The following is a 72,089-nucleotide window of genomic DNA, read 5'->3' as shown; positions in this document are numbered from 1 at the left end:
AGATCTTTGGTTTTGGCCATTCACATATCAAGAATGGAAAAGGACTAGACGAAGGTTTCCCAACCTCAGCGTTCTTGACCTTTGGGACCAGATCGTTCTGTGTGGTGAGGCCATCCTGTGCATGTTAGGATGGTCAGCAGCATCCCTGGCCTCTCTCAGCAGATGCCAGGAGCACCCCCCCACCAACCAAGTCCTGACCACCAACCATGTCTCCAGACACTGCCACATGCCCCCCAGGGGACCATCCCTGGTAGGATGAGCAACATCCAACTCTGAGTTTCCAGCATTTTATGAAAGCATCGTGCATGACTCCAACACAGTCTTCCTCCAAAAAGAGTTGCCCACGTGAAGTCTGGACTTACAGCTGCTTTGGAATCCCAGACCTGATTTCTGGATCATGACAGCTCTATCAGTGACTAGCCTGATGACCTCTTTTGAGTCCTCCCTTCCTCATCATTCAATCAGGAATAAATAACATCACCTCTGGGACTTCCTATGGAGAAGGTGGTGAGATCATTTATGCAAAGCCTATAGCCCAGCAGCTCAGCCAGCACCAAAGGCACTGAATCCACACCAACCCTTCCCTGGCGAATCAGGTGAAAAGGCAGCCAGGCCAGGGTCTGTCGTCAGAAACATGTGGGATCCAAAGTCAGAAGCCCCGGCCCCGAGTTCTGCCCCGAGAACCAAGCCAGGTGCTTTGGGACATCACTTGGGAAGCAAACCCACTAGATAAGTATTGATGAGTTTGACTATCAGATCTTTTGAAAGCTTTTAGAAAAGGAAAAAATCCAGGAACTTACAGTGCAGTCATGTCAGGGTAAGGTACAGGAGAGAAAAGGAAAATTGGAACAGGAATCATTAACCTCCTGATCCTTTTACACATGCCATTGCCAACTAGTGACCCACACCCAGACCAAGTCTGACCAGGGACAGATTCTGTTGAGCCCCACATCGTGTCAAGGTGGTGGTTTAATTTGCATTCAGTACCACCTGATTTTCATGAAAATCCAGATTTCAATCCTTTCTCAAAAACTCCAAAGGTTGGGCCACACTGGGCCCATGTTCCCACATGCCCCTCTGGTGAGACAAACATCGGTGAGGTCCCCCACAGCTCTCACCTATTCTAAGTCACTCTGCCACAGCCTGGAGTCTGTACCCTTGACTGCTCTAAAGGCTACTATCTAGGAAAGCATTCAGACCTGCAGGGAGTACTTCAGCCTTGGCGCAAACCAACCCCAAAGAGACACTCCCTTCCAGGGCCTCTGCTAGGTCATCAACTCTCCTAGGTCAGACTCAAAAGAGTTCAGACTCTTTTGCTCCTTGACACTTCTACCTCATAACTCAGTGTTCCTTGAGTTCCTCACACTGGTGTATGCCTTCCTCCACTCAGGCTCTCACCTGCCAAAAAGTACCACCTGCATCTGATGGATTATCTCTCCACCCTGGAGATTGTCAAAATACATTTTTCTTTTTAGAGCAGGACTACACACAAAGACACAATGTGATACTTACTGTATCCTGACCAGCACTCCTCCTCCCCTCCTTCTGGGAACAGCACCCAGTGCTCTCTGGGGGGCCAGTGCTCTCCCATTCCCAGTCCCTGTGGTTTGGGTGGGGCTGACTCCATTCCCATTTCCAGGGCAAAGCATGGGACCCAGCCAGACACATTCAGAGTCAATCCTGGACCTCTGGCCCCAGTGAAAAGCATTCTCTGCCCTCTGGGACTTGAACTAAGGAGGAAGGAAAACTAGGTTGGGGCAGGGGTATCTCCTGATGGACAGAGCCTATCTAGAGAGCAGAAACACTGGATCCAGCCCTGGCTGCACCCACACTAGTCTTGGACTCTCTGGGTCACATAGGAGCCAATGAAATTCCCATCTTGGCTCAAGGCAATTCAAGTCGGGTTCTCTTACAAGCAAAAGAGTCCTAATCGATAGGAGAGAAAATGGAAAGAAGTGCTTACAGATGGGGGTAAAGGCTCTGCTCCACTTATCTCCCAGTTTGTCGGTCTGGTTTTGGTCCCTCTCTCCATCCACTGAGAGTGGAGTGTTGCTCACTGTATTAGCTGTCCCTCTTTAAACAGTTACCTAATGGTCTATAATGATTTCTTGTTTGTCCATCTCTTCCACAAAGCTACTGAGCCCCTTCAGGGCAGAAACTGGGTTGTGTTCACTTTTGATTCTTTAATACCTTGAGCAGTGGCACACAGTGTGGGCTCAAGAAGTGCCCCTTAGTGAATCAACCATCCTAATTCTCTTTTTTGGGACACCCTGTCCTGAGACCACAAAATCAGCTGGGCGCGTGTGCTACGCAAACCATCTTCTGGAAACACCCTCCGGCTCCCATTGGAGACACACACACACATCATGAGAACTCCCTCGTTCCGGCCGTTCCTGACTCTCCCCCATGAGGTCCCATGGAACCTCACTGTGGGGTTCCTCATGAGGTCCCCATTCTTGGGTAGAGAACATGGCCTTGCAAGGCTCTAGGAATGGATAACATGCACGATGGGCATGCACCATCCACACACATGACTTCACTCGTGGGTGCAGGAGACCTTTGCTTTCTAGCCTTCCTCTTGAGTTGAATGCACCCAGAATCCCGCTTCTGAAGTCTACGAATAACACGGTAACACACAATCACAATTCTAGGCTCTCTTCTGCCTCTGTGTTTCCTCCTGAGACTTTTACAATAACTTGAGTGGAAGAAATATAAATATATCGAGGAAATGGACAGCAGTGAAGCTGAAGCTTCCCCAGAAAAACAGTTTGGATTTTGGGACCATAACTGCCACACCCTTCATAGCTCTGTAGTTGCCTCAGCCTCCACTGGCCTCCACTGGCATAGAGCAATAAAGATTTTCAAACAGAGTCAAAGGTCAGGGCCAGAATTACAGTCCCAGCATGAATCACCATTGACTCTATCCAGTTTTCATTTTCCCATACTTAAGCTCACACCGCCAGGGTGAACTGTTAAGAACTAGATTTACCCCTGATTTGACAATCTTTGTAGAGTTTCCGCCCAATGCTAGGCACCATAGCAGAGGCTCAAAATAAAAAAGAAAGGCAGCAAGGGCTCTCTCAAGGCATTTCATTTACTGGAAAACAAGAATAAATAAAAAGGCCACTCCATTATAGAAAACCAGGTGCTGTATGGAGTTATCAAAGTTCCCTGGGATGAGGCCCTCCAGTCTCTGTGGGAGCAACAGCGAAGGCCTTTTAGAGGCAGAGGTCTTTGCCTGGAGAGCTGAAGAATGAGTAGGAGGCAGCTACACAGCTGGTATGGGGAAAGGAGCTCCGGAGAATTCCAGGGAGAGGCGAACAGGTAAGAATGCTCGGCCTGCTCTGGAATCTAAAAGCAGGGCATCTATGGCCGAAATACAAGTGTGACAAGAGAAGCTGCCGCAGAGGAAGCTGGGGCCAAAGAGACCCTGACTGGCTTGGAAGCTTGAAAAGGCTCAGAAGGATGCACAAAACAAGCAAACACCCCTTTCCTGATACAGTGTAAAAACAGGTCAGAATGACAATGTGACTAATCTGTCTTGACACTCACCGAATATGAATTTCACAAGGTATGTTACTAAAAATGTAAAGGGGAGAGTAAGAAAACTCAAAAGGGATTATCTAATCATTCATTTACAGATTCTTGGTTGAAACACTGCCCCCACTATGACCCTTTCTACCTCCCTCTCAGCATTATTTCTATCATTTCCTACAAATGACAGAAAAATAGGCACTGCTAGGCTTTAGGGAAGAGGCATGAACTCTGGTAACAGGATAAATGCGCACTAAGATCATAGGGTGGGGTAGCAACCAAATTAAACAATAAAACTAAGCCACTAAGCAAAAAGTTAGGCGGTGGGGAGGACGGGGAACTGAAACAGTAAAAGGCAAATTTAGAAAACGGGAGGGGAAGTAAAAGTATTTTGGTACATACACACAAAAAAGAACTATCACATGTGCTTTGACCAAACCAAACTCTCCCTTTGACTCAACTGTTGGGAAAAAAAAAAAAAAAAAGAAGCAAAAGCTGTGGAAAACTCACACTTTCATATCTCATCCCAGAATAAACAGTCAGTAGATCCAGTATAGCCAACTGCCCTAAAAGACCTTGAAAGATGTGCCCCAGATAACTGGGCATATGACCATCACCTCCAGGAGCTCTCAAAACCACCAGTGGTTCCTGCTCCAACAGCCGGATGGTCTACAAACCCCGGTCTCTGCTGTCATTTCATTTTGGATAATGTTTCCTGTCAGGCATTAAAGCAGAAACCAAAGAAACCTGGAGAAGGATCTGCTTCCAAACCCAGAGGGAGAAAGGCTTTTCAAAAAGCTCTTAAAAAATAAAATAAAAGTCAGCTAAGGCGTTTCCACCATTCTTTCCTCCCAGTTGCCAATTTCGCCATGTCAAGAACTTGGGCAGTTCGGTCCACAGGGGCCCCGGTCTGGAGGCAGCAGAACCTCTACAGTCCCTCCTTGGACGCCAGAAACTCCCAAGGCGGATCCAAAGGGCTCTGATCGCCCCTTAATTATTTCCTGCCATTAGGCAGGAGGCGGAGGGTCTGAAGCGGCAGGGAGACACAGAAAGCCTGAGAACACGGCCCCCAGAGCACAGCACGGCCCCCAGGGCACAGAGTCCGCCGGGCCTACCGCACATCCGTGAGGGGAGTTTTCGCTGGGCAAACCCCGGGGGGAGGGCAGGGGAAGGCTTGGGTCCAGTCCCCCCAAGGCGATGCTCGGTGGGGCCTGAACAATGGGCGGCGGGGACCTGCTCCGGGGGCGTCTCGGAAGGCCAACCCAACCTGTGGCTTCTCGGGAGCTCGGGCGGCGGCTCGGAGCTAGGCTCCAGGCCGCAGCGCGGCGCAGCCCTGACTCGGACCCCCTGTGCCTGGTGCGGGGCGCGGCAGCATACCGGAGCGCGGAGCCAGAGGAGCAGCCGGACCGCCCCTGCCCAGCCCCTTCGCGGGATCCGGCCTTCGGCCCCTTACGCAGCTCCGCGACCCGACGCGCCCCCGGCCCCCACCCGGCACAATCCCTGCCGGCCCAAATCGGCGCACTCGCCTGCCCACGGTCTGGTTGGCCAGCTGCTTCATGCGGTTGAATTGCTTCTTCATGGTGGCGGCGGCGGCCGGCGGGGCTAGGGCCGGACAGCTGGGGAGACGGCCTGGCGCGGCTACATCGTTTCCCGGCCCAGGAAGCAGCGGCGGCCGCTCTCAGGCCCGCGCCCCGCCCTCGCCGCGTCACTTCCACCGGCGCCGCCCGCGGGGGCAGTGCGGGGCCCGCCAGTCACTAGCTCCAGGCGGAGGACGCCGGGCGGAATCGGACCTCTGCCGCCAGAGACCTGGGCCACACTGTGCAGAGCGGAGGACCCGTGGATCAGACAACTCCAACGTCCTCCGCAACCCCCTGCCTGGTCTAGGCTCACAGCTGCAGGAGGAGAGGGAAGCGCAGCGCATTCATTCATCTGCCGGTGAACCACCAACCTTAGGCAAGGGACGGACTGTCCGCGCAGGACTGACGGGGTGAGAAGGGACAGGGCGCTCTGGAGCCTCTGGAGGCTGGAAATACCCAAAGTCTCCGTGAGGGCCGTCCTCTGTGCGACTGTAGACATCTGTGAAATGCACATAGGATCCTCTCTCCTAGCTGGATGGATGCGTGTGACTGTGTACATTTCACCTCAATTAAAAAGATACTGTTGCGTGGAAAGCTCAGGCTACAGGACTTTGTGTATTGTGATCCCACTTAGGAGGAAGTCGAGGGCCAGGTGCATTTTCTGGGGTCAGGCACCTGGGGACAGTCAGGCAAGAGCATGCTCTAGGGGCCCACCCAGGACAGCCAACAAAGCAGGGGAAGGAAGGCAAGGGGCCCAGGCCTGGCGTGGGAAGTCGTGGGGATGAGCGGCGGGGACTGGAACCAGTAGCCAGAGAGCCATGGCCTTTCCTAGCTGCCTGATCAGCAGGCGCTGGGGTGAGGGAGGGGCACCCAGGCGTTGTCTGGAACCGCCAGTTGGCTTTTGATTCTTAGCCTTGCACAGGCAGGGGTTCTGGGACACTTGGCGGGGTAGTTTGACTGGGCTGGATGCTTTCCCATTGCGGACCAGGGCAGTTGTGTGACCGGCAGATGTTCTCCTGGGCTGGTGGCCTGGGCTCTGACCTAGGCCATTCCCTAGGGGCCGTGGACAGCAGCCAGACCTCTTTGACCAGGGACATCTCCCATATTAACAGATATTTTATGGGGAACGGGACTTTCCCTGGGGACACCATGGTTTTGGCTGATGTCATCTCATCCCAGACACAGATCAATAGATGCCACCATGAGATCGAAACACTGGAGGCTGAAGTGACTCATTGGAAGAAGTTGTGCCCGTGTTCCACCCAGGGACCAAATACCATCGACCCAGAAACACTGTGGAAACTGAAGAGCCACATCAGGGACCTAGAGCAGCTGCGGATGCGGGAGATGGACGAACATCAGCTGGAGGTGGCGGGGTTGCAAAATGCCCACCGGCAGAAGCTAGCGGACCTCACCGACCGGCGCCGCACACAACTAATGGACTATCAACGACGGGTGGAAGACCTGCAAATACAAGACGCTGCCAGGAACGTGAACCATGACCTTCTTGAGGAAAGGGAAATGGAACTCAGAAGGTTGAAGCAACAACTTACACAAATGCGGCGGCTGAACGACAGTCTGAACAACCTTGCTTAGGATCTCGGAGCAGAAAAGCAAAAGTTGGTCTGGGAGCTCCAAGATGTGAGACATCAGCTGGAGGAATCTGTTCCGCGCAACAACGAGGATTCTCTGGAAAACAACATTGCTGTGAGGGCTTTAAAAATAGAGAAAGGGCAGTTAATGGCAAAATTGTGTCGGGCCGAAAAGAAGCTGCTGGAAGAGACAAACTAGTCTGAGTGAAGTCTCAAAGAATGGTCACTGGTAGAGCATGTGCATTTCATTCAACTCGGTCAAGAGAAAGACCTGGAAATACGTCCATCAAGCAGATGGACGCCGACCATCGAGAAATGAAGGAACTGCTGTCCTTTGCTTTGGAGGAGCAGAAGCAATTGACACAATGCATCAGAGAGCAAGATGTGTACATTGAAGAGTTTAGAGAAAGGCCAGAGCTTCAGGAGGAATTCGGTAAGTCGACCGAAACCTTAAGAAGCAGTGACATTTTACAGCCATCCGTGGAGGACAAAGACATGCGTCTCTCCTATCCATGACAGAAGAACATCCTCATGTGGATAGAGACCTAGAGCGCCTAACACAACAGAGTTGCGCTGTCCCTGTGGTTGACCCTAAAATCCTAGGCGAGACTGTAGAACTAGTGTATGAGGTCTTTCAGCTCAACGAGTTAAAAGATGATCTCGAGGAAGAAATAAAAGAACAGCAGAAGATCATTCACAACCAGCAGCAGGGGAAGAGAGCACTGCTTCAGTCCTTATGGGAGCAGAAGGAGAAAGTGGACCGTCTTCAACACTGGCAGGAGGAGATGAACACTGAACACGCTCATCTTCTTGCAGTGAAAGACGAGATGATTCGGAATCTGCAAGTCACGCTAGAAGAGCTGAAAACCCACAAATTCCAAGAGAACCCTGTGATGATGAGGAAGTGTGAGTAAGCCAGCCTCTTCCCAGAGAGAACGGAAGTGAAGAGCGTGATCCGTCTAAAGCCAAAATTCAAAGATTAGTCCAAAGAATCAAAGAACAGGAACTGGAGATGAAGCTTCTCACTGAACAGAACATCCGACTGACCGAGCAGGTGGATGGTCTCTCCAAAGAGGAGATCAGGAAACTCACTCGGATTATCCAGCAAAAGGATGTGGAGATTCAGGGTCTTTCCAGTAGAATCTCTGCGGCTTCTCACAGCCACAACAGGCCCATAGAACAACTTCAGCGGCAATTGCAAGAGTGTGCTTTGAAAAGCGAACAGGTCTTGGCCGTCCTAAATGAGAAGATGAGGGAGCATAGCAATCTGAAAAGGGACTATCATGAAATGACCCATCGACTTGCTGCCAAAGAAGCAGACCTCCAGAGGATGGAAGAGAAAAATCAAAAACTGTCCACTAGAGTGGAAAGCAGAGGCCAGGGGGTGTTTAAAGAAATGATTCGGAATTTGTCTCACATTATTTGAGAATAAGATCTGGAAGTGGATGCGTTAAGTCAGAAATGCCAGACTTTATTGACGATCCTGCAAACACCCAGCACTGGTCATGAGGTTCAAGGAATTTGTATCGATAATTTTAGCTGCTTCTACAGGAACGGGACACGTTAACACAGCGAGTGAAGATCATGGAAGAGTGGAAAGAGCAGGTGCTGACCACGGTCCAAAATATGAAGCAAGAGTCACCCCAGCTTCAGAGAGATCTGCGACAACTCCAGGCGTGGGCTTTCACCAACAGTGAGAAGGTTTTGAAACTCCAGACGACCTCTCTTGACCAGATTCAAACTTCCCAAGGACATGAAATAAACTTACAAGAGCTAGAGAAGGAACTGGCACAACTTCAGCTTCGCATCAGGAAGATTTGCAAAGCCAAGGACCTCCTTTCAAGGAACCTTGATGTGGTTTTCCTCCGGCCCTCCAGCGACTCCTCAGAGGCAGCCGACTCTCTGAAGGCCGTGAAGTCTGACCTAGTGAGTGAGTCTTCTCAGATGCTCCAAGAGGAGGTAGAAGAGCTCAGAAAATCAGGGCAAGGAAAAGATACAATGATTTGAACCCTCCAGGAAGATCAGCAGAGACGGATTGCTTCAGGGGCTGCCATGGTGGAAGGAGAAGGCAAACCACAGGAACACAGCGATTCCAGTTCCCACATGGAGCAGCAGAAGGAGAAACAGGCTGTTCTACAAAACTTCCTTCAGGCTCAGGAGCTCCAAGTCCATGCAAAAGTGAGGAGCTGTTTTCTTCACAGGAGAAGCTCAGTGGCCAGCTGAGTGAGAATGAGCTGCTGAGGCAGGCAGTCACCAATCTGAAGGAGAGGATAGCAGATTTTGAAGTGGATGTGTGTCAGCTGAAAGAGGAAAATGCAAAGATCGTGGAAAGATCTAGAGAAAGGGAAATGGAAAATCAGGCGTTGCAAGAGACAAATTGGCTGCTTTCAGTGATGCAGGGAGTGGAGGCATCCCAGCATGCCGCGATGAAAGAGAAGGCACTCGCGTTGGAGCAACTGTTGCAGGAGAAAGAACAGGGCGAGACCGGGGAATTGAACCGGCTCGTCGACGCTGTTTAGTCAATGCAGAAAAAGACAGTTGTGTGTCAACAGGAGAGAGATGACGTTGTGTTGGCACTGACACAGAAAGAAACAGAAACCTGTGCCCTCCAGAAGGAGGTTCACCAGTTACGTGAGAGAGAATTGTGCCTAACCCAGGAGCTGGAGAGAAGGCGGCACCTCGCTGCAGAAGCCAAAGATTCTCATCACCAGGAAGCTTTGGCCTCAGAAGACCAAATGGCTCAGCTGAGAGAGGAAGTGATGGTCCTGTGGGGAAAACTCGTTTTGTCTTCCGCTGCCATAGAAAAGGCCAGCTGCGGAGCCAGTCTGCAGGTAGAGTCGCTGCGGGAACAGTTGCATGTGGTCACCCAGCAAAAGGAGGAAACTGAGCTCCGGCTTGCCCCCTCCCAGGAAGAGGGAAGGCACTATGATTGACGACTAGCGAACCTCAAGCTGGAACTGGACGAATGGATGGAAAAGGCAGATGCCCTAGAAGGAAAACTGAAGTTGTTACAGGGATTATTGCATCAAACAAATGCCAACTTGGAGGTGTAGGAGGACCAACAAAAAGAGTTCAAGAAGCAGAATGAGGTCCAGCGGGAAATACTGGAGGACACACAGAAGAAACTCTTGACCTTAGTAAGTCAGTCAGAAGGAATGGTGGACAAAACCCTCCTAAGGAGACTCTTTGTGGGATCTTTGCAGGCAGCTGATGCGGAATGGCAGGAAGCATTGAGGCTGATGGCAAGCGCGCTGGGGATCTGAGAAGACCAGCTGTGGCAGCTGCGTGGCCAAGAGCCCGCGGGTGTGCCAGCGGGGTGACTGGGGGCCTGGATCCAAAAGCGCTCCATTATACCTTGGAAAGGATCCACTCGGATTTCCTTAAGGACCTCATTCCATTAATTTTCCATTCTGCTATATCTTCAGCCTGCCAAATATGGTAATTCCTTCCCTGACTTCCTGTTGTCAGTTCTCTGATTCACCCACTCCTGTCTCAGTCTGGTGCAGTAGACTGCCTACTGATCTTGCTGGTTCCACTCTTGGCCTCCCTTGAATGCATTCTGCACACTGCTGTCAGGGTGAACTGAGATAACAATGTGATGTTCCTTCCCTGCTGTAATTATTGGAAGGTTCCCCCACTGCCTAGAGTTTGAACTTTAAGAGACCATCCAAGCCCTTGCCTTTGCAGCCTTCCTTCCTCTTCATCAGTCACATAAAGACTGCCGTTTAGCCCCAGGTGAATTCTTGCAAGCCCCAAATAGATTATTATCCAAATAACTTCAAGCCCATGAGCCTCATCACTGTACCTTGACAAAGGTACAAGTGAGAAAGATTTCATTCTTCTCTTCTTCACCAATTGGTGAAGGGAGTGATTCCCACCCTAAAGTTATGGGATGTCCAGATGCTGCACAGCTGAGCTCCACAGTAATTTATTACCAACCTATACTCATGGCCCAGGGAAGGAGGACACACACACCATGCAGGGCCACGGGGACATTGCACTTGGGAACAGAATGAACAAGGGCTGTGGGTGCAGGCTATGTAATAACAGGAGAGCAAAGGTGATCCCTACTTCCTGCAGGAGGGACTGATTGGCTTGCTGGATCATTCCACAGGCTGTCAGGGAACTGGAGCTTACTTGGGGAGAAACTGTGCCTGGTCCCTGTGCTAAGGAGGGCTTATTAGCCAGAGGATCTGATCCATGGGAGCAGAGGGCAAAGGGAACTGGAAATGGGGCTATTTGCAGCCCTCTGACATTACCCAATGCCAAGACAACACTTCCTATTGAATCTTAATCTCATCTTTCCATCACAGTGGACTCTGATGTTTGGACATCAATTTCAACCTGGGACTGAAACTTTTAAGGCATAGGACAGATGCTTCTCAAGGAAGTGAAGTTGTAATGTGACCAAGAGGGAGACGTGGTCATCAAAATCAAAATGTAATAACTCCCATTGATGTTCATGCAGTTGATCCCATGGAAATCCCTGGGTGGCCAACGGGTAGGAGGAAGAGCTGATGTCCTCCAGCACCATGGAATCTGGCAACGCACTGTGGACAGAAGCCGCCACCTCCACCTGCAGGTAGGATATGCAGACTTTGGCTTCAGCCTGTAGCAAGTGGGCCTTGGTGACTCTATGAAGCTGGTGGGGGTGCCATAACCCAGAGAATAATAGACAGCTGGATAGGAAGGCTCAGAGTCTGTGAGAGACTCTGTTTCCAAAAGACCCCAGAGCTTGGCCAGCAATTGCTGCTTTCATGGTCTCTAACCAGGGCCAAGGAGGGCTGTTTCTTGCATTGGAAGCCCATGGACAATTGACAGATAGCATGGGTGGTCCAAGGACTCCAGGAAGCAGGAGAGGAGGCTGCTAAAGCCTTTTCACCTGGGCACTAACAGGTGATTTTTTTTAAAGCTTTTATTTATGTAGTTAAGAGAGAGCTCTGGCTGTTTGAGGGGGTGAAAGGGAGAGGGAGAAGCAGGCTCCCCACTGAGCAGGGAACCCCCTGCCAGGCTTGATCTCAGGATCCTGAGATGAGGACCTGAGACAAAGGCAGACGCTTCACCAACTGAGCCACCCAGTCACCCCCAACAGTTAATTTTTGCTTGCACAGATCCTAGAGCCTTTTGTTGAGGGGAGACCCACCAAAGTGGACTCATTGAGAAGTAACAGCTAAAGAAGCAATATGTCACCTCCAGAACCCAAAAAGTACTGAACGATGTTGGACTTCCATGTCCCTTTTTCCTAAAAAAAATTTTGATTTAGGGATGCCTGGGTGGCTCAGTTGGTTGGGTGTCTGACTTTGGCTCCGGTCATGATCCCAGAGTCCTGGGATCAAGTTCCGCTTCAGGCTCCTTGCTTGGCGGGGGTCTGCTTCTCCCTCTGCCTGTTCTGCCTGCAGCTCTCTGTGCTCCTGCTCTCTCTGACACATAAATAATTAAAAAATCTTTTTAAAAAATTTTATTTAGTTACTTGAGAGAAAGAATACACAAGGGGTTGGTAAGGGCAGAGGGAGAGGGAGAAGGAGACTTCCTGCTGAACAGGGTGCCCAATGCAGGGCTTTTTTCCAGGACCCTGAAATCAGGACTTGAGCCGAAGGCAGACACTTAATGATCATAGCCACCCAGGGCCTTGGAGTTGTATGTCCTTAATAAGTGTGTCAAACAAATGTCCTCACAGTAGGATGTCATAAATATGATGTCACACCTGGAGAAAGATGGGTGCAGTAAGATCCTCCCCCAAAGAATGATTGCCTGTGATAGCAGAGCGGTTTGGGTGCCCTGTGCATAACAAGGTAAATCGTGTCTCCTTCTAGGTCAAGACACATGTGACTGAGAGGATGTTGAAAGAGGAATCTATAATAATAAAATATTCACCATCGTTAAATCTGGTGGGATCCCGGGTGTTTTTTTTTTTTTTTAAGATTTTATTTATTTTAAAGAGAAACATAGAAAGACAGCAAGAACTAGTGGGGGCAGGGATGGAGGGAGAGAGAATTCCAAGGGGATTCACCGTGAGAACAGAACTGAACATGGGGATCAAGCCTGTGACCATGAGATTATGACCTGAGCCAAAAGCTTAACCCACTGAGCCCCCCCCCCCCAGGTGTCTCAGATGTTTTAAGGGGACTGGAGTTTATTTTAATCAGGTATGGTAAGACAGGCAGATGTACAAATAACTCTCACAATGGAAGAAGCCGTTTAGACTCACAGATCCCAAGAAAGGAGGTCCTGATTGCCATGGAGGGCTGCCCAGGGAAGCACCAGGGTCAGTCAGGAGAAAGAAGGAGTGAAGAGACAATGTGGGCAAGACCCTTTATTGTGGTTTCCATGGGAAGGGGCAGGTAAGTCTGGGTAAGCAAGTTTAAGACTGCCTTGTTTGTGTCATTTCAGTAGGTTCTGGGACACAGTGGTGTTGGGAGTAGTCTGTCCCTGCCCCTGGGATGATCAGGGCAAGGGATAGTGGCCCAGAGTATAAGAGTGTCTTAGAGGAGGTGGTTGGGGGTAAAGTCTCTGAATTGGCTGGTTTACCTGTGAAAGGTTTGCTGTCAGACAAGCTGTTGTTCATCTCTGGAAATCAGTCAGACCTGCCAGAGACAGTCCCTCCAATGTCAGCAAGGCCTGAGATGTCAAACCACTAAATACAGAAGCTGCAAAATATGGTCACTCTACCAGGTATAACCATAATTTGAGCCCTTGTATTAAAGCTAAGAAGGTTAGCCAACTAGTGCTGCTTAGCAGACATTAAAGTTAATTCAGAACCTATGTTGTAGAGGCACAAAAGCCAGTCGGCCTCCTTTTATCCTTTGCCATATAAATTATTTTAATAAATTTTGGATTTCCATCGGGCCAAATTGTGAACCTATGTTGAATTAATTTGGGTTGGGGTAGGGTTTTTCCTCCTGTATCCAGTTTTCTTTCTTTCATTCCACCTTTTTTTTTTTTTTTTCTGACTTGTTTCTTCCTGGATATACTTGTGGGGGGAGGAGTGTCTTTTTACCCTGCTCATCTTTCTCTGCTTTATCATCATCATCATCATCATCATCATTACCATTTTTGTGCTAGGATGATCATTTTGTCCATGGCTGAGTTGGGAGCCTCAAGCGTCTGGATCACCAGTTGAGTCCTATGACAAGCTGGGGAGCAACAACATTAAGAGAAAGCCAAGGGTGCTGGTGAGGGGTTTGGCACTGGGAGAGAAGTAGAACACCAAATGTCCCTCCCTTCACTTTCCTGTTTTTTCATCAGCTCGTGGGCCCTGGGCTGCCATGGATGTGCACCTCAAAACCCTGAGTGCTCAGGAAGACACATGGTAACAGAGAGAGCAGCAGCAGCTCGGGAGACAGGCAAGGCCACTCCTATTGCCTGAACCACAGTGACTCAGGAGGCAGCCAGGGAGCCATTCTTACATTTCCCTGGGGTCAGGGCCTCCCTCCTTTCCACCCATAACACAGAGGGTCACCCCCAGGACTGTGTTTGGGGTGCGCTTTCCCCTTTAGGATCTGCAAGTCAGATCTGGCCCAACATCCAGTCCCTGGAACTCAAGCACACCAGTCAGCATGTCCTGCGGTTGTCAACCTCAGGGGGAGCCTTGGAGACCAGTACAGGCCACATGCAGGTCACATAGGTGACACCTCCATCCTAGATACAGTCAATTCTCATTCATTCTCACCTTGTTGTCAAGGATGGGACATTAGTTTGGAAATGGATGGCGACCTCCATGTGAGATAACAGACCATGAGCCAACACACGAGCTGGCCAGGGACTGCCTGGTCCCTCCCAGATCATGATTGTCACCTCTGAAGCCAGTTAGTTAGTGAAGGAGCAGGTCAAGCTGACCCTGTGTCCTCATTTAACGTGGGGACACCCTGTTTGTGATGCCACTTGTTTTAATCACCTTCTCCTGAGGTCCCTGATGAGAGAGAGATTCTTGCTCCAGACTTGGGATCCCCTGACATCCGACACGTGTGATTAACAACAGTTTACTAGTCGCATATACTCACACTTCAGGGGAGGAGGATACCACACACCGTGCAGGACTGCACAGAGATTGGATTGCGCTTGGGAACAGAGAAAACCAGCAGGGCCTTGGAAGGCAAGACTTGATTGAAACAAGAGGGTGTGGCAAGTCCTGGTTCCCATGGGAGGGTGTGAGTGGCTACCTTGAAAAATTCAGTGGGCTTCTAGGGAACTGAACGCTGCTCCCCCAAAACCAATAGGCTCTATATCTAGTTCCTGTGATGAGAAGGGTGTTTGCTTAAGAGACAACTTCCCCTGTGAGGGAAGAGTGAGAGGAGAACATGCATGATGCCATTTGAGTCCCTCCTTGATCTTCCAGGTGTCAAGACAGCCCTTAATATGGAATCTTAATTTCAGGCCTTATGCCACAAGAGGGTATGACAAAGTAATTCTTCTTAGAACTAATAATGGAATTTTGCGGTGAAACAGTATACAGTGTAAACCCATAAATGTACGTTGTGTTGCTATACGTAGCAATGAACATGTGGGCTCCACAATCAAATACACATTCACAATTACTCGTACAAAGAAACTACTTTGGGATAAATCTAACAGTTCATGTCCAGGAGTCGCATGCTGAAATTTATTTAGCACTGATAAAGGAAATCAAAGATATAAATAAATGGAGAGATACGCCATGTTTGTGAATTGGAAGACTATGTATAATAATGATCTTCATTCTCCCCAGATTGACAGAGTTTTTTTTTTTTTTTGTAAAGACAGAAATATTTTAAAATGTATGTGGAAAGACAGAAAAGGGCACCTGGGTGGCTCAGTGGGTTAAGCCTCTGTCTTCAGCTCAGGTCATGATCTCAGGGTCCTGGGATGGAGCCCCACATTGGGCTCTCTGCTCAGCAGGGAGCCTGCTTCCTCCTCTCTCTCTGCCTGCCTCTCTGCCTACTTGTGATCTCTGTCAAATAAATAAATAAAAATCTTAAAAAAAAAAAAGAAAGAAGAATTAGAGTACCTTCAAAAACAGTTTTGAAAAGGAGTAATTAAGTGGGAACATTCATTCTACCCAGTTTCAAAACTTATTAGATAGTTATAATACGGAAGACTGTGGTATTTGTAGGACAGAAACATAAATCAATAGAACAGAACAAAGAACCCAGAAATAGTTTCCATAAATATACCCAACTGAGTTTTTATAAAGGGTGCAAAGATAATTCTATGGGGGATAGCGGGCTTTCCACCTGACTATAGCCATTTAAAGCTTGTGATGAAATCACAGGCCCCAGACTCAGAAAACAGCAGCATCAGAGAAGGAAGATGTTGGTTTGACTGAGGTCCTACCAGATGGTAATAGGAAAGGAGGGGTAGTTTGTGCCCAGCTCACGATGCAATCTCCAAGTGCTGGATGACAGTTTCTTTCATTTTTTTGAGTCAAGGTACTTCTGATCCATCATTTCCACAGGATCTGGGGATTTTCCCATTAGCTCCCACACTGCAAACTGAGGTCACCCCTAACTGAGCATCCAGTGCTCCAGACTCCATTAGCCTTCCCATTAGCATCATTGTCAGCCTATATGAGGTGATCATTAGATAAATAAAGATGTTTTCTAAGAAGTCCAGTACAAAGTATATGTAAGGACCATCTTAAATATGCATAATAATGAAACACAGGTGAACCACCAGAACTTGAGAAATGATTGAAGTGCGTCGTAATCCTTCCCCCCCAGGATTCTATCCATCCCCTCCCTACAGGTCACAAATGTGGTGATTCTTGTTTCCCCTCCCCCATTCCTTTCTTCTTCTGTATAGTATTTTATCATATATGCGCACTTCTCTGAACATTCGTTTTCCTTGGTTTGAACTTTATAAAAATGTTCTGTTCCCTTCCTTCACTCAATAGTATGTTCCTTAACTTCAAGCCATTGATGCTTGTAACTGGCAGTTGTAGTTCGCGTTCGCGTTCACGTTCACACGATTTTGCATTGTACCACTTTTCCACACATTCCTTGTCCGCATTTGAAAAGGTTATGTGCGCAAAGCCCTTACTTAGCAGAACTCCTGGCCCACAGTCAGCGCTCCATGAACATTTGCTCAGTGGTTGAGACTGAACCCCAACGAACTTGTTTCCTCTGGCTGGATTCTCTGTGCTTCGCCCCAAAGCTGAGGATCTTGTAGTTCTTTCCCCCTATGAATGACAGAAAATGACCTGAACAGCAAGAAAAAAACCTAGCGCACTTCCCACGCACCCGTGACTACAACTCCCAGAAAGCATTACGGTGCTCCATAGAGTCCCTTTCTGTTTACTCCACAGCCCGCTCACCCCCTCCATCAGAGCTTCCGGGTTGTGTGGGCTGGGCCACATTTTTTCTATTCAATGAGTCCTTCCGCCAGCAGAGGGAGGAGAAATTATCCAATGATCGTCTTGGCAGAGGCACCAATGAGCGGGAGTGTTGTTAGGCGAACTGACATGGGGCAGGGGGTCGCTGAGCCAAGTTGGCTGCGCGCCATGGAACCAGCTCTTCTCAGCTGCGTCTCAGAGGCTGGCGGTTCCCCTCGGCTTCTCTGGAACCCCCGGTCCATGTCCCCGGTGGACACAGCATCCCGGAGCCTCCACGCCCATGGCCACTAGCTTGAGGACGCCCGCTTTCACCTCATGTTCTTCCGCCTCGACAGACACAGACGATGAGGGAGTGCGTGGCATTTGTGAAGATGCTTCTATGTGCAAGAGGTACCTTCGGGGTGCGGGGTCAGGGGCCGGTGTCCCCACGGGGTTGGGGCCTCAGTGGGAGGCGGGCCTGTGTCTCAGGAACACGCTCATTCGCCAAAAGGTAGCTGTCACCTCGTGCATTTCTCATTTCCAACCTGTGAAGAGCCCAGAGCGGGGCTTCATTAATGGAGCGGCTAATTATCTCACCTGTGCTGTGCGCGGGGCCTGGGGATAGCGGGACTGGGGATGCAGGCCGAACCAGGCACATGGGGTGTCGGCCTTCTTGGGGCTAAGGTCTTGGTGGAAGACCGGCGTGAAGCGAGTAAGTATCGTGTTGACGGGGAAGAAGTTCGGGTTCTCCCTCTTGAGTAGATTACATTCCACTTGGGGTTGTCAGGATCCCCATCGTGCACCTGACATCAGGCCAAACAAGGCCGGGGGTTCGGAGGGAGTGCCGGCCTGGGACCGCGTGATATTGGTGGGTAGAGCCAGTACTTTCCATAGCCCTTGCATGGAGGCCACCGGAGTCTACATTCTCAGGGGTGTAGTGGGGGCAGCGTTGTGAGCACAGATGTGTGTCCCATATTGGCAAGCACGAGGCTGGAGTGTAGTTCGTTCAACAGAAATTGTTGAGAGTGTACTTTGTAGTGGGCCTTTCATTCTCTGTGTAACATGGGCGATGGGATGGGTCCTGCTTCACAGAGAAGATGGAAACCCTTCAGATGGGAACTCCATGAATGTCCCTCCGAGAAAGGGAACAGTCCCCCCCCCACCCCGTGATGGGTCAGTGTCCTCCCCAGAGGCCACTGGGAGCACACCTGTCCTTAAACATAGTGGGTTCATTACACATCATGCAAGCTGTGAGGCTGATCAGTTAGATAGTTCTGGGATTAGCTAGCTCTATCAGTCTTTTCTAGAAGGAGGTGTGAGTAGTGTGAACAGTGTCATTCAGAAGGAAGGCACTCACTAGTATGAACCAGGAAAGAAGATGATTGGTATTTTGTGGTGGGCACGACAACCTGGTTTTGTGTGTTTGGACAAGAGAGGAAGTGGGCCTATTTTGTCTCCCTTCCTCACTGTGGCCAGGTCACCTTGTGCTGCTGTTCTGCGAGGTCATTTGTGTCCAACAGGGGAACCACATGCCTCTCTGTGCGCTACCAGCCATGCAGCCTTGCTCATGGTGCCAGGCCACCTCCTCGATGTCAGCACTGCTCTTCCTTCTTGCCCAGTGGAGGAGGGAAGTCTTCAAAAGACAAACAGGTGTTTTCCAGACAGTAGAACTAGCCTGGACACTGAAGCCCAGGGCTGTGTCAGTGGCACCTGATGTTGTGTCGGGGAGCGGGTAGCAAGAGAGCATTCTGGAGAGGCTGTCAGAGAGTGAAATGTGGGAGGACCGAGGGGTTTCAAGTGGGGTAGGTGATGTGCTCTGGGTTTTCGACCATCCCCAGGAGCTGCGTGGGAGCTGCACTGGTGACAAAGGGCAAGTCTGTTCCCTTTTCCTTCCCTGTGGCCACACCCCTGGCTCAGGTCCCTTTTCCTGCCTGCTCTGTTGCAACACATCCTTCTCGTCCTACCTGCTTCTCGTCCAGCTCCTTCTCCCAACCACATGCTCCTGCTCTGGCCAGGGTGATCTTTTTTGGAATCCCACATCTTCTGTTACTGGAAACCTTTTGATTCGTCATCGGCAACAAGGTGAGACTCTGCATTGCATGGCATGACTCACTTTGCTTTTCGTGATCCTCTCACAGTACCATGGGTCTTCCGCTACTGACTGGAAATCTGCTTTTTGATGTCTCAGAATTATTGCAGATCCGTTCTTTCTAAAACTGTGCTCGAGATCCGCTTCCTGTATTTTCCCTCTTGCCACCCAATCCCCCAACTCTGAATGGGGCTACTGTGTCCTTCCTCTCCCATGTGCAAAAGGGAGAAGTAATCTCAGAACTCTGCTTTTACTTTCTTTCCCCCTTATTCGATCATTCACCCAGACCTGTGATTTTATCTGCTAAATATTTCTGGAATCTACCTCCTTTTCTCCATCTTTGCTTCTGCCCTTTTTGTCCCAGTTAAGATCATTTGTGCTCAGAGCCATGGCCCTAGTGTGCTTAGTGAGCTTCCAGACTCTTCTATCTCCCCCAGGTCCCTATCTCCCTGGATGCCAGAGCTTTCAGGAAGGCCCATTCAATCATGTCACTGCCTAGTTTCCTGACTTCTTTTTGCCATTGGAGATGGATGCAAACTTTCCTTCTGTGTCTGCACGGCTGCTCTGTCCCTCTTCTTCCATCTTGTTTCCCACTCGCCTTCTCTGCCTTACAATATCTGGTTAGTCCTTCCAATGTGCCCTGTGCCTGCTGGCCTTGGGGCATTTCGGCCGCTCCCTCTGCCCGAGATGCTTTCTCCCCCACCCCCCTCACCTCATGAGCTCTCATCTCCCCTCAGATGAATGCAGTCACTCCACATTCTTTATTGAATACTGGCTTAGTTGCCCGAGGCTTGGTTCTCTTGTGGTTCCAGACATGACCCAAACAGACCAGGGTGGAGCAGTTAGCGAACCTTTCTTCCAGGGAGAAAAGCAGCCAGGAGACAGAGAGGCAAGGAATCAGGTGTGTCAGCTGGATGCTGTAGGAGGGTTGGAAGGGGCTGTCATCTGAGCTGGGATGGCCAGTGAAGGCCCCCTGAGGACAAAGATGGGGAGAGCCTTGTAGGAGGTGAGGGAGTGAGCCCTGTGCATGTCTGTGGGCACAGTGTCCCTGGCAGGGGGAAGGGGGAGTAGGAAGGCCTCCATGGAGAAAGCTGGGCTGACTTGTTCCAGGAATGACAAGGCCAGAGTGAGGGAGAAGGGGGTGTTAGAGACCTGGGGTGGGAGCCACTGACAGGGGGGATTTTGAAGTGAAGAATGAGGTGACCTGACTTGGGTTTTATTGGGATCACTTCAGCTTCTCTGTTGAGAACAGTGGGGATGGAAGCAGGGAGATCAGTAGGAGGCTACTGGAATATTCCAAGAGAAGAGGTGCTGTTGGATTAGATCAGGGTGGTAGGGGTGGAAGTGCTGCTGATCGACCCGAGTCTGGGTACATGTCGAAGGAAGAGCTGATGGGATGTGCTGACAGATTGGATGTGGGTGAGGCCCATGAGTCAAGAAGGTGCCCAGCCTTCTGGCTCTTCCAGCTCATGTTGGATGCGGCTCCTTCCGGAGGCCCCTGACACCTGCAGACACGGTCCAGCTCACTATCTCTTCTCTGTGCATGTGGCAGTCAGTCCCGTTGCAACGCAGACATCTTGTTTAATGATTGTCTACCCCATGGGAATAATGGTGCCTGGAGGGACCATGTGTGTCTCAGTGCCTCATGCCCTGTAGACCCCAGTAAGTACTTCTCAGCCACCAGAGTGACGAGGAACTGAATGTAGATGCTCAAGGTTCTATTTCCTGATGAGGTCTCCAAATTGCCATGTTCTGTTTCACTGGTTTTTAGTGGTCTGTGTGTTTTAGAAAGCAGGCTAGGGGCTGTAAGACTGAATTCCATTTTGAGAATTCCAAAAGTTAATCTGATGTCAGCCACATTGAAAATCACTCCCCTTGATGTGCAAGTGGGTCACAGGATCACCTCTTGGGAGAGGCAGCATTTTCCAGACAGCCTAGGCCTTTGCATCACAGTGTTGGCATCTACACAGCTCAGCCCAGAAAGCAGGGTTGAGATTTTGATCTGAGATGTTCTGAAGGTGGGGGCAGCTGTTTTCCCTCTCCAGAGAAGACATGTCACTTTAGAATGAGAATATTCTCAGGTTCCTGGGTGGTTTAGTGGGTTAAGCCTCTGTCTTCTGCTCAGGTCATGATCCCCGGGTCCTGCTGCTCAGCAGGGAGCCTGCTTCCCCCTCTCTCTCTGCCTGCCTCTCTGCCTACTTGTGATCTCTCTCTCTCTCTGTCAAATAAATAAAAATAAAATAAAATAAAAAAAGAATGAGAATGTTCTCATTCTTTGGAGGATAAATTATTTGCCAAACTTGCCCATGAAGAAAGTCAAATAAATCATGGCTTTTCTGGATTTTCGCGCCCCTCCCCCCATTTTTTTCTCAAATGGAACAAATTAAATTTTAGAAAATACCTGTGAAAATCAATGGTCTCAGATCTATAGTACTAATTATTTTTCTTATATGGTTAATTTTTTTTAGGATTATATATATTTTTTTTTTTTTTTTTTTTTTTTTTTTAGATTTTATTTATTTTGTCAGAGAGGGAGAGAGAGCGAGCGAGCACTGGCAGACAGAATGGCAGGCAGAGGCAGAGGGAGAAGCAGGCTCCCCGCCGAGCAAGGAGCCCTATGTGGGACTCGATCCCAGGACGCTAGGATCATGACCTGAGCCGAAGGCAGCTGCTTAACCAACTGAGCCACCCAGGCGTCCCAGGATTATATTTTTAAGGAATCTCTGTACCTAACTTAGGCTGGCTCTCCTAAGCCTCAGATCAAGAATCACATGCTCCAACTGAGCAAGGAAGGTGCCCCTTCAGGATTAACTTTTTAAACAACAAAAGTGGGTACATTTCCCCCACTCTGTAACCTAATTTGAATAATCTCGGCATACAATTTTTTGCCTCATTTATTTTTTATTGTCTCAGTGGTATTCCTCAATGTGATTGTACTTTATGTGACAATATTTATGATTGTCATTTTGGTGGCTGTGTATTTGTTATTAAGATAGAGCTGTGATGAACATTTTTGCATGTGTGTTTGAGTTTTCCAGTGAGATGGATTTCAGGGGGGAAGCTTCTACGAAATAGAGTCCTCAAAAGAAACCCCACCTCGATTTGTACAGAGGGCATTTTAAAGAGAGAATGAAGAAATAAGGCCAGGGATGAGTAAAGTCAGGGGAGGAACAGATGACAAAAAGTAGAATAGGTATTGGTCCATATGAAACTGCCTATATTTGCTCACTGGGAGACAAGGGCCTGACTTTTCAGTGTTGATTGAACAAACAGTAGATGCCTTGAGTTTTTCCTCAGGCAGGCACTAAGGGGGACTGGTGTCACAGGGTTGGGACCTGGTGCTGTTAGAAACTATGTTAATCTTTGTTCAAGTTTGTATATGATAAGCCAGGCTTGAGAAGAGGGCTCAGAGCAGTCTGGCTAGAGTTTGGTCAAGGAAAGAGTCTTCGTCAGTGTAGTCTCCTCCTTTCTATGTAGTGTGTTTAAACCTTGATTTGTTCATCTGTTCATCTGATGATTAGACATTTCGTTGTATCCAAGTTTTTGGTCATTGTGAATAGGTTACAATAAACTTTCTTACAGAAGTCTTAAATTTCTCTTGAAATTGTTAGTGGGATTGCTTAGTCACAGGGTGGGGATATATTGAAGTGCTGGCCTAGTTTCCAAAGTGATTGATCAGTTTGCACTTCCCACCAGCAATATAGTGACACTCCAGTTGCTCAGCATCCTCGTTAACATTCTGTGTTGTCTGTGAGGGTGAAATAGCATCTCATTATAGTTTCACATTGCATTTCCCTGGTGACGAATGATCTGAGTTAGGCAACTTTTCGTGTGTGTAGTGGGCATTCCTACATCTTTGGGGGACTGTCCGTTCGTCTTTTGCCCATTGTGTTGTCAGTGTTGTTTTTGGTTTTGACTTGTTGGAGTTTATTATGTATTCTGGATAGGAATTCTTTGTCAGACAGATGCATGATAAATGTACATGGATAGAGGAATGAAAATTTTAAAATATTTTACAGTAGCATCTAAGACATAAACTGGTTGGGGTGACTGGGTGGCTCAGTTGATGACTCATCTGACTTTTGATCTCAGCTCAGGTCTTGAACTCAGGATTGTGAGTTCATGCCCTGCTTTGGGCTCTATACTGGGCTCCATGCTGGGCATGGAGCCTACTTACAAAACAAAAACAACAGAAAAGCAAACAGGCTAGGAATAAGTATCATGATAAACATGAAATACCTTTACACAGAACACAAAAAAACATTGTTGAGAGGAGTTCAAGAAGACTGAAATAAAGGGGGGGGGTATGTTTTGTTTATGCATTAGAAGATACAACGTTGTTGAAATTTCTGTTTTCCATGATATGATTCATGCACACAATGCAATCCCAGGCAAAATCCTAGCCTTCTTTTTACTCTATTTTAGAAAAAAATGACCAAGTTGATTCCAAAATGTACATGGAAATACCAAGGGCCTAGTTAGCCAAAAAGTCTTTAAAATAATACAGTTGAAGAAACTACACTGCTTATTCCTGCTCAATTTTAAGACTAATCTTAAAACCACAGTAATCAAAGTCTTTGGGATAAAGATAGATCAATGAAACAGAACAGAGAGTACAAAATAGACCAATTGCAACAAGTACTATCGATTGATTTTGGCCCAGAGTGTCAAGTCAGTTCAATGGGAGAAAGGGAAGTCATTTAAAAATTTTTTTTAGATTTATTTATTTATTTGAGATAGAGTGAGAGATCATGACCAGGGAGGAGGGGGAGATGGAGAAACAGACTCCCCACTGAGCAGGGTGCCAGATGTGGGGCTTAATCTCAGGACCCAGGGATGCTCCCAATGGATTGAACCACCCACGTGCCCCAGGGGAATCTTTATAGTGAATAATTCTGGGTCAACTGGATATTGAAGGGGAAGCAAAATGGACCTCGTCCCCTACCTCTTTCTACATAGAGACATAAATTTGGGAAGGATCATAAACCTAAATATAAAAGATTTAACCAACTCGTGTCACTCATTTTACCCTTTCATTCTGTTCAAATAAGTCTCAAAGTAATTTTTCATCAGCACAAAATTAAAATTAAATTAAAATTCTAAACAATAGGAAAAACACGGACTAACTGGAAGTGTTTCTTCTTTCTTTTTTTTAGTCTCATAATTGATGGTGTCTTAGAATGAAATATGGCATATGGGTAAGTGTAGGAAAGTTTTAAAACAGAGAAATTAAAACACACACACAAACACACACCCCAGAAATCTCTGACATTTCTCCTATTTCTCTGTTCTTCTTTAGCCTCCCTGCCTGCCTTCTGCTACTGGAACATTCCAAGGTGCTTTCTGCCCAGAGCATTTCTATCTGCTATTCGTCCTTCTTAGAGTAAGAATAGGTTTGTACCACGGAAGAGCACCGGAGTACCTTTTGCACAGCTTTCTTCAATTCAGTGGGACTCCACACAGCCTTCCCCTTTTCAGAGAGGCCTTCCCTTTGATCTTGTCTGATGAAGGTCCTTCCATCTGCCATACTGTTGCCGTTCATCTGGCATAAGCTCTTACTTCTCTTTGTCTCTTCCCGGGTTCCCCACTGTATCCCCAATGCCTGGTACTTTGCAGACACTCAACAAGTATTGTTTGTCTGGATCAATAGTGTTAGCTGAGGGCGAATACAGAAGCTGCTCCGTGTCATCCAGGAGAGGGCAGTAGGAAGTCCAGGGAGGGGCTCCTAGAGGAAGGCAGCTTGGTCAGCTTTTCAGCAGGTAGAGCTGCTCAGCGGTAGAGCGAGTGCTTTCTTTGTAGGGCTCAGGCGGTGACTTGGTGTTGTTGACAGGTTCTTGCTCTGGATGTCAGGCTTGACCAGGTCATTTGGAAGGTTGCTTCCAACCTGACAGCCATGCTTGAGGACTAGTCTCCTCTCTGGTCTGTGGTTCTTTCTCAACTGCAGATCTGGCTTTTTACCACTAGAGGGCACTACATGATGCCTTTGAGGACAGGGCTCCTCAAACCCCTGACAGTGAGAACAGTTTTCTTTTAATTATTGAAGTATCATTGATCTACACAACATTATGTCAGTTTCAGATGTGCAACATAGTGATTTGCCACATCTGTATATTTCTCAGTGCTCACCACCATTAAGTATAACCACCGTCTATCACAGTACATTATTATTATCTTGACATACTTTTCATCATTGTGAGTTATTTATATAAGTGGAAGTATGTACCTCTTAATCCTCTTCACCAATTTCTCCCCCTGCCTTTCCTTCTGGCAACCATCAGTTTGCTTTCTGTGTTGAAGAGTCTACTTGGTTTCGTTTGTTGAAGAACTGAGTTTTCATGGCACTTATACCCCGAACATGCAGTTCAATGACAGCTTCACAATTGTTAACTCTTATAGTTGTGATGCATACTGACATTTTCTCTTTTATTGTTGTCTGTATTTTCTAAGCCAGGGTTTCGCAGACTATTACATTGATTTTATACATGGGTGGGTCACAATTCATTGTTTGAAAAGCACTGTTTTAGACAACAGAGCCTGTTCACCCTTGTAAAACTTTGTGGGTCAGATTTCCTTGACAGTCTGGGTTGGTAGGTAATTGTGTCCCTTAGTGTGTACTCAACTATGTGTTGAGTTGCTGCCTTGAGTAGCTGAAGGTATTTGCTTCCTTATGGGGTGTCTACTGCTGTGGGACAGGCAGGGAGAGAGAAGGCCAAAAAAGGACAGAGAAAAGGTCTGCTTCCTGGCATATCAGAAGACACAGGCTCAGTCATTCCACTCTTCAGACTCAGAGCTGCCACACATGTCTGACTGTGTGCAGAATGTGGCCATGGACGAGCGAGGTGAGGGTATAGGGAAGAAATGTTTAGGGCTGATGAGGATGTAACTTCTGCTAGGAAACCCCACAACACCCTTCCAGAATGTTACCCCATGGAAAGAAAGGTAAAGGAGAGTCTAAAATTCCTGAAGATAATGAGAATTATTGAAAGCAAACAAAGGACAGCCTAAACACTTATATCTTGTGTAGGACTATATTATAAGGAGCTTTCCCTCAGGGCATCTGGGTGGCTCAGTCGAGTGAGTGGCCAACTCTCGATTTTAGTTCAGATCACAATCTCAGGGTCGTCGGATCAAGTCATGTGTTGGGTTCAGTGGTTGGTGGGAAGTCTGCTTCTGAATTCACTGTCTCCTTTTGCCTCTGCCCTCCTCGACCATTCTCCCTCACTTTCTCTCAAATAAATAAATATATCTTTTTTTCTTTTTAAGGGGTTTTGCCATGCATCAGATACTTGACCCTCAGAAGAATTGTGAATAAGGGGTTACTGTGGAGGGAAAGCTATCCAGAGGCACACCTGGAGCCTCTAAAGAACATACATCTTCTTTCTGGGCTTTGGCAAAGGAGCAAAATGGCTGTGGCACGTAACACTTACACTTTTGATTCTGGGATCCCTAAGCCCATCTGACACTCTATTCGTCAGGAGCTGACATGTCACAGGAGGTGTGGAGGACACCCAAGACTGGGCCTCGCTCCTGGACAGCAGCCAGGAACAGCTGTGAGGAAGGACAGCCCTCGGATTCAAAGGGGATCCTGCAGGGCCAACCATGGCACAGGCTGCCCAAGGTGAGACCCATCCCCTGTGTCCTTGATCCTTGGGTTGTGTGGAAATAAAAATTGGGAGATACAGAGAAGCCAGGGTCCCTTAAAGGGGTTCACTACCCCATGACTCTTTATCTGTGATGGTACTGGCTTTCCTGGGCCCTACTGCTGCTCGCTGCCTCAAGGCAGAGCTTTCAACTGTCCTCAAAGTCTTGGGCCCGAGATCATACAGAACGAGCTCCCACCATGGTGCAAGCAGAAAGCCTGTGACCCACTCCTAAGCCTCTGCTGGTGCGGACCGAGGACATCCAGGGTGGAAGGTGCATGAGACCATGAGACTGGCAGATGAAATTTTCTCCACACTGTCTAGAAGCACAGATCTCTCAATTCAGGGATTAGCAAACTTGCTGTAAATGACCAGAAAGTATTTTAGCCTTTGCAGGTCAGACGGCCTTTCCTCGAACTACTCAACTCTGCTGTCGTGCTGTTAAAGCAGCCATAGAGAAGACTTAAAGTAAATGGGAGTTGCTGTGTTGCAATAAAACTTTATTTACAAAGACAGGAGGGTAGGTGAAATCTGGCCCTTTCAGCCTGGGCTCCAAAGTCCAACAGACATTTTTTTTTTCCCAAGGAGATTAGAGGTTTTTAAAAACACACACACCACACACACACACATACACACACAGTTACATGTGCCCTACCCCTTTCAGCTTACTGATCAAGGAAATAAAAATGAGGTAATGTGCTCAGATATCACTTAAGGTCCTTCAGGCTGTAACAGAAGACCAACTCCATTTGATTTATTACTTTTTTTTTTTTTAAAGATTTTATTTATTTGACAGAGAGAGATCACAAGTAGACGGAGAGGCAGGCAGAGAGAGAGAGAGAGAGAGAGAGGGAAGCAGGCTCCCTACCGAGCAGAGAGCCCGATGTGGGACTCGATCCCAGGACCCTGAGATCATGACCTGAGCCGAAGGCAGCGGCTTAACCCACTGAGCCACCCAGGCGCCCCTGATTTATTACTTTTTTAAAAAGGTTTCTTTATTTCAGTGAGAGAGAGTAGTGGGGGGAGGGCAGAGGGAGAGAGAATCCTGAAGCAGACTCCCCACTGAGGATGAAGTCTGATGCTGGGCTGGATGCCAGGACCCTGAGATCATGACCTGAGCCAAAACCAAGAGTTGGCCACTAAACTGACAGAGCCACCAGGAGTCCCGCCATTTGGTTTAAATGGTAAAGACATTTATTAATTCCCAAGATATACATTGAGGGGAAAGGTCACAATGGCTTCACATGGCCAGAGGCAAGTGACTCCCTCCCACCCAACATCCCCTCATCATCCCAGAGGCCTGAGGTTATAGGGATTCATTGTTCCAAAGAGAGAGTTCCAGTGTTCACTCTCTCCAGTAGGAGAAAAATTAAAAATGAAAGTGCTCATTTCCCAACATTCTCACCAACACAGTGTATTAGGAACCTTTTCATTGTGGTTAATCTGATAACTAAAAAATGGTATCTTACAGTAATTTTATTTTATGTTATTCCTCTTTTGGGGGGCTGAAGTTAAGGATCATTGTTATATGATTAAGAGCCATTTATATTCTCTTTTACTGTGAACTGTTCATGTAAAGAATTACTTTTTTGTCTTTTTTAAAGTGATAGTAACACTATTAGGCTTTGCAAGTCCTTTCTATCAAGTCCGTGAAAGGATTTGAGATGAGAGGGTGACTCAGTCTCAACCAGATTGAGAAATTGGCCAAATGACCCCAGTCCTTGGGCTTGTAGGGAATCCTGGCCCTAAAGATGGAGCCTATGGCTAGATTCTGTAAGAAATGCAAAGAAAGTTTAAAGGGGTGGTCTCTGACAATTAAGGACATGGATCTTACTTTGAGCTGAGGGTGAACCAGGCTTTAGGAAGATGGGGCCAGGCCTGCCTAGAGGTCTGAAGCCTCTGTCCCAGGCTCCTGAGGCAGCTTCCTAACCAGTGTTTCAGAGGCAGGAACCCACCTTGGAGCCCCAGGACTGGGTGCCCAGGCAGCGTGTCAGCGGCCGGCCTGCCTTCTTCCTCTGCCTGGGCTGGGATCTCCAGACTGCAGCACACTAGGAGAGTGCTTCCCAAATAGGGTGTGGTGAGCATCTTTAAAGTTTTTGTTTCAATATCCAGTCTGTTATGGACGATATTCTGTAACATACAATAAAAATGATTCCCTAGAAACATAAAATGCAAGATAACCTGTAAACTACAAGCTCAAATTATTTATTAGGAGAATCAATAGACGTAGAACTCCTATATCACATTGCAGTATGTTTCTAAATGCTACTCAAATTTCGTTCTTAAGATAGTTATGCTTTAAGCAGCAAGGCTTTAGAACACAGATTTTATCTTCCTTTCCCCCTCTTATTTCCTATCTCCCTTACTCAAGCTCTCCCCACCCTGGAGCTGAATAAGTCCATTTTGGGGGCAATGTTTGCTCATGCCTTCCTCTCCTGTAGATGGTCTGTGACACCAATTTGTAAACATAGAAGCTTTTACCCACATATGATGGAGATGATGGGAACATGGTAAGAAATACAGCTTTATTTTATTTTGTTTTGCCTTGCCATTTATCTGCCCCATTTTCTGACCGCAAAATATTATTTCATCATGATCTCGCATTTAGAGTTTTAGTTGAGTCCTAAGTAGTTTGCACCTGGCCACAAAAAAGCGTATTTCAAAGAGGAACATTTAGATCTGATGTTTTGATGTAAAACACTTGTCTTTCCTTTGTAAAATAATGGGACATTTTATTTTAATTTTTAAACATTTTACTTATTTATTGGAGAGGTAGAGCATATGCGGGAGGGGTAGACAGGTAGGGAAAAGCAGGCTCCCAGCTGAGCAGGGAACCCATGGGGCCTAATCTGAGGATCCTGAGATCCTGACCTGAGCCAAAGGCAGATGCTTAACCAAATGAGCCACCCAAGTGCCCCAAGGGATATTTTATTTCTCATATCTTTAGTTCTACCATTAAATCATTAAATAGGTTGTACTTACTTTGGTTCCAGCAGCTTTAAGTTAGAAACAAAAACAAAAAAAAACAAAAAAAAAGGAAGAAAATGAAAGTCCTGATTTCTCCCATGAAGTCCTCGGATAAATCACTGACCCCAGAGAAGAGCAGCAAAATCCTCCTTTGCTCTTCTGCTGGGGCGGGCTCTGCAGGGATGATTTCTAACCTCACTGAGTGATAGCTTGTCTCTGTGTCTCTTTCAGGATATTTTGCTCGAGTCCATGGCGTCAGTCAGCTGATAAAAGCATTTCTACAGAAGAAAGAATGTCATTGTCAAATTCTAAATCTTGGGACTGGGATGGAGACCACCTTCTGGAGATTAAAGGTAAATGAACATTCGCCCTCTTCTTTCCTGAATTGTGCTTGTCTGGATCAAAATGTTAAACATTTATTCAGAGGGAATGCGGTGACTGCCAGTCTTGTGCCCGTGTCCCCAGGTGCTGCTGCCATCAGCCACGTACTTGATGTCATCCAGGCCCTGGTGAAGGACGGGCACCTGGCTTCTCATCCTTTGCTGTTACAAACAAGGCTTTTGATTAAAAACACTTGTAGACATGTCCTCTGCACATGTGGAAGACCCTGCCAGTGGGATTGTGAGCCCCAGAGCCCCTGTGTCTGCCGTATTGATGATCACAAAGATTTTATTGTCATCGTGACAGTGTCTTCAGTAAAGTTTAGAGATATGCAAGGCTGGTGATAGTGATATGGCACAGAGACCTTTTGTACCTATTCCCTGATTTGATCCCTCACCTGCTTGTTAACGAGCAAGCGCAGGTATAACTAGGCTTACTCACGGGAAACAAGACGGGTCCGGTTAGTGGCAGAACTAGGAGCAAATAGACTGCAGGTCCCGCAAGTCCAGGTTGCTTCCCAGTTCTCTGTCTAGAGCCTTGTGCTTGCTCAGGGGGGTCTTTGCGGACCATCAGTCAGTGGTGCGTCTGTACTTCAGTGACCATGGTGTGGTGGAAGGAGCTGGAGCAGAATGCAGGGGAAGAACGTGTGCATGTGAGCAGAAGCCACTGGAGGAATGCCTCCTCTCAGCCCCACACCCTTTTGACTTGGTCCCGAGGTTTGGTTTCTCCTTCATGTCATGTGGTTGGGTTGATAAGGAATAAATCTGATATTTTTATTTCTGGTCCAGGCACATTGAGACTAGGTAATCCTTCCAAGAAAAAGGTAATCTGCCAGTAGTAAGGAAGGCACATAGCACAGGGTAGGAAAGATGTGGTGGAGGTGTTTTGGATTAGTCCAAAGGGTTTTTTTTAAAAAATCTAGTCTTCTTGAAAAAAAGAATGTTTGTTTGCTCTTCAGAGCCTAGGCCAAAAGGGCCAGATTTTGCCTACCCACCTGTCTTTGTAAATAAAGTTTTATTGCAACACAGCCACTCCCATTTATGTAAGTCTTCTCTATGGCTGCTTTACCAGCATGACGGCAGAGTTGAATAGTTCAAGGAGAGGCCGTCTGGCTTGCAAAGGCTAAAATACTTTCTGGCCATTTACAGCAAGTTTGCTAATCCCTGAATTGAGAGATCTGTGCTTCTAGACAGTGTGGAGAAAATTTCATCTGCCATTCTCATTGTCTCATGCACCTTCCACCCGGGATGGTCCCCCGGCTGCACCAGCAGAGGCTTAGGAGTGGGTCACAGGCTTTCTGCTTCCACCATGGTGGGAGCTCATTCTGTATGATCTCAGGCCCAAGACTTTGAGGATAGTTGAAAGCTCTGCCTTGAGGCAGCGAGCAGCAGTAGGGCCCAGGAAAGCCACTACCATCACAGATAAAGAGTCATGGGGTAGTGATCCCTTTTAAAGGACCTTAGCTCTGTGTCTCCTTTTATTTCCACACAACCCAAGGATCAAGGACACAGGGGATGGGTCTCATCTTGGGCAACCTGTGCCATGGTCGGCTCTGCGGGATCCCCTTTGAATCCAAGGGCTGTCCTTCCTCATAGTTGTCCCAGGCTGCTGTCTGGGAACAAGGCCCCATCCTGGGTGTTCTCCACACCTCCTGTGACACACCAGCTCCTGAGGAATAGAGTGTCAGACGGGCTTAGGGATCCCAGAATCAAAAGTGGAAGTGTCACGTGCCACAGCCGTTTTGCTTCTTGCCAAAGCCCAGAAAGATGTCTGTTCCTTAGAGGCTCCAGGTGTGCCTCTGGATAGCTTTCCCTCCACAGTGACCCCTCATTCACAGTTCTTCTGAGAGTCAAGTTTCTCATGCCTGAGAAAAACTTTTTTTTTTTTAAAGACATATTTATTTCTTTCAGAGAGAGGGAGGGAGAATGTTCGAGGAGGGGCAGAGGCAAAAGGAGACAGGTTATCCAGAAGGAGACTCCTCAGAGCACTGAAACCGACACATGATGCAATCCCACGACCCTGAGATCATGATTTGAACCAAAATCAAGAGTTGGCCACTCACTCGACTGAGCCACTCAGACGCCCTGAGGGAAAGCTCCTTATAATAAAGTAAGAAGTCCAGCACAAGGTATAGGAGTGTATGCTGTCCTTCATTTGTTTTCAGTCATTCTGATTGTCTTCAGGAATTTTAGACTCTTCTTAACCTTTTCTATTGTGGGAGTAACATTCTGGAAGGGCGTTGTAGGGTATCCTAGCAGAAGTTATGTCCTCCTCTTCCCTAAGCATAGCCTCCCAGTAGCCTGAGCCAGCTCATCCATCACCATGTTCTGCACACGGCCAGACATGAGTGGCAGCTGTGAGTGTGAACGGTTGGGATGGCTCAGCCTGCGTCTTCTGATTTGCCAGGAAGCGGTCTTGTTCTCTGTCCTCCTGTCTCCTTCTCTCTCCCTCCCTCTCCTTCAAACCAGACCCCCTGAGATTTTCAACAAGGGAAGGCGGTAGCTGGACCTATAGATCTGACACTCACCCTTTGGGGTCACCTCCTACTAGGAAGTGCTTTCTCATGATTTCTGCCCCCATCATGCTGACCCTGGGGTCGGCGACCCCGCAGTCTCTGCTTCCCATCACTGGTTACTGTCTGCATACACGGTGCTCTTCTATGTGCCATTGCTCCTGTCAGAAACGGGGGTGTCATCCCAGCCTGCAATAGCGACACCGCAACCAGATTCTGGATACCAGCACCTGTCTTTTCTTTTGTCTTTTCCCATTGAATGAACTGGTTCTGTATTTCGGGAATACAAGTACAGGTGGACACGGGTGTTCAAAGAATACATGGTGAGGGGGGATGCCGACCTGGTCATCAGGTGTGGAGCACCTTGTTTCTTGCCAGGCCTTAGGGCCGTGAGGAGCTGTTGCAGGCGACACACACTGTGATTGCAAGAGGCCAGAAAGGGGTGTCTTTGCAGCTGGGGGTTGAGGAGAGAATGCGTTCAAGAATAGTCATCAGGGCTGAGTGACTGGACATGGCAGACATGGAGAGAATGTGCCAGAATGGCCAGGCTGTGACCAGGCTGGGGACGCAGATGGGGGAGCGGGGCCGTGAGTATTTGTGTCTGTGTCTCTGTGTGGGTGTGTGTCTTTGCATGTGTATCCCAGTGTCTTTGTCTCTGTGTGTCTCTGTGTGGGGTCTCTGTGTCTGTGAGTGTCTCTGTGTGTGGGTCTCTGTGTAGATGTGTTTCTTTAACTCAGTGTACATGTTTGTGTGTTTCTGTGTGTCTGTCTGGCTTTCACACTTTCTTTACTGCAGCCATCAGTAGAAATAAATGTACAGCCCAGGCCAGGCCCCACATCTGTACATGTGTGTCAGTACATCATAAAGGCCCGCCCATGCTGCTTACTCTGGCAGGTCCTGCTTTGAGTGTTGCTAGAGTATTTATTTCTATAGGACTCCTCACAGCCCTGTGAGGTGCTGTCATTTTCTTTACTGTGTGGATGTGGAAAGCTTGGCCCAGGAAGTTGAGTGACTTCCCAGCACCTCCTAGCAGACAAGTGGCTGAGCTGGGATCTGAACCCCATTCCCCCACTCCAGAGTGCCTGCCCTTTCCCCCCACCACACTCTCCTCTCACAGGAAAAATTAAATGTAGCATAAGACAGTGCTTGCCCTCACCATGGTGGGTGCTTTGTGATATTTGCTGTTGTATCCTATTTGATCCCCCACATGCTGGCTCCACCCCCACATTGGTTTCCTGACCCTCCCTAATCTGTCTCAGTCTGCTTTTTGGCAAAGTCTGTTAGGCCCTACTTCTCCAGGGCCTCTCAGTGCCTCCCTATCTCCATGCCAGTGGCTGCTCCCCCAGTTCTGGCTCCCCATGACTTCCTCCCTGGACCTTCCTCCTGGACAGCTATGAGAACCCCCTAACTTTCATCCTCCATCCGTTCTCCACATGGAGACCGAAGTCACCTGGAACATGCATTTTTCACCATATCGTTCCTGATTTGGGCCCTGAAATACTCCATTGCTATTTGGGTCTTAGTACTCAGTACATGAAGATGGTCAGTAAATGTACGAGGGAATATTGAATTAGAAAACTTACTGTGTATTTTTCCTCAAGAGGAAGATCTCCCAGGAAGATATTTTGAGGTCCACTTTCCAGTGATGGTCACAAGAAAGCTGCACTGCATCAGGTTAGTGTGGCTTGGACCAGACAACAGAGCCGGGTAGATTCAGAGGAAGCAGTCAATAGGGGGCCAGTCTGCTTGCCAGGGACCTCATTTTAGGGGGCTCTTCCCTTGAACCCCTCCCTGCTTTCTTGCTGGCCCCGGGATCCTCATTCCAACCTGTGGAGCAGTCTTCCAAATGCATACACCCTCCGTTGCGACTATTTTGTCCGTGGACGTCATTTCTCTGAACCTTGAAAAGAAATGACCTACAGTAGTTTAATCATCTGAATTGTTCTGTGTGTTTTGTCTACTTTGTTATCTCCAGGGTATAGAAAGGTGCCCAGCCCAGAGGGGATGCCTAGTAAATATTGTTCGAGTGAATGAGAGGAGGCTAAACTTAGGCATTTAGTATATGTGAGATATTCCGGGTGCCACCCTGAGGCCAGGTTTTAAGAAGTTTGCAGAGTTGTCAAGGATGAGTTTGTGACTTTCTGCTGGGAGCTTTTGTAGCACCATGTGAAATGCTTCACTTGGATCATCTCATTCAGTGTTCAGAGCAGACTCGTGAATTCCAGTGGGGAAACCCAGGGTCAAAGCAGTGAAGTGACTTTACATCATGGCACCTGTAGAGGAAGGGGTGGAGTTGAGATTGAACCCTGGCCCAAACTGCTAGAGCTCCTATAGCAGTTCAGTAATGTGTCAGGATACAAAATCAATGCACAGAAATCAGTTGCTTGCTTATACACTAGCAATGAAAATATAGAAAGGGAAATTAGAGAATCAATTCCCTTTACTATAGTACCAACAACCATAAGATACCTTAGAATAAATCTAACCAAAGAGGTAAAGGATCTATATACTCAAGGAACTACAGAAATCTAATGAAAGAAATTGAAGACACAAAAAGATGGAAAAACATTCCATGTTCATGGGTAAGAAGAATAAACATTATTAAAATGTCTGTACTGCCCAGAGCAATCAAAATTCCACTGGCATTATTCTAAGTGCTGGAAGAAACAATCCTAAAATTTGTCTGGAACCAGAAAAGACCCTGAGTCGCTAAGGAAATGTTGAAAAAGAAAAACAAAGCTGGGGGCATCACATTGCCTGAGTTCAAGTTTTACTACAGAGCTGCGATCTTTAAGACAGCATGGTACTGGCACAGAAACAGACACATACACCAATGGAACAGAGCAGAGAGTCCAGATATGGACCCTCAACTCTATGGTCAACTAATCTTCGACAGAGCAGGAAAAAAATATCCAGTGGAAAAAAGCCTCTTCAATAAATCGTGCTGGGAAAATTGGACAGCTATGTATAGAAGAATGAAACTAGACCATTCTCTCACACCATACACAAAGGTAAACTTGAACTGGATGAAAGACCTCAACATGAGGCAGAAATCTATCAAAATCCTAGAGGAGAACCTAGGCAGTAACCTCTTTGACATCAACCTCAGCAATTTCTTTCAAGACATGTCTCCCAAGGCAAAGGAAACAAAAGCGAAAATGAACTTTGGGACTTCATCAATATCAAAAGCTTCTGCACAGCAAAGGAAACAGTCAACAAAACAAAGAGGCAACCCACAGAATGGGAGAATATAGTCCCAAATGACACTGCAGACAAAGGGCTGATATCCAAGATCTATAAAGAACTCCTCAAACTTAACACCCCAAAAACCTATAATTATGTTAAAAAATGGTCAGAAGACATGAACAGACACTTTGCCAAAGAACACATACAAGTGGCTAACAGACACATGAAAAAATCTTCATCGTCACTAGCCAACAGGGAAATCCAAACAAGATCACATTGAGATACCACCTTACACCAGATAGAATGGCCAAAATCAACAGGACAGGAAACAAGACGTGTTGGAGAGTCTGTGGAGAAAGAGGAACCCTCTTACACTGTTGTTGGGAATGCAAGTTGGTTCATGTAGCCACTTTGGAAAACGGTGTGGCAATTCCTCAGAAAATTAAAAATAGAGCTATATGACCCTGCAGTTGCACTACTGAGTATTTACCCCAAAGATACAAATGTAGTGAATAGAAGGGCCGTCTGTACCCCCATGTTCATAGCAGCAATGTCCACATTCACCAAACTATGGAAAGAGTCAAGATGCCTTTCAACAGACAAATGGATAAAGATGTGGTCTATATATACAATGGAATATTACGCAGCCATTGGGATAGAATACGGAGAGAGGCAAGATGGCAGAGGAGTAGCCGACTGAAATGACATCAGATCCCAGGACTTCAGCTAGATAGGTATCAAACCATTCCAAACACCTGCAAACTAAACAGGAAATAGAGGAGAAGAGCAGCAATTCCAGGAACAGAAAATTGACCACTTTCTGAAAGGTAGGATGTGTAGAGAAGTGAATCGAAAGCAATGGGAAGATAGACCGTGGAGGGGTAGGGGCCAGCTCTTGGCAAGCAGTGGAGCAGCAGAGCACAAAATCAGAACTTTTTAGAAGTCTGCTGCACTGAGGGACATCACTCCAGAGGTTAAGCGGGGTTGGAGCCCTCGCGGGGACAGTGAGGTCTCTGGTCTCACAGGATCACAGAATGACCGGGGGTATCTGAGTGTGGCAGAGCCCCCAGGTGTCACAGCAGGGAAGCCAACTACAGAGACAGAGCTGTCGAGTGAGCTTTTAGATTGGGGTTACCTTAAACAGTGATTCAAGGCCCAGTAAGGCCACTGCTCTTCGAGCATGGACCCCACAAGTGGCAGATCCGGAGACTCACCTTCCTGCTCTGTAAGGAGCAGCATGGCAGGAATCTGCTGGGTTTGGAGACTCCAAACGGGGCCATATGCCAGAGATAGAAGTACTTGGTCACATACCAGGTGAGCTCAGAATGCAGCCGGAGGCCAGGGAAATGGGAGGGATTGACTGCTTATCTCTGAGGGTGCACTGAGGAGTGGGGCCCCAGGCTTTTGTCTCCTCTGGGCCAGAGATTGGGAGGCTGCCATTTTCATTCTTGTCCTCCAAATCTCTTCAGAAAGGGTAAAGGGAACAAAAGTTCCATGAGCAAACCCAAGCAGAGTACTTAGCCTGATCCCTGGCATGGATGGTGTAATTCCACCTCAGGCAATGACAGTTGAGAATCACTGCAACAGGTCCCTCCCCCAGAAGATCACCAAGAACATCTGCCAAGACCAAGCTTATTGGTCAAGGAGAACAGTGGAACTCCAGAGCTAGGGGATAACAACACGTAGAATTCATGGCTTTTTCCCCATGATCCTTAATCTTGCAATGTTATTTTTTTATTATTTTACTTTTTTTCTTACTCTATTTTTTTTAACTTTTCCTCTTTCCTCTTTTAGCATTTTTAAACTAGTTTATCTTAACAATACCTTTCTAGAAAAAAAGGTTTTTTAAACCTTCATTGTTATAGTCATATTTTATCCCTTCATTGTATTTAACCTTATTTTTTGTATACATGTTATTTTTCTATAAAATTTCAGGATTCAATTTCTTCTAATAGATCAAAATATACCCTAATTTAGAACATGGCTTTGTTCTAATCTCCAGCCTGAGCACATTCCCTCCTCTTTTTCTTCTTTTCTTTTTCCAACCAACTTATCTTATTAACTCTTTTTTTAGAATTTAAAAAAAATTTCATCTTTACAGTCATATTCTGTTACTTCATTGTGTTTACTATTATTTTTGTACATATAAGTTTTTCTTTCTTTAAAATTTTGGGAGGTAATTTCTTCTAAGAGACCAAAATACACCCAAAATCAAGTGGGTGGCTCTGTCCTATTCACCAGTCTAATACATATATATTTTTTTAAATTTTTATTTCTCCCCTCCTTTCTTCTCCCCCCTGGTTTTGGATCTCTTCTGATTTAGTTAGCATACATTTTTCTGGGGTCTTCACCATCCTTTTAATATTTTATTCTCTCATTCATATATTCTTATCTAGATAAAATGACAAGGCAGAAAAACTCACCACAAAAAAAAAAAAAAAAAAAAAGAAGAGGGAGTAGAGATGGATAGGGATATATGGACATTGGTAATATGTCAGAACTAGAGTTCAGAATGATGATTCTCAAGGTGCTAGCTGGGCTCAAAAGAAGGCGTGGAAGATATTAGAGAAACGCTTTCTGGGAAAATAAAATCCTTTTCTGGAGAAATAGAAGAACTAAAATCTGACCAAGTTGAAAAAAAAAAAGCTATTAATGAGGTGCAATAAAAAAATGGAGGCTCTTACTGCTAGGATAAATGAGGCAGAAGAGAGAATTACTGATATAGAAGACCAAATGATGGAGAACAAACAAGCTGAGCAAAAGAGAGACAACTACTATGAAGGGAGAATTCAAGAGATAAGTGATATCATAAGATGAAACAATATTAGAATAATTGGAATTCCAGAAGAAGAAGATGAAGAAGAAGAGAGAGAGGCAGAAGGTATATTGGAACAAATTATTGTAGAGAATTTCCCTAATATGGCAAAGGGAACAAGCATCAAAATCCAGGAGGCACAGACAATTTACCCCCTCAAAACTAATAAAAATAGGTCCACACCCCATCATTTAATAGTAAAAGTTGTAAGTCTTAGTGACAAAGAGAAAATCCTGAAAGCAGCTCAGGACAAGTCTAACATACAATGGTAGAAATACTAGATTGGCAGCAAATTTATCCACAGAGACCTGGCAGACCAGAAAGAACTGGCATATTTCCAGAGCACTAATGAGAAAAATATGCATCCAAGAATACTATATCCAGTGGGCTATCACTGAAAATAGAAGGAGAGATAAAAAGCTTTCAGGACAAATGAAAACTAAAAGAATTTGCAAACACCAAACCCCCCCTACAGGAAATATTGAAAGGGATCCTTTAAACAAAGAGAGAGCCTAAAAGTAGTAAACCAGAAAGGAACAGAGACAATATACAGTAACACTCACAGGCAATACAGTGGCACTAAATTCACATCTTCAAATAGTTACCCTGAATGTAAATGGGCTAAATGCTCCAATCAAAAGACACGGGGTATCAGAATGGATTAAAAAAAAACAAAACCAATCAATATGCTGTCTATAAGAAACTCATTTTAGATCCAGAGACACCTCCTGATTTAAAGTGAGGGAGCAGAAAACAATTTACCATGCTAATGGACATTAAAGGAAAGCTGGGTGGCAATCCTTTTATCAGATAAATTAGATTTTAAGGCAAAGACTAGAATAAGAGATGAGGAAGGACACTATATTATACTGAAAGGGTCTGTCCAACAAGAAGATCTAACAATTTTAAGTATCTATGCCCATAATGTGGGAGCAGCCAACTATATAAACGAATTAATAACAAAATCAAAGAAACACATCGACAGTAATGCAATAATAGTAGGGGACTTTAACACCCCCCCCCTCACTGAAATGGACAGATCATCCAAGCAAAAGATCAACAAGGAAATAAAGGCCTTAAATGACACACTGGACCAGTGGACATCACAGATATATTCAGACTATTCCATCCCAAAGCAACAGAATACACATTCTTCTCTAGTGCATATGGAACATTCTCCTGAATAGATTACATCCTGGGTCACATATCAGGTCTCAGTTGGTACCAAAAGATTGGTATCATTCCCTGCATATTTTCAGATCACTGTGCTCTGAAAGTAGAACTCAATCATAAGAGGAAAGTTGGAAAGAACTCAAGTACACGGAGGCTAAAGAACATCCTACTAAAGAATGAATGGGTCAACCAGGAAATTAAAGAAGAATTGAAAAAATTCATGGAAACATATGAAAATGAAAACACAACTGTTCAAAATCTTTGGCATGCAGAAAAGGTGGTCCTGAGAGCAAAGTATGTAGTGATACAAGGCTTTATCAAGAAACAAGGAAGGTCTCAAGTATACAACCTAACCCTACACCTAAAGGAGCTGGGGAAAGAGCAGCAAAGAAAGCATAAACTCAGCAGGAGAAGAGAAATAATAAAGATCAGAGCAGAAATCCGTGAAATAGAAACCAAAAAGAACAGTAAAACAGATCAACGAAACTAAGAGCTGATTCTTTGAAAGAGTTAATAAGATTGATAAACCCCTGGCCAGACTTACCAAAAAGAAAATAGAAAGCACCCAAATTAATAAAATCATGAATGAAAGAGAGGAGAGATCACAACCAACACCAAAGAAATACAAACAATTAAAAGAACATATTATGAGCAACTATACGCCAGCAAATTTGACAATCTGGAAGTAATGAATGCAATCCTAAAAACGTATAAACTACCAAAACTGAACCAGGAAGAAATAGAAAACATGAACAGACCCATAAGTAGGAAGGAGATTGAATCAGTCATCAAAAATCTTCCAACAAACAAGAGCCCAGGGCCAGACGGTTTTCCAGGGGAATTCTACCAAACATTTAAAGAAGAATTAATAACTACTCTTCTGAAACTGTTCAAAAAAAAAAAAAAAAAAAAAGAAATGAAAGGAAAACTTCCAAACTTATCTTACGAGGCCAGCATTACCTTGATCTCAAAACCAGACAAAGACCCTACCAAAACAAAGAACTACCAATATTCTTGATGAACATAGATGCAAAAATTCTCACCAAAATACTAGCCAATAGGATCCAACAGTACATTAAAAGGATTATTCACCACAACCAATTGGGATTTATTCCTGGGCTACACTATTTGATTAGCATCTGCAAATCAATCAATGTGATAAAATACATAAATAAAAGAACAAGAACCATATGATACTCTGAATAGATGCTGAAAAAGCATTTGACAAAGTACAGCATCCTTTCTTGGTCAAAGAAGAGTGGAGGGATAGAGGGTACATACCTCAATATCATCAAAGCCATCTTTGAAAAACCCACAGTGAGTATCATTCTCAATGGGGAAAAACGAGAGCTTTCCCCCCAAGGTCAGGAACACAGCAGGGATGTCCACTATCACCACTGCTATTCAACAGAGTACTAGAAGTCCTACCCTCAGCAATCAGAAAACAAGAAGAAATAAAAGGTATCTGAATCAGCAAAGAAGTCAAACTCTCACTCTTTGCAGATATGATACTTTATGTGGAAAACCCAAAAGACTCCACTCCAAAACTGCTAGAACTTGTACAGGAATTCAGTAAAGTGGCAGGATATAAAGTAGATGCACAGAAATCAGTTGCATTTCTATACACCAACAACAAGACGAAAGAGAAATTAAAGAGTCAGTCCCATTTACAGTTGTACCCAAAACTGTAAGATACCTAGGAATAAACCTAATCAAAGAGGCAAAGAATCTGTACTCAGAAAATTATAAAGTACTCATGAAAGAAATTGAGGAAGACACAAAGAAATGGAAAAATGTTCCATGCTCATGGATTGGAAGAACAAATACTGTGAAAATGTCTATGCTACTTAAAGCAATCTACACATTTAATGCAATCCCTGTGAAAATACCATCAATTTTCTTTTCAAAGAAATGGAACAAATAATCCTAAAATTTATATGGAACCAGAAAAGACCCCGAATAGCCAGAGGAATGTTGAAAAAGAAAGCCAAAGCTGGTGGCATCACAATTCCAGACTTCAAGCTCTATTACAAACCTGTAATCATCAAGACAGTATGGCACTGGCACAAAAACAGATGCATAGATCAATGGAACAGAATAGAGAACCCAGAAATAGACCCTCAATTCTATGGTCACCTAATCTTTGACAAAGCAAGACAGAATGTCCGGTGGAAAAGAGACAGTCTCTTCAACAAACAGTGTTGGGAAAATTGGACAGCCATATGCAGAAGAATGAAACTGGACCATTTCTTCACACCACACACAAAAATAGATTCAAAATGGATGAAAGACCTCAATGTGAGACAGGAATCCACCAAAATCATTGAGGAGAACACGGGCAACAACCTCTTCGACCACAGCTGCAGCAACTTCTTCCTAGAAACATTGCCAAAGGCAAGGGAAGCAACGGCAAAAATGAACTATTGGGACTCCATGAAGATCAAAAGCTTTTGCACAGCAAAGGAAACAGTCAACAAAACCAAAAGAAAACTGACAAGTGGGAGAATTTATTCGCAAATGACATATCAGATAAAGGGCTACTATCCAAAATCCACAAAGAACTTATAAACTCAACACCCAAAAACCAAATAATCCAATCAAGAAATGGGCAGAGGACATGAACAGACATTTCCACAAAGAAGACATCCAGATGGCCAACTGACACATGAACGGGTCGTCCATATCACTCCGCATCAGGGAAATACATATCAGAACCACAATGAGATACCACCTCACACCAGTCAGAATGGCTAAAATGTAACAAGTCAGGAGACAACATATGTTGGAGAGGATGCGGAGAAAGGGGAACTCTCCTACACTGTTGGTGGGAATGCAAGCTGGTGCAGCCACTCTGGAAAACAGCATGGAGGTTTCTCAAAAAGTTGAAAATAGAGCTACCCTATGACCCAGCAATCGCACTACTGGGTATTTACCCCAAAGATACAAATGTAGTGATCCAAAGGGGCACGTGCACCCCAATGTTTATAGCAGCAATGTCCACAATAGCCAAGCTATGGAAAGAGCCTAGATGTCCATCAATAGATGAATGGATAAATCAGATGTGGTATATATCTATAATGGAATACTGTGTAGCCATCAAAAGAAATGAAATCTTGCCATTTGCAACAATGTGGATGGAAACAGAGGGTATTATGCTGAGTGAAATAAGTAAATCAGAAAAAGACATTTGTCATTGGATCTCCCTGATATGAGGAATTTGAGAGGCAGAGTGGGGGTCTTGGGGGGAAGGAAAACTGGAACAAGATGGGATTGGGAGGGAGACAAACCATAAGAGACTCTTAATCTCATGAAACAAACTGAGGGTTGCTGCGGGAGGGGGTAGGGATAGGGTGGCTGGGTTATGGACATTGGGGTGGGTATGTCCTATTGTGAGTGCTATGAAGTGTGTAAGCCTGACAATTCACAGACATGTACCCCTGGGGCAAATAATACATTATATGTTAATAAAAATAATAATAAAAAGAAAGGATGAATACCCAGCTTTTGTATCAACATGAATAGGACTAGAGGAGATTATACAGAGTGAAATAAGTCAAGCAGAGAATATCAGTTATCATATGGTTTCACTTTCTCATGGAGCATAAGGTATAACACGGAGGACATTAGGACAAGGAAAGAAAAAGTGATTTGGGGGAAATCGGAGGTAAAGATGAACCATGAGAAACTGTGGACTCTGAGAAACAAACTGAGGGTTTTGGAAGGGGGGGGTGGGGAGATGGGCAAGCCTGGTGATGGGTATTAAGGAGGGCATGTAATGCATGGAGCACTGGGTGTGGTGCATAAACAATGAATAATGGAACACTGAAAAAAATAAAGATTTTTAAAAAATAAATAAACCCTGACCTCTAGCCCATGGTCAGTGTTTCCTAGTGGTATTAACCCGTACTCCCTTCCCTCTTTCTCAATGAGTGATTTAAATAGAATGCCAAGTCTTACGTTTAAAAAAATTTTAGTGAACCTAAAAGTTTCAGCTTGTCTTTCAGAGATGTCTAATTCTCAACATCTGGAAATAGTTTTCTAGTATGAGGCTATTCTACTATATCCTATAAAAACAGGGCTTTCACCTTTTCAAATAGAAGATTCTGTTACAGTAAATATGCTTTTTAGTTGCTGCCTGGCATCTGAGACTGTGTATCTGCAGACGAGGATCTAACTTGGTAGAACCCCGAGTGAAATAAGAGTACGTGGGCTCTCGCTTAGGCCCAGAGGTGGCTTCTAGGATGGAAAAGGCATTGGCCTTTGTGTGTGGTTGTTGTGATAGAGGATTCAGGTCTCTCAGGTCTGATTTTTTGCATATCCTGGAGAGGACTCATCACATAAATGTTACTGACTTCAGGTCTGTATAGGAGTCCGTTTTCCAGATAACTGTGAACAGTAAGCACTGGGTTATAAATTTTGTTGGCAAAGAGGCAGGAAACTAGAGACGACTTGGAAAACACTGGAACATCAGGCAAATTCTTGCTGACCTCTCTTGAGCGATTTCTGAGTGTTCTGTATTTCCTGATGAGATTATGAGTGGACACCCAATTCTGAGTGTCCTTAGTGACCTCCCCTGAGCCCCGATCCACAGAAGTGTGACTGCATGTGCCAAGGGCCCAATGTCATGGAGCAGAAGGGCCTGTGCAGTGAGTAGCCCTTGCTTTGACAGGAGCTAGATATGTTTGCCATTTCTGGAGATGGTGTTTGCAGTTTTGCTGAAACTGAGCTGCTTACCTTATTTCAGTTTTTCCCATCTTCCCACAGAGTTAAGCTGTTCTTTTTTTTTTCTTTAAGTTTTTATTTATTTATTTGACAGAAAGATAGAGAGCACAAGTAAGCAGAGCAGCAGGCAGAGGGAGAGAGAGAATGCAGGCTCTCTGCTAAGCAGGGAGCCCAATTCCGGGCTCGATCCCAGGACCCTGGAATCATGACCCGAGCTGAAGGCAGTCGCTTAACAAACTGACCCAGCCAGGCGCCCCATGAGTCAAGCTGTTCTTATCACAACCCATCATAGATTTACATTCAGAGGACCCACTTCAAATCGGCAAGTACCCTTAACTTGCATGTTACAGTATGGGCTATAGAACACTCTTTGTTTTTTTCCCCCTTTTCCTTTGAAAAGTGTGTGTGTGTGTGTGTGTCTGAGTCTGAGCCTGCATGTGTGAGCCGATGATGTCGCATGGTGTATACTTCTGTGATACGTTTACACTGCATCACATTTACCATGAAGGAATTTAAAACAGATGTGCATAGGTCCCTGTTCTCTAATCTTTACAGAATGTTTCTCAGTGATTTGCAAAAGATGCAAAAATAGATTTTTTCCTGAAAATCTCCATTTCCAGCTTTCCTTGGGAGCATCCATTCTGGCAACATCAGACCCTCAGTCCTGCCCCCACTGTTCCCCGCTATCTGTACCTGACCTACTCTGCTGATTATGTCACCTCTTTGGCCCCTCTGTTTTAATTATGAGTGTTACCAACAACACTCTGCTCACCTCTAAGCCTTCTGAACCAAGGGAAACCTCTTCCAGAATGTTCCATCATTTTCAGTCTGTGTCTGATGGAGTAGTTCAAGGGACTTCTTAATAATTGCTACCAGGAGACATGCCCAGAGAGGATGGCCTTTGTGGTTGGTGGACACAGATGACACAGGAAACATCAGACAACCAGATAGGCCTCTATGCAACCACAGTGCCATACTCATGCTCCTAGTGAAGAAACTCCCCCAGAAAAGAACATCTCTCCCATCCTTTGTTTCCCTCCTATGAATTGTAAGTAGATCTTCTGTAGGCTTTGCCATTTCCTGGCCTAGCTGTTTTCTCCACACTGTAGCTGTCCTAATTCTCTGCATATTGGGTGATTACTTGGGTCAGGATGATTACTGGTAATGAAAGAGCTAACATTTTGCATTAGCTTTGATCCATCAGTGTAGGAAAGTATGAAGTAGAAAGTAAACACGCTCCATAATCTCTCCCCCCACCAAAAAAAAAGCAGGGTTCAGAGTGTTTTCTCCTGTGGATGAACAGCACACCGAGAGATGGATAAATATCACACATGAGAAAGCACACACAGAAAGATAATCCGTGCCTGGCACGTACAGGGTTCCATACATTTTTGTTGAGAGACCATATATACACACTGAATGAATACATAGGTTGTAGTTCAGTGTATATCTGTTGAGTGAATGAATCTGTATTTCTCAACATCAGTAAATTCAGGTGTCCTTTTAATAAAGTGAATCATTTATATGTCCTACTTTGTAGCTAGCTCGCTCTATCTGCATCCTAGCGACCCGTGACTATCTTTGTGTCATCATATCTAGGTCTGCCTCCTCATTTCCGATGGCTTTCTAGTTCTCCTTGGCATGGAAATTCCGTGACCCTTAATGTATTCAGTACTGATGGTCCTTTAGATAGCTGAGTGTTTTATGGTGTTCTCTTAAGCAGCGTTGTAGAAAGCACAGGTACACGTACGTTTGTGCAGGAATTGCTGGCTCAAGGAATTGTCCCTTGTGAATTCTAATAGCTACTGCCAAGCCGTTCTTCGAGACCCCGTTTACTTATTTGTATTCTCACGAGAGTAGATGAAGGTTCCCTTTCCACACACCCTGATGCTGGCTATTATCATTTAAAAAATTCTGCCAAACTGTCAAACCTATTAATTTAACAGGTTTTAAAGAACTTTGTGCTAATGAGATGGAGTATCCTTCCTTCCTTTTACTGGCCTGCTGGATTTCTTTGTAAAATGTCCATTGGAAATGTTGCAGTTTCATTTTCTTTTCAATTGCTGGGAATCCTTTAGAACATAAAGATATAGTCTTTGATCAAAGTCCCTCATCAGCCTTTTTGGGGAAGATTTTTTTTCTTCGTGTTTTCTTGCTTGCTTTTGAACTGTGTGTTTGTATCTTCTTTAGGCACATTTTCTGGTCCTGCACCTTAGAGTTTCCGATTTTGCCATCGTAGTGTCCGCAGCTCATGACCAAGAAAGAATTCTTGAGCTGTCTCTGGTGCTGCAAAAAGGTGATTTTATTAAAAACCGGGGACAGGTCCTATAGGCAAAAAGAGCTGCCATGGAGTCATGAGGAGTGGCCTATTCTATTCTTTCAAGTTTGAGGGGGGTGGAGATAGTGTAAGTCTCCAAGGAATTCTGGAAGGAAGGTTTCCAGGACCACGAGGGGCTAGCTGTTGTTGGCAAAAGGTCATGATTAATTAAAAAAACTAATAAAGTCTTAGTCATGAGACCCTTCAGGCCTAGATCAGTGGGCCATATGCTTGAGGGATGATTGCCAACATGTTTCTTGGGGGCTAGAGATAAAGGAAATTTCCAAAGTAAGTTTTATATGTTAAAGTAGGCTTCCAGGATCCTGGGAGGGGGATTTGGGCTAGGATTGCCTTTTGCCCTTTGCAGGGTGTCAACACAGAGACAGTTGAGTCCCTACAGGAATGTTCCTTGCCTGTTTCAAGGAGTTGTCAATGGTCTGTAGGTAGTAAGCACATTTCATAATTGCTCTTCAGCCTTTGTCTCCACATCACATTTCACCTCAGTGAAGAAAAGTACTCTGTGGAAAGCAAGGCAGTGGAAGTTTGTGTAGTGTGATACCACTTTGGGGGAAAGTTGAGGGCCAGGTGTGTTTTCTGTGGGCAGGCACAAGGGCAGGCAGGTGGGAGCCACTCGGGGCCCATCTGGGATAGCCAGCAAGGCAGGAGGAGAAGGGGAAGAGGCCCAGCTGGGGTGTGGGAAGTCATGGGGATGGGCTGCTGGGTCCAAGACCAGTGGCCAGAGCCGGTCTACTGAAGGGCCCCAGTCTCAGCCTTTCCTAGCCACCTGGCCTTCAGCAGCTGGGCCCCAGGTGAGCGTTGCCTACAATTGCCTATTGTCTTTTGGTTCTAGGCCTCCCTTGGGCAGGAATCCTGGGACACTTGGCGGGGTAGTCTAGCTGTGCTGGACACTTTTCCACAGCAGACCTGGTCAGTTTTATGACCCGCAGGGTTGTTCTCCTGGGTTGGTGGCTGGGACTCTGGCCTAGGCCATTCCCTGGGTGAAGTGGATGGCAGTGAGACTTCCTTCATGGGCCACACCTTCAGTTTCTCCAGAGATGTGCTGGACTTTGCTGATGTCATCTGCGTGCAGCAAAAATCAACAGCCCCTCCAAATGCGATCCTAACACTGAAGGCAGAAGTGACACGGTGGAAGAACTTGTCCCAGTCTTCATCGCAGGGACTGAAGAGCTCAGACTCAGCTGCAGTCTGGAAACTGAAGAACACCTTCAGGGACAGAACAGCATCAGGTGAGGGAGAGGGATGACCACATCAGCTTGGAGTGGCGGTATTACAGAATATCCCTCAGGAGCTTCCCCAGGAAAAGCATTTGGATGTTGGGAGCATAACCATCACACCCTCCATAGTTTGGTAGTCTCCTCGACCTCTGCTGGCATTGAGCAATAAAAAACACAGTCAAAGGTCATGGCCAGAGACCCCATTGACTCTATCGAGTTTTCATTTTCTCATACTTAGGCTCATCCCTCCAGGGTGATCTGGTAAGAACTAGATTTACCCTTGAGTTGACAATGTTTATGGAGTTTCTACCGAACGCTAGGCACCACAGCAGGTGCTGGAGAAAGGCGACAAGGGCTCTCTTGAGGCCTTTTGTTTACTGGAGAACAAGAACAAGTAAATAGGCCACTGCATCATAGAAAACCGGGTGCTGTGTGGACTTATGAAAATTCCCCAGATTGGGGCCCTCCAGTCTCTGTTGGAGCATCAGTAGCATTGGCGAAGGCCTTTTAGAGGCAGAGACCTTCGCCCAGATAGCTGAAGAATGAGTAGGCGGCAGCTACAGGGCTGGTGTGGTGAAAGGAGCTCTGGAAAACTCCAGGGAGGGGTGAACAGGTAGGAATCCTTGGCCTGCTCTGGAATCTAAAAGCAGGGCATCTATGGCCAAAATGGAAGTGTGAAGAGAGAAGCTGTTGCAGAGGAAGCTGGGGCCAAGGAGAGCCTGACGGGCTTGGGAGCTTGAAAAGGCTCAGAACGGGGGCGCCTGGATAGCTCAGTCAGTTCATCGTCTGTCTCCGGCTCAGGTCATGATTCCAGGGTCCTGGGAGAGGGGCCCCAGGTCAGTGTGCCTGCTCAGTGGGAAGCCTGCATCCTCCTCTCCCACTGCTTGTTTTCTCGCTCTGTCAAATAAATAAATAAAATAATAAGCCTCAGAACTTTGTGCCAAAATAGCAAACACCCCTTTCCTGATACGGTATATAAACAGTCCAGAATAACAATGTGACAAATCTGTCTTGACCCTCACCGAATATTGTTTTCACAAAACATGTTACTAAGACTCCCAAGGAATTATCTTAGAATTCATTTACATATTCTCCATTGAAACATTAGCCCCCACACGTGATGAGGGAGCAGAAGGCTAGTTGAGGACAAGGCAGAAGCTGACATCCTGCACTCCCCCTCCCCCATGCCTCAGTGGGACATGTGTGACCTTCCTCCAGGAAACTTCCAACCATCTTCATGTTCATTCCTTGCTACAAAGTAAAACCACATCACTTGACAATGGCAAGGTCTCCAGTATCTTGTAGGTCCTCTCTAGCATAGGAAACTGCTTTTGAAACTGTTCCCTTTCCTTACATCCTTCACCTTCCAAGTGTGTATCAGTTGCCCCACACAACCCTGATGCAGCTCTTTCTGCCCACGGATCCTGTCCCTGTGCTTTAATAAATCCACCATTTTGCACCAAAGAGGTCTCAAGAATTCTTTCTCATCATCAGCTCTGGACCTCACCCCACCGTCACCTACATTCCAAAACTCTATCACTGCTCCCCTGTCTAGCTGCCGCTTGGCATTACTTCTGTCATTTCCTACAAATAACAGAAAAGTAGGCACCACTAGGCTTTAGGGAACAGGCATCAACTCTGGAAAAAGGATCAATGCACACTAAGATCATAGGGTGGGGTTGCAACCAAATTAAAGAACAAAACAAAGCCACTAAGCAAAAAGTTCTGGGGGAGGGACCCCAAACCCTCAAAAGCAAAAAAATTAGAAAACGGGAGGGGAAGAAAAAGCATTTTGGTACACACACACCAAAAGTACTGTCACACGCTTTGGCCAAACCACACTACTCCCCCTTGACCCAGTTGTTGGAGGGGAAAAAAAAAAAAGCAAAAGCTGTGGAAAACTCACACTTTGGTATCTCATTCAGAATAAACAGTCAGTAGGCCCAGTACAGCCAACAGCCCTAAAAGACCTTGAAAGCTGTGCCCCGATAACTGGGCACATGACCATCACCTCTAGGAGCTCTCAAAACCACCAGTCATTCCTGTTCCAACAGCCAGATGGTCTACAAACCCTGGTGTCTGCTGTCATTTCATAATGGATAATGTTTCCTGTCAGGCATTAAAGCAGAAACCAAAGACACCTGGAGAAGGATCTGCTTCCAAACCCAGAGGGAGAAAGGCTTTTCAAAAAGCTCTTAAAAAATAAAATGAAAGTCAGCTAAGACATTTCCACCATTCTTTCTCCCAGTTGCCAATTTCGCCATGTCAAGAACTTGGGCAGTTCGGTCCACAGGGGCCCTGGTTTGGAGGCATCAGCACCTCTACGGTTCCTCCATGGATGCCAGAAACTCCCGAGACAGATCCGGTGTGCTCTGATCACCCCTTAATTATTTCCTGCCCTCAGGCACATGGAGGCAGAGAGTCTGCAGAGGCGGGGCGCCCCCTGAAAGGCAGAGAACACTGCCCCCAGAGGCCAGCGACCACCAGGCCTCCAGCACATCCGTGACCCGAGTTTTTGCCCAGGGCAAACCTTGGGGGAGGGCAGGGGAAGGCTCAGGTACAGTCCCCACAGGGCAATGCTGGGCGGAGCCAGGACAGAGGTAGGCGGGGACCCACCAAGCGGCTCCTCCAAGACTCAGTCTGTAGCATGCTGAAGTCCCGGCCTGGGACCCCCTGTGCCTGGTGCCTGGTGGTGCATGGGACGGGAGCACGCCACCAGGAGAGCAGCCAGCCCTCCAGTTCCCGTCCTGGCCCCCAACCAGCGCAATCGCAGCCAGAAAAGGGCACATTCTCCTGCCCAGGTCTGGTTAGCTGCCTGCTTCATGCGGTAGAATTGCTGACGGAGGTGGCTGGCAGGGCTCCGGCGGGGCAGCTGAGGGGACGGTTCCTAACCATAACCGGTGGACTAATGCCAGGCCGGGACCGCAGGGCGAACTCGGGCCTCTGCCACCCCACACCTGGGCCACTCTGTGCAGAGCAGGGGACCCTCAGACCAGGCACCTCCACTGTCCTGCACATCCGCCTCCCCGGTCTAGGCCCACAGCTGGGGGAGGCGACGACGGAGGTGAAGCGCAGGCAGCGGCCAGTGAACCGCCAAACAAAGGCCCCAGGCCTAGCTGTTTCCACAGGACTGACGGGGCAAGGAGGGACAAGGTGCTCTGGAGCCTCTGGAGGCTGGAAATACCCAAAGTCTCTGTGAAGGCCGTTCTCTGCGCGGGTGTAGACATCTGTGAAAAGCACCTAGGAGCCTCTCTCCTAGCTGGATGGATGCTTGTGAGTGTGTACATTTTACTTCAATGAAAAAGATACTATTTTGTGGAAGGCGCACCCTGCAGGACTTGTGTACTGTGATCCCACTTAAGGGGAAGTCGAGAGCCAGGTGCATTTTCTGGGGGCAGGTGCGTGGGGGCAGTCAGGCAGGACCATGCTCTAGGGGCCCACCCAGGACAGCCACCAGAGCAGGGAAAGGAAGGCAAGGGGCTCAGGCCTGTGTGGGAAGTCATGGGGATGAGCGGCGGGGACCCAGACCAGTGGAGAGAGGGCCTTGGCTGTTTGGAGCTACCTGACCAGCAGAGGTGCCTGGGAGCCCACGCGAGGTGGGGTTGGGGAGGGGTACGCAGGCATTGCCTGCTCAACAACAAAAATCAATATTATCTAGAAGTTGTAAACAAGACCCAGAATCACATGATGTTTCAAATGACTAAGGTGCATACCAAAATATTTATAACATACACAAAAAAGGAAAACCTAAAAGACTTTCAACTGAAAAGGTAATCAATGAATGCCAATCTCCACAGCTCAAATGTTGGAATTATAATGGAAAACCTGAAAAAAAGTTTCAAAAAACAGAATTTTAGGAACCAGTAGAACAATATCAAAAATTCTAATGTTCATGTGATAGGAATCCGAGAAGGAGAAGACAGATTGCAGCAGACAAAAACCAGTTAATATTTGAAAAAGTCCCAAATTTAGTTAAAAATGAAAATTTACATATTCAAAACCACAGCCAACCCCAAATGAGATCAATTTAAAGAAATCCAAACCAAGTAACATCATAATCAAATATCTGAAACCAAAAATAAAGAAAAAAATCTTGTTAGCATTCAGAAAAAAGCAACTCATTACATATAGGGAAACTGCTTAGAATAATTTAGCAGCGTTTGATCAAAAGCCATTGAGTTAAGAAAACAGTAGAATAACATTTTTTCAAGTACTGTAATGAAAGAATCATAGTCTTGAATCTTATATACAGTAAAATATCCTTCAGAACCATAGGTAAAATAAAGCACCTCAAATGAAGGAAAAAATAGTGTTTATAATATTAATATTTTAAAAGAAATCCTGGGGTGCCTGGGTGGGTCAGTGGGTGAAAGCCTCTGCCTTTGGCTCAGGTCATGAGCCCAGGGTCCTGGGATTGAGCCCCGCATCCTGCTCTCTGCTCAGCGGGGAGCCTGCTTCCCCTTCTCTCTCTGCCTGCCTCTCTGCCTACTTGTGATCTCTGTCTGTCAAATAAATAAATAAAACTTTTAAAAAATTAAAAAAAAATGCTAAGGGGATGTCATCATGTAGATGGAAGTGGATAGCAGAGGGCATCCTGGAATGCCAGGAATGAATAAAAAAACCATAGATTTTAAATTACTGGGTGAATAAGTTATTTTTCAACGCCAAAGTTTGTAAAAAATGGAAATCTGTTGAAGACAAAATGATATCATCTGATGGGATTTTCAATGTACACAGCTGTAACAGACCTGAAAACTGCACTGCAATGGGACCTGTATCTTGGAAAATTTGTATGTTTTCTTTGAAGTAATGAAATATTAATTTTGAGTAGGATATATAATGTTTAAACGAGTATTAAATCTCCTAAAACAGCAACAAAAACTTTTTAACACTATATACTCAATCTATTAAAAGATAAATTAAAATGGAATTCTGAAAAAATAGACAATATTTCAAAACAATAGAAGTGGACACAGTAGTGGAAACAGGAACAAATTCCAAACAAGATGATGACATTATTAATAATAACTATTAATTATTACATTAAGCGTTCTAGATGCATGAATGGTCTAAACATTTAATATGTCAGAGATTGTCATATTGGAAGTCAATAATTTAAGTGTCACTTAGAAATAGAAAATGAAACCAAATAAGATCAATGACTTTTGGAAATACTGATATACAGGGACACCTGGATGTCTCAGTTGGTTCAGCATCTCCCTTTGGCCCAGGTCACGATCCCAGGTTCTGGAATTGAGCCCCACATCGGACTACCTGTTGGGCAGGGAGCCAGCTTCCCCCTCTCCCTACCACCCCCCCAAATCCCCCCAACCTCCCCCCCACACCGGGTGTGTGCTCAATTCCAGGCACCCAGGCGTTCTCTGTCAAATAAACAAATGAAATCCAAACAAAAAAGAAGGTAAAATAGACAATTTAAGACGCCTCATTTATAAAACGGTACCAACGGAAAGGAAAAGATCACCTAGGACCTTCAATCCTGAAAAATAACAGATAAAATACCAGTATCTAAATTACTAAGAGTTCAAAAGGTTGTCCAGCCCACCTCTTGAAAATCCCTTGCTAAGTAAGGGAAGCCCAGTCATCAGGAGTCCTATTCAGCTGTAAAATTTCCAAGAAAAACAGAGACTTCATGATCTTGTCAACTGGAATCCTTTTCCTCCTTAAGTCATATTGTATCTAGACACCACTCTAGTCACTGTTCTACCGTTTCAAAATAGCTGTTTCTAAACCCTGAAGCCAGCAAGCACAGAACAAAATCGAATTATAAGAGAAAGGCATTTTCTAGTTCTCCTGGAGTGACCCTTTTTAAAACAGACACTGGTTCATGGGGCACCTAGGTGGCTCAGTGGGTTAAGCCTCTGCCTTTGGCTCAGGTCATGATCTCAGGGTCCTGGGATCAAGTCCCGCATTGGGCTCTCTGCTCGGTGGAGAACCTGCTTCCTCCTCTATCTCTCTCTCTCTGCCTACTTGTGATCTCTCTCTGTGAAATAAATAAATAAAATCTAAAAAAAAAAAAAAAGACACTGGTTCAGAAGACATCTATTTTGCAATAAATTGTTGCCTCAGCTGTGAGCAGACGAGCAGGTATGAACTTGAAAGGGAGATGATAAAGGGACCTAATGTTAAGAGAGTATGCAAAGGGATGCCCTGGTGGCTCAGTCAGTTAAGCCACTGTCTTGGGCTCAAGTCATGATCCCAAGGTCCTGGAAAGGAGTCCTGCACTAGACTCCTTGCTCGGTGGGGAGCCTACTTCTCCCTCTGCCTCTGCCTGCAACTCTGCCTGCTTGTGTGCTCTCTGTCTCTCTCTGACAAATAAATAAATTAAAAACAAACCAAAAAAGGAAGTGAGAGACTATGCAAAGAGGGGCACCTGGGTGGCTCAGTCCTTCAGCCTCTGCCTTCAGCTCAGGTCTGGATCCCAGGGTCCTGGGATGGAGCCCTGCACAGGGCTCCCTGGGTGGCAGGAAGGCTGCTTCTTCCTCTCCCATTCCCTCTGCTTGTATCCCTTCTCTCACTGTCATTCTCTGTGTCAAATAAATAAATAAATCTTTAAAAAAAAAAAGAGGCTATACAAAGAGTAAAATTAAAAACTAAAGAGAGGAAGTAAACGAATGTTGGCAGTATTTCCAAGTCATTCGCCAAGTGCTTTTTAAAAATTGTAATAGACATACCCTATTCGCAGAAAAAACGGACCAATATAGGACGTTATTTTTAAAAAGGAAACATTTTAAAACTAGAGAATGGGAGAATGGATTACCCTTTAAAGTCACACCTAGGAGTACAGAAGCTGTAGCACATGAAGACCTTGCCTCTGAAGATTTAACAGTGTGTCAGAGGCACTATCCTTTACCATGTGGCCTTCAAATTTAAATCTGGGGCAAACATGTAAAAAGGAAATTCCACTACAAAATGAAATGCACAAAGTTCTTCCATGACCACAGAACAAAAGAATCGAGAGGTGTCCCAAGAGTTTACATGAGCTGGGTCTTACATCTGAAGGTGGCTTTTACCAAGTAAAACGAAGAGGTGGCAAGTCTTCAGGCAACACACTGACATGAGAGAACATGCTGAGGAACACAAGTTTGACCATGGTAAGAAGTGGCAAAGATGAGCTGGTAGGTAGGACAGAGCCAGACCATGATGGGGCCTCGCAGGTCCTTTAAGGAAACAAGGCAGTACCTCCTCGGGCAATCAGGCAGCAACCACGCAGCAACCAAGCATTCTAGGCAGACAAGCTACATGATCTATGTGTTTTCTAGAGAGATCATTAGACACCTGGCTGAGCAAAGCTACTCCAAGAGTTCAGGTGCAGGTCTGTACCACAGAGATTCACAATTAATGAAGTTCACACTGAACTGAAAAAGTAAAGCATGAGGACCTAAATTAAGGTGGTCGTGACAGGAATACAGGAGGAATAAAACAGAATTTGGCATCTGACTGCTACAGTTGGTGTCTAATGATGCCTATAAAGTGCTGGCTGTGGAGATGGTAATACCGTTCTCAGAAAAAAGCTTATTAACAACAGTATGAATGTGAAGTTGGAAAAGATCTGAGTCAAGTGCAACGGTACAATAGAAGCCCAGCTGGGAATGGAAACTCTAAGGCTCATTTCGTTATCTGCAAAATGGGGAGAAGTATCATACCTTTAAAAGGATTAAATGAGACAATTCATGAAATAGGCTTAATATAGTGCCTATTTGTTAAATGCAGGTTAAATGCTGGCCCTTATCAGCATGCATGTTAGGGTGAGTGTAGGTTACGGATGAAGACTTGATGAGGTGTCCCACTCTTCTTCCTGTTACCCAATGAAGCTCTTTTTAGGTCTGTTGTTCCAATTCCTCCCTCAATAAGGGCCGTTCCATAAATACTAAGCATGAAAAACTGCAAATGAACACCTGTTCTAATAGAACCAAACTTTACCTAGGAGCATAACACACTATTAGCTATTTCAGTAATACACTTTCCAAAAGAGAAAAAAAAACAAGAAAAGAAAAAGAGAAGCACTGAGTCTTTCTTTTAATTAAACAACAAAGACTATGACGACCCTAGGGCTGTAGTACACGATTCTGTAGTTAATACACACCTTCCACAGCAAGTGTTTTGACAGAAAGCTCTTATCACCCACCCTTTCCGGGAACGAAACAGCGTCCAGGGAGGGCACGGGGCACCCCCAACGACACCCTGCAACCTCAGGCCCAGACCTTTCAGCCTCCACAGAAGGCGGCGACTGCGGCGCCCCAGGAAAGACCTCAGAGGGCACGGAAAGCGGACGGACTTGTGGACTTGAGCATCGTCCTCAGGGGCGGCATGGGAGCACTGGGCAGGGGCAGCCCGAGGTCTGTGGCAGGGGAATGGGCCAGCTCCTTCCCTCTCACCTCCCAGGCTCGCACGCTCCCTCCCTGCCTGGTTAAATCTCCCTTTGCCTGGGACCAGTGGTGGCGGCAGCCAGGGCGGGGGGCCGCTGAGCAGGAGCCGCCAGGGCTGCTGCCTGCAAAACCGCAGGCCAGAGCGGGAGCCACCCCGCCCGCCGCCCGACCCAGGATCTCCATTCTAGCAGCTCCCGCCTCCCCCCGCCCTGGGTGGCCCCAGAGACTAGTCCTCGCCGGCCCCCTCCGGCCCCCAGCCCTCCCTCCCCTTCCACCCCCTCAGCTCAGAGCAGGTACCTGCTCGGGCTCTTCTAATCGCCCAAGGACAAGCGTGGGCGGTACCCCCGCCCGCCCCCCCCAAAGCCGAAAGAGGCGCCCCTGGAAGGAGAAATTCCGTCCAGGAAGTCCTCCCAAACCGGCCCCCCTCCCTTCTCCGCGCCCCTCCTCAGCCCTACCTCTGCCCTTCCTCAGCTGCTGGCCCTCCAGCTCCCGCAGCCGCTTGAGCCGCCGCCGCCGCCGCTTGAGTTGCCGACGCCCTTAGCGTGGACGCCGCTTGCACCTGCCCCGATGCCCTACCGCCGCCGCTGCTGCTTGCGCCACCGCCTCCGCTTGAGCCGCTGCCGCCGCCGAAGCCGACGCCACTTGTGCAGCCGACGCCGTCTGCGCTGCCGCCGCTAGCGCCGCCGCCGCCGTCATGTCTGCGTCGCCGCTGCTTACGCCGCAGTCTGCGCCACCGCCACCGCCGCTTGAGCCGCGGACTCCGAAGCCGTCGCCGCTTGTGCAACCGACGCCATCTGCGCCAACAGCGCTTGCGCCTACGCCTCCGCTTGCACCGCCAAAGCCGCTATCTGCTCTGCCGCTGCTACCGCCACTGACGCCGCTTGCGCTCCGCCGCCGACGCCGTCGTTTGAGCCGCCAACGCCGAAGCCGTCGCCGCTTGTGCAGCCAACACCATCTGCGCCGACGCCGCTTGCGCTTGCGCCGCCGCTGCTACAGCCGCCGCCGGTGCTGCTACCGCCGCCGACACCGCTTCCGCCGTCGTCTACGCAACCGCCGTCTGCTCCGCTGCGCCCGCCGTCTGCGCCGCCGCCGCCGCTTGTCCAGCCGCCGCCGACGCCGCTTGCGCCGCCGCCGCCTGCGGCAAAAGCGGCGGCGGCGGCAGGGTCGGCGGCGGCGCAGACGGCGTCGGCGGCGGCAGCAAGCGGCGTCGGCGCAGATGGCGTTGGCTGCACAAGCGGCGGCGGCGGCGGTAGGGCGTCGGGGCAGGTTCAAGCGGCGGCGGGCTGACGGCGTTGGCGACTCAAGTGGAGGCGGCGGCGCAAACGGCGGCGGCGGCGCAAGCGGCGTCGGCGACTCAAGCGGCGGCGGGCTGACGGCGTTGGCGACTCAGGTGGAGGCGGCGGCGCTGGCGGCGGCGCAAACGGCGGCGGCGGCGCAAGCGGCGTCGGCGACTCAAGCGGCGGCGGGGTGCTGCGCAAGCGGTGATGGCAGCGGTAGCTGGAGGGCCAGCAGCTGAGGAAGGGCGGAGGTAGGGCTGAGGACGGGCGCGGAGAAGGGAGGTGGGCTGGTCTGGGAGCACTTCCTGGAAGGAATTTCTCCTTCCAGGGGCGCCGGTTTCGGCTTTGGCGGGGGCGGGCGGGGGTACCGCCCACGCTTGTCCTTGGGCGATTAGAAGAGCCCGAGCAGGTACCTGCTCTGAGCTGAGGGGGTGGAAGGGGAGGGAGAGCTGGGGGCGAGCGGGGGCTGGCGACGACAAGTCTCTGTGGCCACCCGGGGGGGGGGGGGGGCGGAGGCGCGCGCTGCTAAAATGGAGATCCTGGGGCTGGGGGAGGTTGCGGTGGCGGCGGGCGCTATCGGTCCGCTCTGGGCTGCCGGCTCTGCGCGCAGCAGCCCTGGCAGCTTCTCCTTGGCGGCCCTCTGCTGCTGCCATCGCTGTGGCAGGCAAAGGGAGATTTAACCAGGTGGGGAAGGGGGAGGGAGGGAAGGCGCCAGCCTGGGAGGGGAGAGGGAAGGAGCCGGCCCACTCCCCGCCACCGGCCTCGGGCTGCCTCTGCGCGCCTCCTCCAGATCTGGCCAGCTGCTCCCCTGCCGGCGCCCCCTGCCCCACGCTGCAGTCCACAAGTCCGCCCGCTCCCCGCTCCCGCCGGGCCTCTCTAGGGCCGCCGCCATCTCCGCCGCCTGTGCGAGGCAGCACGGTCCGGGCCCAGAGGTTGCGTGGTGCCGGTGGGGGCGTCCCGTGCACTCCCCGGTCCCTGTTTCGGTCCCTGCAAAGGGTGGGTGGGTGGTCGACCGAGCCAAGTTTCCAGCCCTGGATGCCTGGGAAATTGTGAGGGCTCACCAGTGCCTGTGTTTTGCTGTTTCAACCCCCACTTTTTAACCCGATCTCTGGCTCTTCCCTCCCCTTTCCCCCACTCCTCACTCCTCAGAAGGCCAGAAAGACCAGCGAACCTGCTTCAGAGGAAGGCTTTTGGGGTTACAGCGTCTGCACCTTCAGAAGCTGCGCTGAAGCCTTGAAGTGCAGCCTCTGCGATGTGAGGGAAGGCACCTCCACCAGGTACTTGAAGATCTGGGTTAGCTTTGGTGGAAGGACTTTTGTTGCTTAAGGTGTGGGAGGGGGTGGAGGGCTGTCCTTGAGGTCCTCTTTCCAACTTGTTGAGGATGGCTTTTTTGCATTTGCGGGTGGTTGATGTATGGTTTGGGTTGTGTGTATTTCGTGTTGGGTGCAAAGCGGTCCTATTCATCGCATGACTTAAGGGAGGGCATTTGTCCAAGTTTTCGTCTTATTTCTAACGGGCTGGATTAGTTTGACACTTGGATCCATTGGGTTATTGGTATGGATGGGCTCACAAAGAGAGGAAGCAGTGATTTTGCTGAGGATTGTAGGAGCTGAGACGTTTTCTTTTGACCATGTGTAGAATGTTTTTAATTTGCCTGTCTTGAATTCCTGTTTTCTTCTCTGAGTGATTTGGTGGTGGAGGTACAGTTACACTGGTTGTTGTGCTTTTCCTGTCTTGAGCGGCAAATGTCTGTTCCTTTCTTGTGTTTGAAGGTAAACGTTGGGGTTGGATAAAGAAAGTGTATTTTTTTGGAAAGCTGAACTGTCAGTTTGTGTGTGTTTGTTTTCTGATTATCTTCTGCAGTGGGGTGATGGGTGTCTTTCTAGACAGTGTTAAGGTACACATTTGTCTTTTGGGGCAGCTCACAGTCTCCTTTCTTTGGGGGCAAGGGATAGTTACTACTGTAGATTATTACTGTAGGCTTTGCCGTTTAGCTCATTGGGTTGGGGAGAATGTGAAGTTGAAACCTTTGTGTAGAGGCTAGTCTGCTTGTCCTTAGTTGCCTGCCATTTTCTGAGGCCAGGACAGCTAACTTGTCCGTGTATGCTGTTAGTTGCTGCGATGGGAGGTTTGAGTGACGTACGTTCATCCTGTGCTTCAGTCAATGCTGAAGAAATTCCAAGATGAATAAAAACTATTTTGGTAGGGACGCCAGGGTGGCTCAGTGGGTTAAGCCACTGCTTTCGGCTCAGGTCACGATCCCGGGGTCCTGGAATCGAGTCCCACATCGGGCTCCTTGCTCGGCGGGGAGCCTGCCTCTCTCTCCACCTCTGCCTGCCTCTCTGCCTTCTTGTGTGCTTTCTCTCTCTCTTTTTGACAAAACAGAAACAAAAGAAAACAAAAAAACCGAAAAACAAAAACTATTTTGGTAAACGGCAGCTGCGTGAGGAAGTTGTCAGCACTAAATCAGTTCGCTAGAACTTCGGGCAATAGTGGATCCCTGAATGTCTCCTTTGCAGTCTGAACTGAAACATGCTGTCGTCTTTTGGCTCTCAGTTTCTCTGTGGCTCTGTCACGTGGGCCTTTTTGGTTGTGGCGTCTTCCTCCCCATGGGGAAGTTCCCTTCTTCTTTTTAAGGGAAGGGGGTTTTGTGTTTGTTTGTTTGTTTGTTTTTAAGGCTTATTTATTCTCTTAAAGATATTTGTTTCTTTGAGAGAGTCTCTGTGGGGGCAGGGGAGGGCAGCGGGACAGAGAGAGAATGTCAGGTACACTCTGCACTGAGCCAGGAGCCAGACTGAGGGCTCCATCCAAGGACCCTGAGATCATGACCTGAGCCAGAGTCAGGAGTTGGATGCTTAACCCACTGAGCCACCCAGGCACCCCTTTAAGTGAACTTTTTGAACCGCAGCATATATACAGAGAAGTGCACAGATCCTAAGCCAAAGGCTTGAGGAACCTTCACAAGGGGAACACACCATGTGACTTGCACCCAGGACCCCAGAGTCTATGAGAACCCTCTTGATGGTCACTTCTGCCACGGTTCTTGACTTCCGTTGCTGGGGAGCTGTTGCGCATGTTTCTGAATTTGGTGTAAGTGGAGTCATCCAGTTCGATGCACTCCTGGGCCTGCCTTACAGAGTCATCCGTGTTTGTGTGCATGGTTGTGAGTTTACCAGTGCTGCTGTTTCATCCTCAGACTATTTTAGAGCTCTGCTCTGCGTGTAGACCCTTAGACATTCTCGAGATGGGGTATCTCCTTGGTATCTTTATATTACCTGCATCCTTGAACACAGGTGTCTTCTTTTAGCTGTAGTGTAAGGATCAACCCTTTCTCACTTTAGAAAAACTATTTAAATGATCCTTTGGTTGAGAGAAGAAACTGGTAGAAGGGATATGTTAAAAAAAAAAGAATCTTACTTAAAACTTCATATTAAGAGCATTTGCAATACATTTTAAGATGAAGTTGCTTTTGCGGGGGACAGGAAATTAAAGGGGATGTAGGATGCCAATTTTATCAGCCTGTATTGGATCTTCAAATCTATCGAGTACTTGGTTGGTTAGTCAGGGAGAAAATCAACCTGATGACTGCTTTCTGAGAAGAGATGATATTTCCTATGTAGGGTAGAAGGTTTATACACTGTTCATTCTTTTCTAGAAGTAAAAGTTGTTGAATATCCTAAGTCTGCCAGAATACTCCAGGTTTCAAGAAATAAAAATTCAACTTAAAACGACCTTCAGTCGAAACCAAACTGTTCTGTGGTCTTGGGGTGCCTGGGTGGCTCAGTTGGTTAAGCATCTGCCTTTGGCTCAGGTCATGTTCCTGAGGTCCTGGGATTGAGCCCCACGTCGGGCTCCTGCTCAGAAGGTCTTACTTGGAGGGAAATGGGACACTTACTGAGGTGGATAGGAGGTAGCTACCGTAGTAACACCCATTTGTAACCGGGTTAATACCCATGTGTTCACTTCGAATTTCAAACTTTAATAAGCATGAAGGTTGGACCCTCTGTTTATCTGGTACTACCCAAGCCTCTTGTGAATTTTTATCCCACGAAGGAGAGAGATTATCAGCGCATTGGTAAAATTTAAAAATAACTGACGTATTTGTAGGGTATTTTCCTGTATCATTCCATATATTCCCGATTCTACTTTAATTTGGTTGTGAAGGTGGTAATACATGCTTAGAAGAAATTAGGGGACAAAACAACATAAAGGTCACTTTTATTCTGCCCATGCAGAATTATTTTTATTTGACCAATTTATTTGTTTATTCCCTGGACCACAAATTTTGTGTAATTATAGTTTTCCAGGTGCTGTTTAATATGCTAGTTCATTGAATTTTGAAAGTGCTATAGGTTGTAGTTCCGTGTAGGAATGGGGGTATCAGGCAGTGTAGGATACAAAACTAATTGAGTTTCTGGTTTGAAAGACATCAGTTCTGACCTGTTGGTTTTCTGTGGTTCATGTTGGGTTTTTCTTCTCTAAGGAAATTTTTTGCGATCACTTCATAGTTTTAGGGATTCCTTTTTGTAGGAAATAAAGCTAACATCCAGTTTCCAGTTTTCTTTTTGTTTTTGGTTTTGTTTTGTTTTACTTTGGGGAGAATGAAAATATGTCTTTGGATTGTTAGTATCTGTGGCGTGATTAACTTTGCTGAAGTCTTTCATGAAAAGAATAAGTATGTAAGGCAATCCCGATTTAATGTTTTTCTACTAAATTTGTTTACCGTTGTGGTGCTCCAACTTTCCTATGTATCGAAATCCCCTGGAATGCTTGTTGAAACACATTGCTTGATTTCCGGCTCTACCCACCACCTTCTGGGTTTTGTTTTTATGAAGTAGGTCTGGGGTCGGGCCTGTGACTTTGCATTTATTTCTTAGAAGTTACTAGGTGATGTTACTAGAAGTTACTTAGAAGTTACTACCAGCTGCTAGTGCTGGTCTAGGGAGCACTATTTGAGAACTATTGGTTAGATGACCTTAAATTCAAAAGAGAAGCCAGCCATGTTTCTTAATGAAACTGGAGATAGTTTTGATATTACAGAAAATTGATGTCTTGGGGCGCCTGGGTGGCTCAGTGGTTAAGCCTCTGCCTTCGGCTCAGGTCATGATCTCAGGGTCCTGGGATCGAGTCCTGCATTGGGCTCTCTGCTCAGTGGAGAGCCTGCTTCCTCCTCCTCTCTCTCTCTCTCTGCCTACTTGTGATCTCTGTCAAATAAATAAGTAAAATTAAAGAAAAAGAAAATTGATGTCTTGGCATTGCACAGGGAATTTAAGAGAAGTGATCTCCATTCATGTTTTTATTTATTTATTTATTTAAATGATTTTATTTGTCGGTGGAGGTGTGGGGGAGAGTGAGGAAGCACAATCGGAGAGCGGCAGGCAGAGGCAGAAGCAGGCTCTCAGCTAAGCGGGAAGCCCCATGCAGGACTCGATCCCAGGACCCTGGGATCATGACCGGAGCTGAAGTTAGTTGCTTAAGTGCCTGAGCCACCAGGCATCCCTACATTCATTTTTTTAACTTAGAGCTGGAATTAGAGGCGATTTCTTAAGAAATACATTGTGTGTAGTAGAAGAGCACTTATCAGTTGGGGAACATATGCACTGAATTTTTATCTTCCACATTGAAAAGTCAGATACTGTCTTGGGCTATTAATATGTGTGTTGGATTTCAGATACATGTAGTTTTAAAGGCTATTTCTTTGTAACGTATGTTAGAACAAGTTTGATAGTCAGTAAACTAACCTTTCAATAGAATGTTGGCCAAAGAATATGAATAGGTAGTTAATCAAAGAACAACAAATTAAGTCAGGAAACATGAGAAATATATAACTTCTGTTACTTCAATACAAAACAACATTTTCGACAAGTCAGATTTTAAAGACTACAAAATTGTTAGTGCATCTAGGAAGAAGAGGACGTTGTAACAGAGCCTTGGTGGGTAAGATAAGCTGCTTTACATTTTCTGAAGGCCAGTTGGTAGCAATTCCTTTAAAAATATTTGTAGCTTGTGACCCAGCATTTTCACTAGGAGTTAGTGTTCTCTGCACATACATTTTCTGTGTAAATACATTTGTTGCATCATTATTATAACGAAAAATAGCCAATGAACTCATTAAATGTTGGTAGTGTGCTTCATGAGGGGCAGGTCTTTTGCTAAGGCCACAAGGGTCTGTGGCCCCAAAAGTGGAGTTTGGTAGTAATTCTTGCTGCAAGTTAAAAACAAACAAACAAAACAGCCTACATAGAGGTCAGGGAATTGATACAAAACTGTGCAATAGTTACAAATGTTTTGCAGCTCTTAAAAATGCCAGTTTTACTTGTCATACTTGGTAAAACTGGAAATGACCCAGATGTCCTTCAGTAGATGAGTGGTACATCCGTCCCAGATGGAATACTTCTCAGCAATTAAGAAGGAACAAACTCTGGATGCATACGACAGCTGGTGTGGATTTCAAGGGCATGATTCTGAGTGAAAAAAACCAATCTGTGCAGGTCACACACTGTAGGCAGCCACTCACGCTTTTGTTATCACAGAGTTAGATGAGCAGTCACCAAGGGTTAGGGCTGATGAGGTTGGGGGGTGGGTGGTTGTGACTGGAAAGGGGTACTGAGAGGGAAGGTTTTGTGTAGATGAAATCTGATCTTGTTTGTGGTGGTTGTTACCTGAATCTGCACATGTGATAAGGTGACCTAAAATGGTACACATGCGTCCCCATGTCAGTTTCTTGGTTTTGATGTACTGTAATCCAGAGGATGCAACCCCGTCTGGGAAATGGGGTGCAAATTATATGGGACGTCATATTGTTTTTGCAACACCCTATGAATCTGTAGTTATTTCAAAATAAGATGTGAAGTTTTAGAAAGCATATATAATAAAAGGAAGTGTTCACAGTATTAGAATAAAACAAGTTTCAAAGTGATAAAATATATGATCCCACTTTAGTTTTTCATATCACTTAATTTAGTATATTTACCTGGAAGTAATGAGTGATCAAAATATTCTGAGCAGTAGCATGATGGATTCTTTTGGATTCTTTTGTGTGTATGTATGCTTCTCTATAATTTCTACAGTTTAGATGAGTTGATATCAGTTCTGTAGCTTGTAAAGCAGTCTTCATAATAAGTTCCAAAAATCTAATTCTGGAATGTTGAAATTTAAAGAACACTTACATTGAGACTGTCAAGTTTTGTTTATATTGGTTACACCAAGTTAGCATTTAAATAGCTATTAGCTGAGATTGGAGAGTATATTTATCCTCTAAAACATGTTGTGTTTGTAAATTTAAAGCTGTTTTTTGCTCTTGGTATTACAAATGTCCTGTATGATGTTCTGACTTCCCAGTGTGGTCCAATGTAAGTATATACATTGCAGGCCACATGAAATTTTAAGCTTCATTAACCACAGTGAGAAAGTAAAAAGCAGCTAAAATGATTATTTTTAAAGATTCTATTTTATTTTTTGTCAGAGAGAGAGAGAGAGAGAGAGGACGTTCTCTCGCACCCGAGAGCCCGTGTACCCGTGCACAAGCCGGGGGCAGGGGCAGGCAGAGGAGACAGGGCAGGCAGAAGTGAGAAGCAGGCTCCCTGGTAAGCAAAGAGCTGGATGTGGAATTTGATCCCAGGACCCTGAGATCATGACCTGAGCTCAAGCTTAATTAACTGAGCCATCCAGGTGTCCTTTGGTGAAATCATTGTTAAGAAATTTAGTTTGTTTAGTCAGTTATATCCATAATATTACCATTTCAATGTGTAGTCAGTATAAAATTGCAGTGAGATATTTTACATTCTTTTTATCATACTGTAATAAAAATCATGCTGATGTGGGAAACAGAGGCAGCAGAAAAATGATTAAATTTCCTTTCCTCCTGACAAGCCCTTAAAACAGGCAGAGTGACTCTCCTCTAGGGACTCAACTACCCCCACCTTAAGGCTTTGCTCAGGGCAAAGGGCAGTCCTAGCCTGACCGACCCCCAACCCCTAACCAGGGCCCTGTCAGTACTTTAACAGTTCCTTGGAAACGTTGTCTCTCAACCTCCAAGATAGTGCCGACAGTCACTCCCAAGCATATGGCCTACTGATAGACATCTAAAGGGTCTCACTAAAAGATTTTACTACTGGTAATGAATAACCGTTTTCCCAAACAATAGCTAGCCCCTCAAGGTCCTAGAAACCGTGCTTCCAAAATTCCTTAGAGACTGACACCATCCCTAATCCCCTCCCCACCTTACAAATATATAATAGAAGACTCCTGACAACCCGGGGCAGCATCTCTTCCTACCCACGGGTCCTGTCCCCGTGCTTTAATAAACCACCATTTTGCACCAGACAGGTCTCAAGAATCCTTTCTTGTTCGTCAGCTCCAGACCTCATCCCAGCGAACCTCACCTACGTTGTAGAAGTTCATCATTTGGAGCCCAACGTTGGGCTGTGAGTCTTTACATTTGGACTCTGAGCTTTGGTACAAAATTGGTGAGTACTTTCTCACTTCCTCCTTTACTCTCACTTCAGGGCTTCTCAAGGAGTATGGTCTTATTGGAATACTTGCATGTCGATTGCTCAGGCTTTAATCCTCCAGCCCGTGGCTATTCCACAGGGAAGAAAACGTCTGACTTTTGGCTGGAAGTTAGTACCCTGGCCGGAATGGTAATAAGACCCAGAAACTTGATGCCCTTTCTTTATTCCTTTTCTTACATAAAGTTGTCCTTCTTGGGCACAGGACAGCCACCTAAGTCACCAGGAAGGACAGCTGCCAATCCTAAGACTCCCATGTGAGGTTTCTTCCTGATTGATCTAATGTGATCCCCTCCACACCCCTGGTCTAGCCACTCCTGGCCGTGGGACCTCCACTAGGATCCGGGGGGAAGCAGTACCCGATTGAATTAAAACGCAACCGGGGATCGCTTCCTAGGGAAGTGGGCTGTAAGGACCACATGTGTTGGAATGTCACATAGACTGTGATGGATTTCAGTCTTTACTGTTTCACGTCAGTGTCTTCTCCAAACTACTTAAAGCTACGAAATTGGGTAATTTCCCCTTGCCAAACATTTTTCTGTTTCCCATGGGTTAAAAATGGCAGGGCAGCCACACAACTTTTAGTGTATAGGATGGCACAAGATCCTAGTCCATTCACCAGGCACCCATCTGTAGCCTAGGATGCGATGGGGAAGAAGAGGGACGCTGGCACCCCTCCAGGGCCTTTTACGGCAGGAATGCCTTCCCGGAAAGGTAGAATGGTGATCAGTAGCGATGTCTTGAGGGACGCCTCTGGTGGCTTTTGACACACGGGCACCTCTGACATATCCTGCGTGAGACGCCACCCAGGCGTCAGGGGGGATTTGGTAATGGACCTTCTTTCCTTTTCTGGGAGCATGGCCTCAGTAGGCTTCTTCGGTCCCGAGGACTCTACCGTGGGGTGCCTTTTAACCCACTGGAAAGCTTCTACTAAAATTTTTGGAGGGCTGGGTTTTCACTTATAACAGCATTTAAAAAAAAAATATTATACAATTCACCTGTCAAACAGTTTAGCGAGTTTATACATGTGCCCATTAAACAGGTATTTGTGGAGAGAGGGAGAGAGAATCCTGAAGCAGACTCCCCACTCAAGATGAAGTCCGACGCCGGGCTGGATGCCAGGGCCCTGAGATCGGGACCTGAGCCAAAAGCAAGAGCTGGCTGCGCGTACCCTTTGGTTTAAATGGTAAAGATGTTTGTTAATTCCCAAGATACCCACTGAAGGGCAAAGGCCACATGGCTTCAGATGGCCTTAGAGATCCAGGCTCCTTCTGCTACTTCTTGTTTTCCTAAGGCTGGTTCCTCCCAGTTGGCAGAAGACCTTCACTGGTAATTTGGGCTTCAGCTCCCGGTTTAGAACACTTCAACTTTGGTTCCTTGTAGGGTACACCAGGGAGAGTTCAGGCTACCATAGCATTTTCCAGGTTGTGTAGACCAGAATTCAGGCTACTGCACCATTTTCTAGGTTGTAGCTATTATGGTTATTGGTTCCTGGTTTTCCCACTGTGACCTGCCTAAGGGATGAGGAAGGACTGGTACCTAATACAGAGCTGGGGGAAAGGCTTAGGAAGTCATTCAAGTGAGTTTTCGGAAACAATCTTGGATCTCTTTTCCCATGGACACAGAACTTGTGGTCGAGCAGAGTTGTCTGACTGGCTCTTGCCAGTGAGTTTGCTGAGGGACTAAATGGTGGCAGGTCTTCTAGGTGAGGTGTGAGGTGAGGTTCTGTGCTCTGTAGAGTCCTGGGAAGGGAGTTAGGCACCTGAGCAGATAAAGAAAAGAGACGGACACCGGTGAGCGGTGAGACGATGAGGGGCCGTGTACGTGAGCACCAAGACGGATGGCGGAGTCTGCTGAAATTTGCAATGGAGCACGGCATGTGCCCCTGTTGACCTTTGGAGTTAGCTGATTGTCCTCCTTTACCTGCTTCCTGAGAACTGGGCCAGAACCTACTGACCTCCCCTCACCTGCCTCCTTTCTTCCCTTCTAGGTCTGCAGTAAGCCTTAACTACTGGCCTGACCCTTCCATTCAGCATTTTAGGAGACTGTCTAAGGAGAGGAAGGCCCCCAGAATTAACAGAGGCAAGTGACTCCCTCCCTCCCAACGTCCCCTCATCAGCCCAGAGGCCTGAGGTTTTAGGGGTTCATTCTTCAAAAGAGAGAGTTCCAGTGTTCACTCTCTCCAGTGGCATATGAAAGTGCTCATTTCCCAACATCCTCACCAACACAGGGACCTTGTCATTGTGGTTCATCTGTTATGTGAAAAATGGTATCTTACAGTAAATTTATTTTATTGTAGTCCTCTTATTTGGGGGCTGAAATTAAGGATCATTTTTATATGCTTAAGAACCATTTCTAGTATCTTTTACAGTGAACTGTCCAAGTAAGGAATCACCTTTTTGGCCGTATTAAAGTGATACTAACAGTATTAGGCTCTGCAAGTCCTTTCTATCAAGGAAGGCAGTGAAAGGATTTGAGATGGGAGGGTGACTCATTCTCAATCAGATTGAGAAATTTAGCCAAATGACCCCAAGTCCTTGGGCATGCAGGGAATCCTGGCCAAAAAGGTAGAGCCTCTGGGTAGATTCTGTAAGAAATGCAAAGAAAGTTTAAAGTGACAATAAGGACATGGACCTTCCTTTGAGCTGAGGGTGAGCCCAGGCTTTCGGAAGATGGGGCCAGGCCTGCCTAAGAGGCCTGAAGCCTCCATCCGGGGCTCCTGAGGCAGCTTCCTTAACCAGAGGCAGGGACCCACCTTGGAGCCCTGGTGACCTGGGTGCCCCGAGGCAGCGTGTCAGCAGCCTGCCTGCCTTCTTTCTCTGCATGGGCTGGCATGTCCAGAGTGCTTCCCAAGTAGGGTGTGGTGAGCATCTTTTCAGTTTTTGTTTCAACATCTAGTCTGTTGTGGATGGTATTCTATAACATACAATAAAAATGATTTCCTAGAAATAAAATGCAAGAAACCTGTAAACTACAAGCTCAAATGATTTATTGGGAGAATCAATAGACACAGAACTCCTATATCACATTGCAGTACATTTCTAAATGCTGCTCAAGTTTTGTTCTTAAGATAGTTACGCTTTAAGCAACAGGGCTGTAGAACATATATTTTATCTTCCTTTCCCCCCTTTTATTTGCCATCTCCTTTACCCAAGCTCCCCACCCTGGAGCTGAATAAGTCCATTTTGGGGGCAATGTTTGCTCGTGCCTTCCTCTCCCGCAGTCGGTCTGTGAGGTCAGTTTATAAGCATAGAGGCTTTCACCCACACAGGATGGAGATGAAGGGAACATGGTAAGAAATAAGGCTTTATTTTATTTTATTTTATTTTATTTCATTTTGCTTGGACATTTATTTGCCCCATACTCTGACCGCAAAATATTATTTCGTCTTGATCTCGCATTTTGAGGTTTGGCTGAGTCCGTAGTAGTTTGCACCTGGCCACGAAAAAGCATATTTCGAAGAGGAACATTAAGATCTGATGTTTTGATGTAAAACACTTGTCTGTCCTATGTACAATCATGGGACATCTTATGGTAATCTTTAAGCATATCATTTATTTATTTATTGGAGAGGGAGAGCAAGAGTGGGAGAGCCAGAGGGAGAGGGAAAAGCAGGCTGTCCGCAGAGCAGGGAGCAGATCCTGACCTGAGCCAAAGGCAGATGCTTTACCGACTGAGACACCCAGGTGCCCCAAGGGACATTTTTATTTCTAAGATCTTTATTTCCACCATTAAATCATTAAATAGATTGTACTTACTCTGGTTCCAGCAGGTTTAAGGTAAAAAGAAGAGAATGTGAAAATCCTGATTTCTCCCATGAGTCCACAGAAAAGTCACTGACCCCAAAGAAGAGCAGCTAAATCCTCATTTGCTCTTCTCCTAGAGCGGGCTCTGCAGGGATGCTTTCCGACCTCACTGAGCGATAACTTGTCTCTGTGTCTCTCTCTCAGGATATTTTGCTGGAGTCCATGGCGTCAGTCAGCTGATAAAGGCATTTCTACGGAAGATGAATGTCATTGTCAAATTCTAAGTCTTGGGCCTGGGATGGAGACCACCTTCTGGAGATTAAAGGTAAATGAACATTCGCCCTCTTCTTTCCTGAATTGTTTCATTTGTGAAGGTGCCCGCCTGGTTCAAAATGTTAAAAATATATTAGGAGGAGATGCAGTGACTGCCTGTCTCCCACCCCTGTCCCCAGCTACTCACGCCTGCTGCCGCCGTCAGCCACGTCCTTGATGTCACCGGGCCCCTGGTGAAGTATGGGTGCCTGACTTCTCATCCTTTGCGGTTACCAACAGGGATCCTGATAAAAACCCTTGTCGACGTGTCCTCTGCATGAGTGGAAGACCCTGCCAGTGGGACTGTGAGCCCTAGACCCCTGTGTCTGCTGTATTCACAATCACGAAGATTTTCTTGTCAACGTGACAGTGTCTTTAGTACAGTTTAGAGATGTGCAAGGCTGGGTGATAGTGATATGTGCAAAGGCCTTTCCTAGCTGTTCCCTGATTTGATCCCTCACCTGCTCTGTTAACGATCAAGAACAGGTATAACTACTCTCATAGGAAATGAGACGGGTCCGGTTAGTGGCAGAACCAGGATCGAATAGACTGCAGGGTCCCTCAAGTCCAGGTTGCTTCCCTGTTTCTCTGTACAGAGCCTTGTGCTTGCTCAGGGGGGTCTTTGTGGTCCATCAGTCGGTGGTGCCTTGTGCCTCAGTGACCATCGTGTGGTGGAAGGAGCTGGAGCAGAATGCAGGGGCAGAACGTACACAGTAGGAGCAGAAGCCACTGGAGAAATGCCTCCTCTCGGCCCCACACCCTTTCGAATTGGTCCCGAGGTTTGTTTGGTCCTTCGTGTCATATAGTTGGGTTGATCAGGAATAAATCTGACATTTTCATTTCTGGTCCAGGTACACTGAGACTTAGGTACTCCTTCCAAGAAATAGGTTATCTGCCAGTAGTAAGGACGGCAAATAGCACAGGGTAGGAAAGATTTAGTGGAGGTGTTTTGGATCGGTCCAAAGGGTTTTTAAAAAAACTCAAGTCTCCTTGAAAAAAAAGAATGTCTGTTCCAACCATCTTCATGTTCATTCCCTGCTAGAAGGTCAAACCACCTCACTTGACGATGGCAGGTCTCCAGTATCTTGTAGGTCTTCTTTAGCATAGGAAAGTTCTTTTGAAACCCTTCCCTTTCCTTACCTCCCCCACATTCCAAGGGTGTATCAGTACCCAACAACACTGATGCCGCTCTTTCTGTGCACGGATCCTGTCCCCGTGCCTTAATAAAACCACCGTTTTGCACCAAAGAGGTCTCGAGAACTCTTTCTCTGCATCGGCTCTGGACCTCGCCCCACCAAACGTCACGTACATTCCAAAACTCTAGGACTACTCCCCTGTCTACCTGCCGCTTGGCATTATTTCTGTCATTTCCTACAAATGTCGGCAAAGCAGGCACTGCTAGGCTTTAGGGGACGGGCTTCAACTCTGGAAACAGGATCAGTGCACACTAAGATCATAGAGTGGAGTAGCAACCAAGTTAAACACAAAACAAAGCCACTAAGCAAAAAGTTATGGGGGAGGGACCCCAAACCCTCAGTAGCAATTTTAGAAAACGCGAGGGGAAGGAAAGCATTTTGGTACATACCAGAAGCACTGTCACATGTGCTTTGGCCAAACCACACTCCCCATTTGACCCAAGTGTTGGGGAAAAAACAAAAAAGCAAAAGCTGTGGAAAACTCACACGTTGATATCTCATCCAGAATAAACAGTCAGTAGGTCCAGTACAGCCAACAGCCCTAAGGACCTTGAAAGCTGTGCCCCAGATAACTGGGCACATGACCATCACCTCCAGGAGCTCTCAAAGCCACCAGTGGTTCCTATTCCAACAGCC

This window comes from Enhydra lutris, unplaced genomic scaffold (genome assembly GCF_002288905.1).
Source record: "Enhydra lutris kenyoni isolate GAN:26980312 unplaced genomic scaffold, ASM228890v2 scaffoldscaffold164, whole genome shotgun sequence".
Lineage (NCBI taxonomy): Eukaryota > Metazoa > Chordata > Mammalia > Carnivora > Mustelidae > Enhydra > Enhydra lutris.
Note: the sequence above shows the minus strand (reverse complement) of the source record.